Below are 71,401 nucleotides of genomic sequence, written 5' to 3'. Positions count from 1 at the left end.
GCCGTTGGCCATGTCGACCGGCGAGAGTTAGACTCCATCAAACCAGCCGGAGAAGACCGGTCCTGGAACTGTCAACAATGCTCCTGGAGGATCGAATGTACAACAGAGTTTTGCAGGACCTGCTACAACATCTCTAATGATGACTCCCTTTAGTAACACACTGAGTCAACCCTTCTCACTCAAACTCGACAGGAACAATTTTCCATTGTGGAAGACGATGGTCTCCACCATCATTCGAGGTCATCGCTTAGATGGATACCTCCAAGGATTAAGAGCTTGTCCATCACAATTTCTCACCATTGAGAAAACTACAGAAGAAGGAATCGAGTTTTCAGAACAGGTTACAAACCCTGAGTATGAATCTTGGATAGTCCATGACCAACTCCTCATGGGGTGGTTATATGGTTCAGTGATTGAGGGCATTGCCTCTGAAGTCATGGGTTGCAGCACTGCTGCTCAACTTTGGACAACGCTCGAGGATCTATACGGAGCTCACTCTCGTGCAAACATGGACGATCTAAGAACAAAAATCCAAATTACAAGAAAAGGTGCCACCTCCATGACCGATTATCTCAAGCAAAAACAGATCTGGGCCGATTCTCTTGCATTGGCAGGGGAACCATATCCTGAAAAACATCTTAATGCTAATGTCCTCTCAGGTTTGGATATAGAATATTTATCCATTGTTTGTTTACTTGAATCCTGTCCTCATCTTACATGGCAGGAACTACAAGGCTCTCTTCTTCGCTTCGATAGTAAACTGGAGCGTTTGCATTCTGTCAAACAACTCCAGCAAACTCCTCAACTCATCAGGAGCTCTATTCGCAAATCTGGCACAGAAACCTTTTAATCCAGGTTCACCCAGATCTCAAGGATCGAACTACAACCCAGGTCGAGGTACTGGATCTCACATTAATCAATCGAGGGGCAGAGGTTACCTAGGAAGGGGAGGAAGGTCTGGTCGTGGGTCTAGACCAACCTGCCAAGTCTATGGCAAGTATGGGCATGCTGCATCTATTTGCTACAATAGATACAATGAATCATACATGGGACAGCCACCACAAACAAAACAAACTCATAGAAAAGACACACAACAACAGATGACAGCTCTTATTGCAACACCACAGATGCTTACTGATGAAAGCTGGTATGCGGATAGTGGGGCGACAAATCACCTGACTGCTGATGGTGATAAGTTGTCTAACAAATCAGACTATGGTGGTAAGGAACAAGTTATTGTAGGTGATGGTAGGAAATTATCTATTCAGTCTACTGGTACTGGTTCAATTAACATTTCTGCAACAAATAGATTGTTATTAAAAGACATGCTTCATGTCCCTACTATTACTAAGAACCTTATAAGTGTTTCGAAATTAACACATGACAATCAAGTTTCCATTTAATTTTTTCCTGGTTTTTGTTGTGTGAAGGACCTGCAAACAGGGAAAGTGGTGCTGGAAGGAACACTTAAAGAAGGCCTTTACCAACTCAGCTCCTCTTCCTCACATTCATCATCATCTCAGTCATATCAACCCAGTTTCTACTCTGCTGTCTCAACACAATTCCAGTCCAGCAATCAACTTAGTGTTTCCCTAAAGGATACCTAGCATAGGCGCCTAGGTCATCCCTCTATTTCAGTTTTAAATCAAGTGTTAAAAGTGTCTAATGTAAAACACACAGTCAATGAAAAACAAACTTTTTGTGATGCTTGCCAATTTGGGAAATCACATGCTTTACCCTTTAAAAATTCTCAATCTGGAGCTAACAATGTGCTTGATTTGATACACACAGATCTATGGGGACCAGCCCCTGTGGCTTCCCACATTAATTTCAGATATTATATTCATTTTGTTGATGATTATAGTCGATACACTTGGCTATTTCCTCTTAAACAGAAATCTGATACACTTGCAACTTTTATTCAATTCAAAGCACTTGCTGAGAATCAATTTGAAAGAAAAATCAAACAACTTAGAACTGATTGGGGTGGAGAATACCAAGCTTTTACACAGTTAGTGACTGAAAATGGCATTATGTTTAATCATTCTTGCCCTCACACTTCTGAACAAAATGGTAGGGCTGAGAGAAAACATAGGCACATAGTTGAAATGGGTCTTACTTTACTTGCACAAGCTAAAATGCCTTTAAAATACTGGTCTGAAGCCTTCCAAACTGCTGTGTATCTCATAAACCGATTTCCAACACCTCTTCTCTCTCACAAGTCACCTTATGAAGTGTTGTTTTCAAAAGTTCCCGATTATACATTTCTAAAAGTCTTTGGCACAGCGTGTTTTCCCTGTTTAAGGCCCTATCAAAGTCACAAATTTCAATTTCACACTATAAAATGTGTGAATCTTGGGTATAGTGAGGTGCATAAAGGGTACAAATGCTTAAGTCCTCATGGGCGAATTTATCTGTCAAGACATGTTATATTCAATGAACTTGAATTCCCTTTTCATCATGGTTTTGCAAACATTCTTCAACCTGAAACAGAAATCACTCTCGATACACCTCACTCCTGGTTTACTCTTCCTGTACTTCCTCCTCAAACAGGTTCACACATCAATCATTCAAGTGTTTCTTCAGCATCACCTACCTGCTCTTCACCAATGACTCCGGTAAGTAATTCTCTTCCGTTAGTTGGTTCCCCAATATCTTCCTGTCCAACAGATATTGAACTCGAACCTCCATCACCTACTGTGTCTGCTGCATCTCCCTCTGCTACTGTGATTCCCGCAGCCACACACCCTATGATCACCCATGCTAAAGCTGGGATTTTTAAACCCAAGGTCTTTCTTGGCCAGGCACGTTTTTCCTTTTCAGATCATGAACCAGTCTCAGTTGCTGAGGCCCTTCGACATGAGGGGTGGAATGCCGCTATGGGAGATGAAATTGTTGCTTTGAAAAGGAACCGCACCTGGATTGTTGTTCCTCCACATCCTGATTACAATGTTGTTGGTTGTAAGTGGGTGTATAAAAAGAAGTGGAATGCCGATGGAAGCTTCCAAAGATTCAAGGCTCGCCTTGTTGCGAAAGGTTTTCACCAACGTCCTGGCATAGAATTTGGTGAGACCTTTAGTCCAGTAGTGAAAGCTGCAACAGTTCGAATCGTACTCACTTTGGCTGCTACATATGACTGGGAAGTAAGGCAAATCGACATCAATAATGCCTTCTTGAATGGGACACTAGATGAAGATGTGTATATGACACAATCTCAAGGTTTTGAGGTTCCTGGAAAAGAGCACTATGTGTGTAAACTTCAAAGATCAATCTATGGCCTCAAACAAGCACCTAGAGCTTGGTATGATCAACTTCGAACTACACTTCAGCAATGGCATTTTGAGAATTCAAAGGCTGATTCTTCCCTTTTTATGCTCAAGGAATCTAAATTTGTCATTATGGTGCTTGTAATACGTTGATGATATCATTATTACAGGGAATAACAAAGCTGAAGTTCACACTTTCATCACCAAACTCAACAATAATTTCTCTCTAAAAGACCTAGGACCCTTGCATTATTTCCTAGGTATAGAAGTATTGAGAGATGACACTGGTTTTCATCTGTCACAGGGTAAATATATTGGAGAACTGCTCCAAAAGGCAAAAATGGAACATGTGAAACCCTGTGTAACACCAATGGTTGCTGGAAAACCATTATCTATCTTAGATGGAGAACCACTTGTTCAGCCTACTGTCTACAGAAGCATTATAGGGGCCTTGCAGTACCTTAGCCATACCAGACCCGATATCTCTTTTGCAGTAAATAAGCTAAGTCAGTTTCTTAAAAGTCTTACTGTTGTGCACTGGAATGCTACTAAGAGGGTACTCAGGTATCTGAAAGGAACCATTCATCATGGTCTCCACATTTCTCCAAGTAATTCTCTCAATTTGGTTGGCTTCTCCGATGCCGATTGGGCGTGTTGTCCAGATGACAGAAAATCGGTTGCAGGGTACTGTGTGTACTTAGGAGATTCACTAATTTCGTGGTCCTCTAAGAAACAAACCGTGGTAGCACGCTCAAGCACAGAATTAGAGTATCGGGCGTTTGCCCAATTAGCTGCTGAACTGACTTGGCTGGAAGGATTACTGTGTGAAATGAAATTCAAACTTATGGCAACTCCTGTTATATGGTGTGATAACATGAGTGCAAGTGCATTTGTATCCAATCCTGTCTATCATGCTCGCACGAAACATGAGCTTGACATTCACTTTGTAAGAGACAAGGTTTTACAGAAGAAGTTAGAAATAAGATATGTGCCTTCACATGATCAAGTTACAAATTGTTTGACAAAGGGTCTATCACCAACACGTTTTCAATTTCTGATAAGAAAACTCAATGTAGTTCCAGCTCCATTTCGCTTGAGGGGTGGTGTCAAAGAAATTGAAATTGCAGAGGCTGACACAGAGGAAAAAGATGCTGCTGATGTAGAATGCAATGATGCGTGAATGAAGCAATCCCAAGGAGGATTTTATTGTTACATTGTTTTGCCAATTCTGTTATGTAATGATTTGTAATATTCCCTTCTATGTACACGTGTCTCTCCTTCTATGGGTTTGTTTTATACCCGTTGTAATTCCTCTGCTATATAATGAGAAAGTCTCTGCTCATAATTGTTGAGCTAATTCAATCATTACTGTGTATATTTCTATAATTTGTCTTTACGTGCAAATTTTGGAGCAAAAAAAATAAAATTATTATTACGTTGTACTGGTTTGTCGACCTAATTCTATCGAATTAGCATATGTCTAATGCATTATTCATTAAAGTTAAACAACAGTTATTTTAACAATTTTATAAAATGGCAAAACAATTGTTTCTAAAAAATAATATATTTATATATATATATATAGTTCAAATAATCAATCAACAACTTAAGCAATGTCATCTTATTGTACTACACTTCACAAGGTTTTTTCTGTTTAGAAACACACTTTATAAGTTAATCCTTGTTTTTCTCGAATATTTTAGATTTGCCTACGGCATATATAAATATTTACAGGTGACATTTAATTTTTCGTATAAATATCAAGTTGACATGACTAATAAATAATCCGCTTAATTAAAAAAAAATCTTAGATGATACATCGTACGTGTTCATATAGATACAAACACAACACCAATAATATATAAACGCATTCATTATCATTAACAATGAGATCAATGTGTTATCATTAATTAATTGCTTTGTCATAATTAATCATGTTGATCTGAATATATAATACAATCATACGAATAGTTACAATAATACAAGTATATAAATTTTGATTGTGTTTCTACTATTTTAACTTTTTTTTAAGGCACATAAAAGTTAGCATAATAATGATGTTGAGGTTTTAATTAAAACAAGTGGAGACTCTAGTTGGAAAAGTCTGTTAGTACTGTAGTTTTTAGTTTATAATCGAGATCTTTCAATATATATATAATTGCATGGTCATAGTTTATTTAAAATTTAAATAAAATTGTATTGATGATTTTTATTTTAAAATTGTGCTCATGATTTTTTCGAGCCGTTAAAAATTAATACCGAATTATTCATAGTGCCGTAAAGTGAGACTTCTGTTAAGTTTTATCCTATGTGGCTAACGAACTGCTAACTTGTTATTGTTACATCAGTGCTATGTGTATAATTTAAAATTAAAAAATATATATTTCTTATAAAATATTAAAATTCAAAATAATTCAAAAATTCAAAAAAATCTTTTTTCTTTTTAATTCTTTAAATATTATTTTTTAATAAATTCTTAACATATTAATCAAATAAAAAAATTTAATATTAAAAAAAATAAACTGAAACTCATCTATTTTTTTTGGAAAAATTAAATTATTTATTTTTAATAATGATGGAATTAATAGATTTTAAATTAGATTAGTTTAAGATTTGTAAAAAAAAAAGGATCATTTTCTTTTTTTTTTTAATATTTGATATTTTTTTCTAATTAATGTTTTAAGAATTTATTCATAAAAAATTATTCGTTTAAGAATTTAAAAGAAAAAAGAAATATTTTTTTGAGTTTTTGAAATATTTTTAATTTTAATATTTGAATAAATAGAATTTCTACCCCTAGAGCTATGACCACTATATCATTGTGCCCCTGAATAATTCAGGATGTTAAAAATTCTCTCTGAACTATGCACAATAGTGAAATATGAGACTTCTCTTATATCTTTTCCTAGGTGGCTTACAGATTGATGATATGGCACTACCATGTGTAAAATAATTAACAACTTTCCCCCCAAACTTTGACCACTACCAAATTGTGCAATTTTTATTAAAACTATTTTTTTTAAAAAAGAAAACCTATTTTTTCTTAAAAATAATAATTATATCCTTAAACTTAAAAGATTAATAAAATGAACAATACTAAAAGTTTCAAATTAATAAAATAAATTTTCAAATACTCAAAAATTAAAAATCTAATTAATAACAAATAACTTTTTTCTTTACTTTTTTTACAATATAAAATAAATATATATTAAAATAAAAATTAAAAATAAATCCTAAAACAAAGTTTGTTCCCCTTTGTCCTCCTCCTCTTAAATTAAAAGTTTTTTTATTTAAGCTATTCGTCATTCGTCATCCTCTTTAATTAAATATTTTTCTTTATTTTAGTATTTATTTTAAATTTTCATTCTAAAATATAATTATTTTATATTGTAAAAGAAAAGAAAAAGTAAAACTAAAAAAGAGTTATTTGTTATTAATTAAAATTTTAATTTCTTAAGGATTTGATTATTATTTTTAGAAAAAAATTATAATTTTTTTAAAAAAAAAATGTATTATTTGGTATCGGTCAAAGTTTAGGAGGCAAAGTTGCTAATTATTCTACACATGACAGTGTCACATCAACATACAAATTGCCACATCATCAATATGTTAGCCACCTAGGACGAAATCTCACAGAAGTCTCATATTTCACTAACATGCATAGTTTGGGGGGAATTTTTAACATCACAAATCATTCAGGGAGCACGATCATATAGTGGTCATAGTTCGAGGGGCGAAAATGCTATTTCTTCATAATATTTTATAAGAAATATATATCTTTAATTTTAAATTATACACATGACGCGAACGTGACAATGACAAGTCAACAATCCATTAGCCACATAGGATAAAACTTAATAGAAGTCCCACTTTACAACACTATGAATAGTTCGGGGGTTATTTTTAACGGCTTGAAAAAATCAGGGGGCACAATAATATATTGGTCATAGTTCAGGGGGCAGAAATCATAAATAGCCTTTTTTTATATGGTAGTGAAGAGTTACCACTTTTTTTAAGTGATATGGTGATTGGTGACCGCTGTGAAATTAGTTTTTATGCTTTTATATAGTGATGTGGTGGTAACCGATTACCAATATCGATTTTTTTTTAGTGATGTTGTGGTAACTAGTTGCCATTATCAAAGTAACATGTTACACTAATAACAATCACATTTAAAACCTAAATAAAAAACATGTTGCTTAACTTAGACCAATTGTGATGGTAACAACTTAGCCAAATCTAGACAGAAAAACAAAATCGATCGTATTACTAGCTGATTACTTAGCCAAATATGAAGAAAAAAAATTAGATCTTGAAAAAAAATGATTGTGAAAGTTGTTGACTGCCTTTTTCGCTTACAACTTACTTACGGGTGAGCATTTGACCCGTCAAACCCCCTGACCCGCAACCTGAAAACCTTGTTTTTGACAAAACCTGTCGAATTTGGGTTAAATCTGATTTGAACTCAACATGACTAGGGTCGGGTTTGGGTTTTGAATGTTCGGTGTTGTGGGTTCGAGTTTAGACCTGAAACCCAAATAGCATTAAAATTTATGAATTTTTGATTTTTTGGAATTTTTTATAGTGTAACAAAAAATGGTATTTTTGAAAAATTTGTACCAATGCCCATTTTTGGCACAAAGCCCAATTGGCCTAACCCAACCTGACCCCACCCAACTTGACCAAACCCGAAAGAGCTTAATTATTTCTCTAATGACTGCCACGTGTCCAATGATGAAATCACGGACAAGAAAAGTAATTAATTACTTACCTAGAATTGAAAAAAAAAAGATTTGGAAAAAGGAAAAACCTAGATTAAAAAAAAAATCAAATAAATTTGAAAACAATCAAGAAGAGGAAGTTGAAGAAGAAGAACCAAAGATGGTGTTGGGGGAGATTGGAGGACCCAATGAAGGAAAACATGAATGATCAAATTTTCTTATGCGTTTCCTAATAAAAAAGACAATATGGATGAAGCTAATGGCTTTTCATATTTTTTGTATCGTTTTTCCTTAAAAAAATTTAAATGAATTGATCTAATACTATTCCAATGTATGGTATAAATTTTGTGCCAAAAAATAAATTAATATTATATTTGGCATAATATTTATAATTGTGTTTCAATGTACAAGATGTAAATTATCTTAAAAGTCAAACAATAATTAATGCTAATTTAATATTTATTAAAAATATACAAAATTATTTTTTATTGTCTAAATTATGTACTCCAGTCTATTTTCTACTATGCATGAGCTCAAAAAGTTAGTAACTAATTATCAATTAAAAAACTATAATAATCAATGGTAATAGGATAAATAAAAAATGGTTATTTGCGGCGAAAATAACTAAGTTATTACATTTGTAACACTTAAGTACCAAAGTTTTATTTTTTGGCGGCAAAAATACATTCCGTTCATGTTTATATACAGTTTGATACAACCATCAATTCTCACTGCTAAGTTTGTCTGTAACACGTAGGCAAAAATACTAAATCAAAATGATGTTAGCGACGAAAGTACCCAATTTAAAAGATGTTTGCGACAAAAGTACCAAATTTAGGAGATATTTGCAGTGAAAGTAGCAAAGTTATTAGAAAATTTTATACCATATAGGTAGACTTAACGACGAAACATACAGTTACACTAAACTGTACCAAAACATAGACGAAATGTACTTTCACCGCAAAAAAAAAACTCGGTTACTTAAGTGCTACAAATACAATAATTTAGGTAATTTTGCCGCATATGTCCCAATAAAAAATGTAAAATTTATTGTTATGCCAAATTTGATCTAGGTTATATTTTATGCCAAATTGAACACAACTTTGAACATATACCAAATTTAACTTAAACTGTACTAAAAAATATACACTACCACTTTGACACTCTATTACAAATGCTCTAATAACTTTAAACTTTCATAGTAATAATAATAGATTTAATGAGTTAAACAGATGTGGTAGTATTAGAAAATAATGAGCTAAAAGTTGATGGGCCAGAAGGCGGAAACCCGTAGCCCAATCTCCGAGAACAGTGGGCCTACAAGAGACGCAAAGTGGTAGACAATTCCTCTGTATATTTAGTTTTATACCCCATAATATTCCAGTCTTCCACAATAGTTTATCGAAAAGCTTGTGAAAGAGTAGTGGTCTAAATATATATATATATATATATATCGAAGCTATGTTTTGAAACATTATTTTGTAAATGCATAAAAGATACCTTCAAATACTAAATAAATATTTATATAAAATTGAAAAATTAGTTTAATCATTTCTTATACATCTCTATCTTTTGAGCTCCCTCGTGCAAGTCTCTTCACCCATACCAAACACGTTCCCTCAAAATATCTTTATCAAAAAATTCAAATCGAACACAAACACTCCTAAGTCAAGTTACATTTTGGTTTAATATAATCCACTATAGACAATCGCAGACCCCTTATCAAAGGTTAAAGTCCTAAGTATGATCGATTATGGGCTAAGTTAAGCTTGTGCCTAGGCCTACTTAGTCCAAAGGCTTCCAAATTGTCAGGACTGACCTTGGTCCTATGTATTGAGGGTAGTGATTGCATTAAGAACAACATGGATGATGTGCACTATATTTTGTAGGAAAAAAATAGTGAGAAAGTGGAAAGAGAAGACAGGGACAAAAAAAGATGGTAAGAAGGTAAAGGAGAGGAAATAAAATAAAATATTTACTAAATTGTTTTTTTAAGTAAATTTTGTTCTAATAATTTAAGAATAAGATTAATAATTTTATAATAAACTATTTTTTTTTATTCCTACCTGCCAAGTAAATTCCTACTAGAAACTCTTCTACCAAGCATAACCTATAACCTTAGGAAATGTTATTATTTTTTTTAACATTATTTGTCTTTGAAAGAACTCTATCATCCAAAGGACCCTTTTAAAAAGAATATTGCTACGGTGCACCACCATAGAATGCTCTTTCAAAAAATATCAAAAATAAAACAAATAATGCAATTTAAAAGAAAAAAGAAAGAGAGAAAAAAAAAAAAAAAACAGAAAATTGATATGTAAGACAGAGAATGAAGTTATTCTAAAACACATGACAATTAACAAGTCCAAGTGTCAAACTAAAGCCATAAGAAAATACTTTTTTTTAAAAAATGTCATTATAGAATAAAAAAGGAGATATATTTTATTGGGTGGTTCTCCGGTAGACTCTCACCTTTAGTTTTTGGCTCAGTAAGTATTTTGCGGTGTAATTTTTTTTATAATCGTGTATATTGTAATTATTTAAAGCAAATTATAAATTTTCAGAAAATTTCGAATAAATTACAATGTCAAAAATAATATTCAAATAAATTACTTTCTATGCATATAAAAAATAAGTTACATGTGAAATAAATTATTTAAAATTTTTTAAAAATTTGAAAAATATTCTAAATAATTACCATATATATTATCATAAAATAATTTACAGCCAAAATAATTCCAATGCTAAAAATTAGAGAGGTGTACACCGGTCTGCACATTTATAAAGGTTCTAGATTTTACCAATTTTATTTTATTAATTTTGGTGTGAAGCTCCCGTTGATTGGTTTCTTGAAGCAATAACCAAATAAATACAAAATGAGATCATATATAATAACAAGAAGAAGAATAAGATAATAAATGGAATTGTTATTTTAAATTACCGACATGAGAATGTGAAATATGTCAATAAATGAACCAAATTAAATAGGCCACTCCTACCACCACCGCTTTCCATGTGCTCAGGGCTGCGGAGCTCAGAGCTCGGAGCGGAGCAAACCATCCATACCCACCCATCCCCCGACTCTCCAAACCAAATCCGAAAACCCTTCCTTTCTCATTCTCCATAGAAAACATTCGAAAACCTAATCAAACTCCACCACCACCACCATCACCATCATCGGCCTCCGAACCAGAGCTTCAATGAGTGCCACCAGTCTCCTCCCACCACCTCAAGATGCCTGGCTTCATACTTACCACAAATTACTTCCCCACTGGCAATCCTATGCTCTTCCTCGCTCTCCTCAGGTAATCTAATATCTCTCTCTCCCTCCCTCTCTCTTTTTTCCCTTCTTTTTTGGGTTTGGGAGTTGAAATTTAAAGGCGAACTCCTACCTTTTGCTTCTTATGAAATATTGAATTCGGTTATAAAATTACTGATTTTTATGCCTCGGTATGTTTTTATGTTCATACTTTGCTATATTTAGCTCCAAAAAGCTTTACATGAATATGTTACTTACTTGATTATTCCCTAATGTCTTTACGTATAACTATTATAGTATCTGTGTTTATAAGTGAAATTCATGAGATTTCATCTATTTTTTTCAATATATTTTCTTAATTTCATGGAATTGTTGTTTGTAGTTAATTCTACTTATGATATAAATTAAAAATCAATTATGGGATTGTTCTTTGCAGTCTATTATACCCATTACAATATCAAGAGTAAATCAAATTGATGCAGCAAGACTTGACATTGAAATGTCAGCTATGTTAAAAGAGCAGCTGGTCAAGGTTTTCTCTTTAATGAAGGTATTTCTCAAGGCTTATTAAATAGTTCCAAAAGAATTTTTAGGACATTGAACCATTAGCTTCAATTTGTGTTCCTGACATTCGTTAAACTGTTCTTTTATTTTATTGTAATTAGCCAGGAATGCTATTTCAGTATGAAGCTGAGCTCGATGCTTTCCTTGAGTTTCTTATTTGGAGATTCTCAATTTGGGTTGATAAGCCTACTCCAGGGATATCTCTCATGAACTTGAGGTATAGAGATGAACGTGCGATGGAGACTAGAGGCAAAGGTAAGAAAGCTACTGCATATTCATTTGATATTGCTTTCTAAACTAGGCTGCGTAAAACAGAGGGAGATAAGTTTTCCACAGTTTTTGTAACCATGTCATGTTATATACAGTCAGAACTGGCCTGGAAGGACCCGGTCTTACAGTTGCCCAGAAGCTTTGGTACTGTGTTGCAACTGTTGGTGGTCAATACATCTGGGCTCGTTTACAGTCTTTCTCTGCTTTTCGTCGATGGGGTGATTCTGAGCAGGTAATTCATCTTTTTAGCTTATTTGTTGCCTCTCCATACACTAAGTATGAAAATTGAAGGCAGATAGCTTTGGTGGTCTGAAACTGATACCATTGTGTTTTTTATTTTTTATTACTCAGAGAACATTGGCACGGCGAGCATGGATTTTAATACAGCGAATAGAAGGCTTTTATAAAGCTGCCTCATTTGGCAACCTGCTGATATTTCTTTATACCGGAAAGTATGTATTCATTTACTTCTTTGCTTGGATCTTAAATTCACTCTGCTAGAATCTATTGGTTGGAAGAATTTACATAAATTAATTCAATTGTGATTAGATGAATGGATATTATTGATAATTCTGCAAGTATATGGTGACCGTTCTTAACTCCCCAAGTAGGGAATCCTACCAAAATGGATTATTGCTTTCATTCTGATTGATCAGAGATCAATGCATAATATCTCTTTAATGTTTTGTAGGTGTTGTTTCCTCTAGTATGCATTGGTATTGAGTCAAATGTGAAAATTATCTGGATGTGTAGTTCTTATAAATGGGTGTCAATAACATCATTCCCTTGATGAAATTATAACTCAAAGGCTGTACTTTTCACTTTTGATGCAGGTATAGGAATCTCATCGAAAGAGTTTTAAGAGCCAGACTTGTCTATGGAAGCCCTAATATGAACCGAGCTGTTAGTTTTGAGTACATGAATCGCCAGTTAGTGTGGAATGAATTCTCGGTAGTTCCTTGTTTATAACCTTTATTGTTATAACTCTTTGAAAGTAGATGATTTGAAGTAACATTCTTTCCTGAGGAATTTTGATTCTAAGATATCTTAATTACATTTTGCTTCAACAATGCTTGATTTTAAAGTTTATTCAGTGCAGTGCACGAAGGATTTTTAAAACAGAAACTTCTATATCGTTTCTTTCTGCTGCCATTTTGCCTTTTCTTGGTGATGTTTTTTGTGGTATGAATCTGATTGGGGTTTTATACTTTTTTCCCTTAGCCCTAATTGGGTAGTTCTTTTTCAGTGTTCTTTGTTTCCTTTGGCATGGGGCAGGGGAAGCTCCTGTTGCTTCTATGAGTTCCCAATCTGGGCTTGATTGTGTTCTGGGATATGTTAGGCCAGCTAGCTTTTTTCGTATTATTATTATTTTCATTTGTTACTTTCCTGAGGTTCTTTCCACTCTTATCATGGCCGATTTAATTCATTGTGATTTTCCAAAAAGAAAGAAAAAGTGATATGAGCTTTTATTAGCCAAGAGTAATAGTAACACAAGTACACTAATGGTTTGCAATGGTATAGATAGAAAAAGTCTCTTTCTTTTCCTTTTTCTTTAGCAATTTTGTTTAGTTCGCTTTGCCAGTAGCTAGCTTCTACAATTTGACAACCAAACACTCATCTCATATAGTCTGGGAACTTACTAATGAGGTTTTTTTTCTTCAGGAAATGTTGTTGTTGCTTCTTCCTCTTCTCAACTCATCATCTGTGAAAAGTTTTCTTCACCCATTTTCAAAAGATAAATCTTCAAGTTCTGCTGAAGATGACTCTACTTGTCCCATATGCCAGGCTAATCCAACCACTCCGTTTATTGCCCTTCCCTGTGAGCACAGGTAAATATAATAAAAAGGTTCTGTTTTTTTTTTTTTTTTTGAGTTTGCTAGATTTGACTAATGGCCAAACTCCTAAAGTGATGATATGAACTTTCAACTTTACAATGTGTGGGTACTCTCAATGTGATGGAACTTTTCTGGCAAAATATTTTAATCTGTTGGTACAAAATATCATCATTTTTTGTATCAACAGATTCTATTACTTTGTACCAACAGTTCATTGTCTGACAATAAAGAATCTGTAGCATTTCATTCTTCATATATTTGTATTCAAAACTATAATTTCATTATCACTGCCTTTTTCGATTATGTCTCTTAAGTTTAGTTTGACAAAAATATAATCGAAATTTAGTTGGGGAGAGAATAAAGCCTAAAACTAGTTTGATTTCTGATGCTGGCAGATACTGTTACTACTGCCTTAGAACAAGGTGTGCTGCAGTTCCATCATTTCGATGCTTGAGATGCAATGAGCCAGTTATTGCTATACAGCGGCATGGTGGGGTCACTAATCCTGTCTCAAAGTAGTAAGTACAACCGTATGAAAAGTTTCATTAAGAAGCTTTTACAACAAAATAGCACAGTAATAATGCTTGAAAAGTAACTTTTTCTTTTATCCCTTTTTATTAAGCATTACAGTTCAACTAAAGGTGTAATATTTGAGTCAAGAATTCAGATACCCTGTAAAATCATTCATTCACGATCTATTAAGTGGAAAGGTTCATTCTTTGTCAATTTAACACTTTCATTTTTGTGACTTCTCTTCTTCACGGGTTGCTTATACAACAGTAGGAGTCAAATATTTCTATGGATTAAAAGTACCTTCTAAATCTAGTTACCAGTAGTTGTTTCGCAATCTGAATGCCTCTATGGGATGTAAAATCCAAGAACACCTACACAAGCAAAGTGTTAATGAAACTTCAAATGATAGAACTAGAGTTTCTTTTGATTCAGAAAAGACCAAAAATTTCAGCGTAACAAATATTTTCTAGAATTTCTCTTTGATTTGAGCTCATATAGTTTTTTTTTTTTTGAGCAAATTTGAGCTCATATAGTTGACAGTACTAGAATAGGTATTTTCTGTTTCCTACCTAAAAGAGGGTATATCCTTGCTTTTCTATCAACCTCTAATCCTAATCTTTCCCACACTTCACTTTAGATATGACCAAGTATTCTGTATTTGCCAGCTTGTAGTAAGGAAAGAGATATGAATCTGATCATTATCTCGGAAATGGAAATATATATGTTGTTAGTATATAGATGGATTGTCTTTTTGGTTAAACTTTAGAAAGGGTTGGACTTAATATTAGTTTTAGTAAAATAAACAGTGCCTGCCATCTGTTGTTCATTATATATATATGTATATATATATATAGATAGATATTTCATCAAATTCTTCGTTTCGTTTCCAGGAAAAATATTCACCTAGTTGGCTTTTTATTTCTTAAAAATGTCATAAAGGAACCGTAATTCATTCAGTTGTCTCTTTCGAGCGACATCACTATACAAGTTGTAACTTGTAACTGATGGTTCCAAATCCAATTATTAATATAGAATGAAAATGATTTGACACTTTTTTTGGGGTTAATTAATCAGATATTAAAATTGTAGAATATTGCACTTTGATACTTTAAAAAGCAAGTCCTTTTTGCTGTGCTTGTATTTACACCGACATTAATTTTCAGGTCGAAGACTCAAAAGTATCTGTACAGCTAAATAGTATTTGGTATATGGCCAGTTTAACTTTAAACAATGTAATATGATATCTTCTTTGCTTATGAGTTGAACAATTTATTTTAACCCATGTCTGTGATTCCATGTTTAAATGGAATATTTCTCTTTTTAGAAGTTGTTCGAATTACCGTTTGATACCATAAAAGTTAAAAACTTAAAATGGATTGTCAACCCGTGGATTAAGTTTTTAGGAATTATACTATCTTTGCTTTGTTCTTTTAATCAATACCAAAAAATATATTTTTTTTATTTTACAAATCAGTAAAAAAATTATTTGGAACTAATCAAAAAAAATTTTGACAAAAAAATTATTTTTAATATTATCAAAATATCTTTATTATTTTAATTATATAATATATTAAAAATAAATAAATTTCAAAATTTTTTTACAATTACCATTCAAGTTTAAAATTTTAAAAAATATACAAGTAATTTTATTTAAGTAAAATCCTAAAAAAATATTCATTTTTAAAATATAACTTCTTTAATTAATTAATTTTTAAAAAAATACATATTATGTAATTTTAATAACTATATTTTGGTAATATTAAAAATGAATTTAATTAAAATTGTGTTAAGGGGAGATATGATTTTATTAATATATTTTCTTGATGTCAATGATGGAAACATAAGTCCGCGCTCGGCTCCCGTAAAATCAAAAAAGGGATGAAACATCCCAGAAAATTAGTTCTAGAAACACGAGTAGTAGCTAAATATAATATATGAGAAATTCTATTATAGGGGAATCAGTTTAGCTCCTACTGATAGCTTAATTTTGTTTCAGGCACGTGGAAATTATAACCAAATTATTTTTTTATATGATGTTGTATATGGTAGTTATAACATATATTTATTAGTTTTTGAGAAATTTTTAATAATTTATGATGTCCAAAATAAGTTTTAAATAGTTAAATATATGTTTTTTTTATACGCATGCAACTAATCATTTTAAATTCTAGTTTTTAGCATTGTAAAATATTTAGAATTTTTTTGAAAACTAGCGGGGTGCCTAATATAACTACAATATACATCATCATATAAAAAAAATTAGGTTATAATTTCTATACATATCGAAAACAGAAATGTCCCTACCAGTAAGGGCTAAACTGACATCCTATAGAATTTTCCTAACATATATACATATAGAGTAATGATTGTGACACTATCAAATTGCACACACTTTTTACACACAATGATGTGTAATTAATCTTAATCGCACAATTAAAAGTGATGTGATTCCCATTTAAAAATATCCATGGCTAAAATTAAACGTATCATTGTATGTAAAAATTGTGGGCTAATAGAGTGTGTCTATAGCATTAAACTCTATATAGTAGCAGTTTAGCCTCTATCGATATGAGCATCTCTCTTTCAGGCATGTAGAGAAATTATAACCCAATTTTTTTATATGACGGTGTATATTGTAGTTATACTAAACATTCTACTAATTTTAAAAGAACTCTTAATACTTTACAACAATATTGAAAACAAAAGTTCAAAATAGTTAATTGCACACATAAAAAAGACGCATGCAATCGACTGTTTGAACCATATTTTAGACATTATACAATTTTTTTTAAAAATGAGAGAAATATCTACTACAATTACAATATATAACGTCATATAAAAAAAATGTTATAATTTATCTACCTACCAAAAACAAAGACGTCTTTACCGATATGAACTAAATTGGCACAACTTTGCGATAAAATTTTCATATAAATATATATATGTTTTTCATAGACATTACACCTAATAATAAATGTTTATTTTGGTTATATATTGTTCCCAAAACAAGCGAACAATAATAAGCATTCCCTAATCGCCGGTTTCTCTGACTAATAATCACACATTGTGTCCGCATAAACACACATCGAAACATATTTTGATCAACTTTCTTCTTTGACTATATATTGGACTCATAATAATAAGGTGATTCTGCACGTGTAACCCTAACCTTTGTAATTATACCCTTAATCATTTCTTGAAAGCCGCTGCCTTACATAATATCGAAATAATACATTTGAAATAATTATGCATGCTTTTATAATAATTGAAATTCAATTTGGATTATGATTCTCTCAAGCCCATACACACATCTGTCACTTTTATATGCTCCCACAAATATCTTCTTTTTGAATAGATATTAATATATATCAATTAAGCAACTTGTATTTTTTCATTTTGTACTTACTAGTAGTAGTAAGTATTTTTTTTTTGTAGCATACGTAATAGTAATCATTGAGTGACTGTGAATGTCTTAAATATCGGTACACTTATAAGTACTAGCTAGCAAACCATGTCTATTTCAATCGATAAATTATCAGAAATTCCAACTTTACCCTTTCTTCGTAGCTATAGGCACATTATATATTAGCATTTTAAGTCATTATTTAATAATTTTGCAAATTTAGTCTTCTATATGCTGCTTTTAAATCGATCAATTATATATGTCTGTATTCTTCTTCTTCTTCTCTTTATTCCTTTTTATTATATATATATATATTTTAGATTTATATTCAGAAAATACCACGCTTGCCTAAATTTTTGGAAAAAAAAATACTAAAATTAATGATCAATTGTTCAATTCAGTAAAAAACAATACTTTTAGATTTATTTTTTAGTAAACGAATGTTTTTTTTTTTTAATTTTAAAAAAATCATTTTTTTTTTTTTTTTTAAATTGTATTTTTTAATTTTTTTAGAAAATCTAGAAACAAATATGTTATTGTTTAAACTTCACGAAGAGTAAAATAATATAAGACATTCCAGTATAATAAAATAATGTTTGCTGAGTAAATAATTACACGACAATAAAATCGTGCTTGTCCATTATACATTTTATACAAAATATAATCCCAGGTCAATTCGTATTTCGAAGTCCCGTTTTTTTTTTTTTTTTTATTAATCCTTAAACCCTATACATAAAGAGTTCACTTTACAATTAATTACTGGGTAAAATGTTTTTTTTTGTTTTTTTTTTTGCTAAAATATATACTGGCTAAATATTCTCTCTCTCTCTCACACACACACACACATATATATATATCTTAGTATACTAAAACTGATATATATTCTCTTTGTCACTAATATACTTAGTATTTCAATTATCTAGCTAGCTTAAGGAATAAGTAGGGTCCAACGAAACATTTGTTCAATTATGACAAGCTGAAAATAACAGCGTACCAGCTTTCCCTTCCCTGTGTCCCACTTTTATTTTTTATTTTATTTTTTAATTATATAAAAAAGGAAAAAGAAGAGGGGCCTCATTTCAATAATAAAATAAGGATCGACCCTGCTAATAATAATAATTTTATGTAAACTTATATATGCAAAGTTTACGAACCCCACTTCTAAAAAATTCTTTTCAGGATCACAGATCATAGGTCACTTGAGAGTTCTTGAACCTCATCTGGTGAAAGAATAGCTATAGCTATAGTACACTACTCATAATAGCTTTTGCAAAAGCTGGGTATTGGGTAGTGTACCACCATATATATATATATATATATATGAAGAAATAATGTAACAAAAAATAGTGGAGAGAGCTAGAGAGGACAATTTTTTTTGTTAAATTCTTTTTGTATTGGGTTCCTTGAGTTAATAATAATATATTTAAAGAGATATATAATCAATAGAGATCAGGTTCTTTGTTCTAATTATTTTTATGGGGTGCAGTAGTACTGGTAGTAAGTAACTAGAAAAAGAGGTCAATTATCAGATCAAAGACAAATGATGGCTGGAAACCCTAACTGGTGGAGCATGCAATATCCACCATCTCAATCTCAAACTACTCTCTTTCCTCCTAATAATCTTCACCATCACCAGACTTATGTGCTTTCAGGATCTTCTTCACTTGCCCCTTTGAATTATTCTTTCCCTGATGCCCAAGACCCTCCACCCTCCTCCTCCTGGAGCCAATTACTTTTGTAATTTTCTTCTTCTTCTTCTTCTCTTTCTCCAAGCTTAGACCGTATTCAGAGGTCATCATAAGCTTTTCTTTTCCCTTTTTTGAGGGCTATGCTTTTTTAAAGAAAAAAAAATTATTAGTTTTGATCACATGGTTATATGGGGGTTTTCGATCTTTTACGTTTTTCAGTTATTAATTACTATGGAACTCCCTGAAAAAGTAGAGAAAAAGAAACAATATTTGTGTCTGTGTGTGTGTGTGTGAAGATTTTTCATGTTTCTCTCATGGCTAATAAAAATATATACATATTTGGTGAATATTATTTTCAGGGGTACTACTATTACTACTGGTTTTTCGGGAAATAACGAAGATAGGTTTGTTGATGATAGCAATAACAGTACTACTCTGAGTCATCATCATTTTCAACCAAGGAAGTTGGAAAATTGGGATGAAGAACAACTCTTACTTGGAAACAATAATTCATCAGCTGTCAAGCTTCCGGCAGCCGCCACCGCCACCGCTGCCACAACCACCGCGGGCCTCGATTATCATGGGGATGTAAAGCAAGAGGGCACGCCCATGAAAAACAACCTGTTGTATAGTCATCCAGGCCGAGAAGAAGAGTGCTTGCAGGCAATTAATAGGTCCAATATAAGTAGTACAGTTTGGTCACCACCACAAGCACTAGCGATGCCAGTAGTTTCTTCACCTATTATGTCTTGTGTCACCACCACTACTAGTTTAGGCAGTAATAATATGTTGGATTTCTCATACTATAACAACAAGCCAGTTGAAAGTGGAAACCAAAATACAGATCACTCCTCTGAGGTAACATATATCCAGACTCTCTATGATCTTTCTTAAAAAAATCATTATTAAGAGATTTCACATATAATATGTAGTTTTATTAATTATTAATAAAACTCAAGCTATATATGTATATGACATATATATTAATCTTTTAGTTTTTTTTTTAGGGTCATAGCACAGACACCAGAGGAGGGGTGAGTAATAAGAAAGCTAGGGTTCAGCCATCCCCAAGCCAACCACCATTAAAGGTATCACATAATTTATTAATAAACTTCCTCATCTCTCTCTTTCTATATAAATATATATATGTAAGAGAAAGAGAGAGATTAATAATATAGTTAGTTGTATTAATTATAAAATTTCCATGTGAATTAAGTAATAATTGTTTAATGATCTCTGCACAAGTAGGTGAGAAAGGAGAAGCTGGGTGATAGAATAACGGCACTCCACCAGCTAGTTTCCCCATTTGGGAAGGTAAACCAAAATTAACCCTTTGATATATATATATATATATTAGTACAGTCAAATTTTGTCAAAACACACAATAACTATCTTCACTAATAATGACTTTATTTGATGTGCATATATTAAAGCCAACTTTACCATAGGATTTAAATATTTACATTTTTTTTTTATAAAAAAAAATAATAATAAAGGAGGGAATCGATATTGTCTTTTTAAGATAAAAGAGAGAGGAAGAGAAAGACGAATAGGGTAATGCATGAGTGTTCCTCTTTTGCAGACTGACACTGCTTCTGTGTTGTTAGAAGCCATTGGGTATATCAGATTCCTTCAGAGTCAAATTGAGGTGATGTTTCTACTTTCTTATTCCATATTTTCTATACTCTTTCTCTGCAAACAAACAAACTATATATTATCATCATGATACCCCAGTAGTACTACAAACTGAAATTAATAAAGAATACGCATACATACATATATAAGTAGTTAAAGTTTGCAATGATTTTTCTAAATATTCTTTAGCTACAACTATGGGGGTCCTATATATAGTCATAAAATCTAGTTAAAATTATTGTAATTATTCCATTTTTTCTTTTCCTGATTATGATAAAAAAAAACCCCATATATTGATTTCAGGCCCTGAGCTCTCCTTACTTGGGCAATGCATCAAAAAACATGAGGAATTATAATCAACAATATGTAAGCACCCATTTCCCCTTTTCTCAATTTAAATTATCTTATAATTCTCCTACTTCACTTTAAGTCATACCGATGAGGCTCTCAGTGTTCTTGACTCGTGAATAGTTTTCGGCACGATTTTTTTTTATAACTATGTATATTGTAGCTATTTAGAGCATCTTGTAAATTTTCAAAAAATTATATATAGTTTACAATACCAAAAACTAAGTTCAAACATGTTGTTACATGCGTGACTACTTTTTTGTATGCACGTGGAAAGAAACATATTTGAACCTATTTTTCGGTACTCTAAACTATTTGGAATTTTCTGAAAATTTGCATGATGCTCTAAACAACTACAATATACACGATCATAAAAAAAATTATACCGAAAACTGTTCACGGGTCGAGAACACTAAAGAGCCCCATCGGTAAGGCTTAAAATGAAGCTCCGATAAACAAATTCCCCCATATATAATTCAAATTATTTTTCATTATTCTCCAACACACAAGAGATAGAACACATGTTTAATTTGATTTTAGTAAAGCAAGCCTTGGACTGTATATTCTGTACTATACATGTATTAATTTAGAAGATATTCATTAATGCTTAGGTTGAAGGAGATCGATAAAGGGATTTTATGTTTAATTAGTTAAGACCTACCTGGTATAAGGACAGATATGCTTTATTGGATCCATCGCCCCAATAAAAGCAAGTAGGGAAGCTTTGTATATATTAAAAGAGTAATGATATTTGCACACCTAAAATGCACACCCAAAATTACAAGAAAAGAGTAATGATATTTGCACACTTAAAATGCACACCCAAAATTACAAGAAGTAATGTCTCAGTTTAACTTAACCAATCACATTTATTAAAATTAGGGTCCACTGTTTTAATAAGCAGTGACACGTTTGGGTGCATATTTTTTGTGTACATATCATTACTTATATTAAAAAGCATGCAACCCAAATATTATTTGTTATTTTCTGTACTCAAAATTTGAAAACAGAAAAGCTATATAGCATCTTATCATCATAAACTATAAATATATATATGTATATATATTTCTCAAGGGAAAAGCAGTGCTGAAATTCACCAAATTAAGTTTCGTCTGATCAGCTTTCTTTCTTTCTTTTTACAAACTTTATTAATTAATTACAAGTAATATATAATATAATATGGGACCAAAGAAAGAGAGTAGAACATGGAATTTTCATTTTTATTTTTATTATAATTATCTCACCCCACTATATATTTTAAGTGTTCAACTACAACTGCTACCTGACAGGAAAAGTGGAGTCGTCTTAAAATATGATATTCTTTTCCTTTTTAGGACAAAGATGTCGCACGACATTTATTAATTAATCAATTATTTAAGTCTTCATCATTTGACTAACAACTTTAGATCTTATATTATCTTATTAGCCATCATTATGTATACATATTATCATTATGTTAATCATGATTATTGTTGCTTCCTTTATCATATATATTATAACTACACATAAAGCTATTTCATACCACTAATTCATCTTTTTCATTATTTGGACATATATATTATATATATATATAAAAAAAAAAAAAGGTGAATGGGAAGAGTGATGATGATGAAAAGCCAAAAGACCTAAGCAGCAGAGGGCTGTGCCTGGTTCCTGTGTCTTGCACCCAACACGTTGGAAGTGATAATGGAGCTGATTATTGGGCTCCGGTGGCTTACGGCAGTGGTTTCTGATAGTGCCTATAGCTACTTCACTAAATTATAATTAACAAACCTACCATTATTATTAATAGAGCATTATCTATTATTGTTTATTATTCTAAAATTGTTATAACATCATGAGCAGTCACTCTGTTGTAATTTAAGATTGAGTGCTCACGATGCTATGCATTTAATCATTTCATGATTAATCATATCATATATATATATATAAGATCCTAATTAATTAAGTGCTTATTATAGTTATTAGTTGATCTTAATTATTATTTCTATTATTAGTGCAAGTTCCGCTTATTAATTGTTAACTTATTATTAGGAAAAGACATTTACGTACGGTAGTGGTTTTTTTGGATTTCAATTTGATTGGTTAGGAAAATGATCGTGTCTTTATTGAGTCTTCTTTTGTTATCTCTTTATTTGCTTAATTGTTTAAGCTTAATAAATATCATAATTAGAATTATCCATAACTTATTATTATTATATTTATATATCTAGGTTTAGTTAAAGAAAATGCAATTTTTCGGTCAAAAATTTAAAGGAATAATTTACATGTTTTTCTAATATTTTGATTTTTTTACTTTTAGTACCATCAATAATAACGTGGATTAAACATCATAACTTGATCAAGCTAATTATGTAGCAAAATGAACAAGTGAAAATAATGAAATATTACGGTGTTGTTTGGTAATACTAAAAAAAAATAGTTTTTTGTTTAATTAATTAAAAATTTAACAATTAAATATAAAATAGTGTTTGGTAACTTTATTTTTACTTATTATTTTTTAAAATTTTAATTAAAATTCATAAAATTTTGAAAATAGAATTTTTTCACTTAATTTTTTTTTTTTTTAAACCGTTTTCAATTTTTAGTTTTTTTTTCTTATCTTCTTCAAATTAACACCTCATTCTATATTGTTATACAAATAAATAAAAATAGTTAGTAGTTACCAAATATATTTTTATTTTTTAAAAATGAGAAAATAAAGATAAAAATAATATTTTCATTGTTGTGTTTAAAAAATTCAAAAATAAAATTTTTATCAAACACAACGAAAAGAAAATTCGAAAGTTTGATTTCCTAACACTATGTATAGCGAAAGAATATATATATATAGCTCGATAATTTGCCATATATATGGATGGTGTATATATATAGATATACGTAAGTACATTGAATCTGTTGGCATCTAATCAAAAGTTAGATGACAATTTACAATTTGTTTTATTAGATAATTAAAATCATGAGATCATCAATTAATATACATATTTTGGTAAAAACTACTCATCAGAAAATGTTCATCATCATGATCGACACAGACGATTCATAATTTATAACAATACTTTTATCAATATACAGTTTTTGAAAAAATGATTGAAATTTCAGACCGTACTTAAAAACGCATATAGAAGTAGTCTTTCATTCATTGTTTCCACTATATATATATATATAATAAAATAAGGTCTCATGATCATATTGCAATAATTTGTTTGACCTCCATGTATCGTCCCTATATGGAAAACTATATCTACTATTTTAAGATAATATATATTGTCGAATTAATTAAAAAAATGAGTACTATATAGACACAAATACATATATATATATATCATTTCTCCGTACTCATCAGTGATCAAGCTGGCATTGGCATATATATATATACAGAGACCTAATAAGCTAGCTCTCTCTAGCTTTCTTTGAGTATATATGTATATGAGCCAAATATATATATAAGCAGCAAGAAAGAACCAGAAGAAGGACCCCATTCTTTCTCTTTTTATTTTTTATTTTTTAGGCTCTTTATTTCTCCATCTCTCGATTATCATCATCATCATCATCACTTTTTTTGTCTTTTAAAAAAAATGCATTCAATAACCCTACTCATCTCACATAAAGCATATATATAAATATATATATATATATTTATATAGATTATGCACACGTTATCGTGACGTTATGATAGCGTCATAATTAATTAGTAATTAATATGTCATTAATCAAAAGTAATAATAAAACCCCCCCTTTATACAGAACAGAAGAGATATTAACCTTTAATTATTCATAATTATTTATAGTTGAATAATAAGTTTGGTCTAATCTATTACTAGTATATATAATGAGAAATGCGAAATAAACGATCGAATAATGATTAATTAGCATAATAAGCCATAATTTGATTTGGATAATTAAATTATAACCAGAAATGATGCTCGAATAAATTATTGTTGAGATGTCCATTCTTTCTCCCGCTTAACATGACACCACTGTTTAATTTGTGTATAATACAATTAATCAGAATATATATATATATATAATCCTTCTTTTTCTTTTTCAAAATACATTTGATCACTCATGAATCTTATCTAGGTAGCCCTAATCCATCACCCTAATTTTATTTACTCATCAAATTAATTCATATATATGTTATGGTTGTACAAGATTATATAATACTCATCATTTATAATTAAAAATATAATTGATAGTAGATAGTACGTCAATAATTAATATTGAAGTTTGCTATATATATCATATATAACATTAACTTATAAGAAACTTAGACGAGTGTACATATTTAAAGTATATATATATATATATACACACGCACTTACTTTAATTATATAAAGTCTGTCTAAATGATTGTGCAAGTTAAGTATAGAAAATTTAAAATACGTACGGTATTATTATTATTATTATTATAATAATATAGGCAATAATAAATCCAAAAAGTACTAATATTTAGATGATTAAATAACCTACATATATTTTCCATGGCACGTTTTGAAAAGATATATACACAATAATTTTTAAAAGCTTGGTGATCAATTAAACATTATATATAGTGTGCTAAAAAAAAGTATATTATGAGATGTACCCGAGTTACTTTTTTGAGAGAAAGTATTTTTTAATATGTTATTTATTTTTTATAGTAAAAGTATCTTTTATTTATATTTTGGTACATTATTTAATTTACTTGGTATCTAGTGTTAAATTTACTTATGTGGCATTAAATTTGCGGATGTTTATTGATAATTTTTTTAGTCTATATATATGTTATACGTTATATGCGTATGCTACATAAAAAAACACATCAATTTATTAAACTTAAAAAATATATATAAATATTAAAAATCGTAGTTTTTATTTTAAAAAATTAAACAAAATTGAATAAATTCATTCAAAACTTCAAAACCTAAAGTTAGATTTATTTAAGTTATATATATTTTAAACAAATTAAAAATTCTCAAACTTTACCCAGCTGCCAAATTAAACCATATTCTTCTTTGCTCTTTCCTGAATTTCACAAACTGGGAATCAAAATAAATGCAAATTCCAAATTGAATTCAACAATAACTAGTATAAGCAGATTTAATTAACAATATAAACTAAATGTATTTTTGCCGCTAAAAAATTAAAATTAGGTATTTACCAAATAGAAGAATTTGATTATTTTTGCGTCAAATATCTTTAATAATTAACGTCAACCTTTAGTAAAATATATTAACATCGTACTCCAAGATGTATATATAAAATGTATATATTTTTAATTATAATAAATATATATTTATACAGGAATAATATTGAATATATTATTGTAAGGACAAAGAAAGAATGCGAATCTGAAAAAACCATACAAAAAAAGTCTGCACGAAAAAAAACAAATGCAAAAATTTAACTGTAGAAGTACCACTGGCTACTGCACTGCAAAACAAGAAGGTAGCTAGAATTATATATTTTTTCAGGTTTCATTTTAAGACAATATTCTTTTCTTTTCTTTTTTCTTTTCTTTTCTACTACAGCTGGGTCCTGGGGAAACTTTCCTTCACTACTCATTATTAGGGCACTGCTTCTGCTACTTTCAATATTTAAAATATTCACGTTTTTATAACAGCCATTTTCATAAACAGCAGAGCCACCGACATATATAATATATATATATATTTATATAATGATGTGGAAATGGCTGTATCGATCAGAATGTGCCAAAATTTGGACCCCATTTTCGGATCTCTCAGGAATCACTAGAGAGAGATTAGAGACAACACTCGAGTGATATATAGCACGCTTTACTATAAATATATATATATAGTTCTATATATATAGCCTTTTAATTAGCTTGATATATGAAATAAACCAATAATTTATAATATTGTATTTGTATGTAAAATCCAAATTAAAAAAATAATAATGAGGCTACGATAATTTGCGTAATTAATTTTCTTTCATATGCAATATATATTACAGATAATTTGGTGTTAGTTGGATAATATATAATGAAAGTAATCATTTTGTTTGTTAATAGCTAAAGTTTTTATTTATTTAATTAATTAATCTCAGAGACGATTATCATAATTAGGTTTATGATATACTAGTCAAAAACTGTTTAAAGTTTATAATGCATCTACGAAAATGTTGGCAAAATTAGTACGGTATAATTAATTATAACAAAACAATCGCATGGGAATTTTTTTATTTTGAGACAGAATCGCATGGGATTAAAATAATAAATAAACCGGGATTGCTATATACAATATTAGGCATATAAATATATATTACTAGGATATTCTATATTTTTGCAAAGTATTATTTTTGTATCTCTGTTTTCAATAATATTCAAATAGTATCCTGTATTTTAAAATTATACATATTTGATACCCTATAATCAGATTTGATAAATAAAATTTTGTCAATATGATCAAACTGTCATCAGTTATATGTAATTAAGTAATTAAATTTAAATTTGGAACTTACATAATTGATAGCAGTTTGATTAAATTAGTAAAATTTTATTAATTAAATTTGAGTTTAGGGTACCACATATGTACTATTTTAAAATACAGAGTATCATATGAATATTATTGAAAACAGATGGTACAAAATGATATTTTACAAAAACACAAAGTACCAAATGATTACCAACCCTATATTATATATTATATAGAGAGAGAGAGAGAGAGAGAGTAATTAGTTCATTCTACTGTATGTACCCCTTTCCTTTCTTGTTATTTTTTTCTTCAATAACATCACGAGTAATAATGACCAGTAGTTGCTAGTTTATAGTAGTATATATATAAAATGGGGAATTTTTTTACAGGGGCTTCATTTTCTGCCTTATCGATGGGCTTTCAGTGTTCTTGACCCGTTAATAATTTTCGGCGATATTTTTTTTTATGACCGTGTATATTATAGATATTTAGAGCATCCTGCAAATTTTCAGAAAATTTCGAATAGTTTACAGTACTGAAAACTAAGTTCAAAAATGTTGTTGCACGCGTAACTAATTTTTTTTTATGCGTGTGGAAGCAACATGTTTGAACCTAGTTTTTAGTACTGTAAACTATTCAGAATTTTCTGAAAATTTGCAGGATGCTCTAAATAGCTACAATATACACGGTTATAAAAATGATCGAGCCGAAAACTATTCACGGGTCAAGAACACTAAGAGTCCTACCGGTAGGGCTTAAAGTGAAGCCCCTATAGAAAAATATATATAAGACAATTCTTTTATAGGAACTTTACTTTAAGCCCTATCGGTGGGACTCTTAGTGTTTCTCGACTCGTGAACAGTTTTCGGTGCGATTTTTTTTATGACCGTGTATATTGTAGTTATTTAGATCATCCTGCAAATTTTCAGAAAATTCCGAATAGTTTACAGTATCGAAAACTAGGTTCAAACATGTTGCTTTTTACGCGCATAAAAAAAATTAGTCACGCGTGCAACAACATGTTTGAACTTAGTTTTCAATATTGTAAACTATTCGGAATTTTCTGAAAATTTGCAGGATGCTCTAAATAGCTACAATATACACGGTCATAAAAAAAAATCGCGTCAAAAATTATGAACGAGTCAAGAACATTGAGAGTTCCGCTGGTAGGGCTTAAAATAAAACTCCATTGGAGTATTCCTCATATATATATATATATATTCCTTTATTTATTATAGAAAATAACATATTATATCAGGGTCTTCACCACAACAATCTAATGCCACATAGAAAAGGATGTGATTGCTGGTTCTATATAAGGGATTATCCTGGTATTTTAATTTTTATATGGTACATAATTTTTTTATTTTTATAAAACATTTTAAATGAGGTTTTTGCGGCTGGATTTTTCATCTGGGTTTTGTTGGGCTTCGGCTAGATGTTAAAGATGACTCGTTTTCGTCATCAACCCAACTTTGTTGATTTTTTTTAGTTGATTTGGTTAGTATTACTTTTGTTTAGTTATTGTTATTTTTATTACAACTATATTTTTTGTACATGTTGATGTATTATTGATTTTGGTTGTGCAAGTTTTTTTTTTGTGCAAAACATCAAAAATATTTTATTTTTTTCGTAAACATTAACTCTTTGGTGGGAAAACTAAATATTAATGACATGCAACATTAACTTTTCACGGCCAACCCATAAAGTTAAAATAATAATTATGAAAACTGTATTTTTGAAGGAAAAAAACAATAAAACCATATAAAAGATAACAAATCGCACACACATTCATGAAAAAACTCCTATATATTTATCTCCTTGAGAGTGGGCCTTACTCTCACAGCCGATAGTACTATTCTATTGAGCCCATTTCTTCTGTGGTACAGCCCAATATTGTAGGACCCATTTCTTCTGTGGTACAGCCGATAGTACTATTCTATTGAGCCCATTTCTTCTGTGGTACAGCCCAATATTGTAGGACCCACTTTAAATTAGGTTACAAGCTTCGAAAGATGAGGTGGTTGGGTTGGGCCATAGATTTTTAAATACGAGACAAGAACGAGAGGTATCAAAATGGGGAATTTTTTATAAATATGGTTTTTTAGCCGGTACTTTGCAAAAATATGGGAATTAAACTTTCCCTAATTAAACTAATCACATATAGAAACTTAAAATTAAACAAAAACACATCAGCAAATGAGGGGTATTATGGTAATTAACATAACAAAATCTCCTTTGCTGAAACTTGAGTCCAAACCCCGCCCCACAAACCCATTTTTTGTGTGTATAATTTTAGGTTATTTATGGCAACTAGTTACCTATGTCACTAAAATCATAGTTATTTCTTCTTCCTTTTTTGATGAAGTGTTCTTCTTTTTCATTCAAATTTGATGTTTATTTTCATATTAAATATGAGTAACCTGTCACCCCTATTATGTTAACTAATTACCCCTCTTATGGCAGAAAGTTACTTCTCTCAGGGTAACTGGTTACTCTTTCTAGTACATATTATTTAACTTAAAGTACAAATACAGTAAAAATAATATTATACAAATATAGGTTGCGACATAACTATATTTTAAATCTCATTCTTGCTTATTCTAAAACAAAATAGGCCAGTAATGAAGTAAATGTTGTGAAAAGAAGACTAATGAAGTCGATATGTGAAAAGAAAAAAAAAAAAGTAAAAGACAAATATGCTAATTAAGATCCCAAAATCTATAATTTCATAGTAAAGATAAATTGTGCTAATGAAGATACAAATAACTTTAGTAAAATATTAATAAATAAATATATTTTATTTTTTAAAAAGAAAAAATAATACTCTTATACAAAAATAAACACACTCTTTCACTTGATTTGGCACAACTCGCCAAAAGCACTTTATATATTATAAAACTCTTTAGATTTAAAAATAAAAAATGCTTATTACTTTTACTTTTATAAGGTGTTGGTTGGCTAGGCTTTTGACATAAGGCTCTGATACTAGATAAAAGTATTATAAAGTATTTTAAAAATTCAAATTTAAAATAATAGACAAAATATAAGAATAGATCCAATATATATGTACGAATAATCTTCAAACAAAGATTTCATCTGAAAGAGGTGTTAAACTATATATAAGAGGGTTTAACATTTACATAGCAAAATTTGGACCTGGTTGGTTCTTCATCTAACCACAATGTCGCTTGTACAAGAATTACTAGAAGATTAAAAGCAGTGAACACCATATCAATCTTTATATACACAATGATCATCGTAGAAAAAAAACTTGAAATTTGTATAATTGAATGTATACATACTGATTGAGAAAGAAAGAAAGAACAATGGTAATTAACCTGCTAAAAAAGAGGAATATATGAAAAATAATAAAAACAATTAATAAAAGCTTTGTATAGGTATAGGTAGTTTAATTAAGATCCTCCGGTAACGCTACCATTGAAAATGTCAACAGAGTCACCCTGGGAGACGTGGTGCCATCGAAACGACTTGTCTTCGTCCATGACATTCTGCTTGTAAATGAAGAAGTAACCCTCCGGCGGGAGAGGAAACTGACTCCCCATCTGTCGAAGCTTCTCCAACTCCTTCCTCAGTTCCGCTACGTTATCATATGGGCTCATCTCCACAACAGCCCTCTTACTCCCACACTTGGGTATCACTACCAGCTTCAACTTCTTTGGCCCCCCTACTACTGTCGCCGTCGGAGACCGCCTCAAACTCACCTCGATCTCAGCGTTCTCAGAAAGCTCACATTCACTTAAAGAACGCTTATCTTGCAACTCCACAAGCCCAGACGAGGAGTGGAGAACCAACCGTTTGGCCGAAACGACACTGGGTTCCATCTCCTGAATCTTATCTTTCAATGACGAAACGGTGTCGTTTACGTCCATCTCGACGGGGACGACGTGCGGTGTCGGAGTAGGTATCTTCAAGTTTAGGCTGATTTTGTTGTTGAGAAATATTGGGGCGGGGGAGTCTTCGTCGACGTTAATCGTGGCGTCGTCATTGGCGGTGGGCCTATCGAAATGATCGGAGCTGGCGATAATGAGCCGGATGTGAGAGTTTTGGAGGATATCGCAGTCGGCCACGTCACGTTCATCTTGGAGAACTTGGCGATTGAAGACGAGGGTTTGGCTTGGAATGGGTATGGCGTGGTACCTCTCAATCTTTTGCTTGATTTCTAGAATAGTATCAAAGAAACCCACTTCAATGGAGAAGGATTTTCCATTTGGTGGATCGAAGATGACATCCATTTGTGGAGAGAGAAGCAGCGAGGGGAGTTGTTAGAGAGAGGTTGCTTGTGGTATAAGTCAAGATGACCCCATTTTTATTTTTTTATTTTCATATGTATAGTTAAAACTGTATCCGATATTCTCTACTGGGAGCCGAGAATACTGGTATAGTATTTCTCATTTATTTCCTTTTTATGGTTCCAAATTTGTTTTTGTAAGTAAACGTGCTTGTAATGTCACAATAATATCCACCCATAAATATAAGGGTCCTAATCAAAATAGCATATTTTTTTAAGTTATTTTTCGCTCTGGATTTGATAATTTTATTTGTAAAATAACATACGACAACCAAGATAGCTGAAAAATTATCAAAACTGTGACAGAGTACAAAATAACTTAAAAAAAAATGTTGCTTTTTATAGTTTGATAAATTATAACTTATAAGGGATAATCATAAATTTTCACTAAATTTTAAATAATTTAAAATGTAGAAATAAAAATTCAACACGCATAAAAATATTAAAACAATCATACATGCAACATCCTATTTAGTTTATATTTCGTCATCCTAAACTATCTAAAATTTTTATCATGAAAAAAAAAAAAAAAAGAATTACATATACATCATCACGTAATAATAAAAGTACATGTAAATAGTGGCAATCACTAATCAACAACCTTTCATGTATATTTATATCCTTTATATAATCTTCTGTCATTGGTTTAGCTTTTAGTCATTGGGATGGCAATAATATTCGCGAAACATCGTCTGTATATGATACGAAGGTAAACTATTTATTTAAGATGAACGGTTTATCTCAATTTAATTTGTTGTGTTTCAGTGAAGGAGAAGAGGAAGAAGAAAATACTCTGGCTTTAATATTGACATGAAGATCCATTAGTCTGAAATCACTAGTGTTCCCATGTGTTGAAATTCAAGTAAAAAGATGAAATGGACATGTAAAATATCAAGAATCTTGATTAGAATACAGCTGAACTTGCCGTGGCCAAACTTGACCATAAACATCCTTCTTGTAATATCTTCGGTCCCAAGACCAGGGCACATCTGCAACAGAATAAGATGAGTTTGAGATGAATAACTTCTGAAATGGAAGAAAACGAAGAAACAACACAATGGAAAAATAAGAGAATAATAGCAAAATGACCTTCGGAGGAGTATGGCTGCGGAGGAAGCTCATATGGCACAGGTAGTTTTATTACTTCACCAGATGAGCAAACTGGACTTGAGCTTCTTTGCCAATTTAAAGTCACTAGCTCTGCTTTTTGTGCTTTAGAATTCTCTGATGACTCGCATTTATTCTGGGATATGATCAAATTAAAAAAGTTCAAAACTCTGGCTGAGAATGAATATACATGCACACTTTGTATGAAATAGAAGGTCTGGAAGGTAGCAGATACCTCTACAGTTTTCCCTGTAGTGGTACAAGAAAACCCAGAACTGCGCCTTTTGAATGGTAAAATAAGCACCCCGAGCTGAAACAACACACAAAAGGGGATAGAAAACCAAGTTGAATGAACAGGAAACTCATCCGTGCATATCAAGTCACGTGTATCTTAACTCGAATCCAAAAAGTAATATTATTTCCCATACTAGTACCTCATAAGATCGGATCATTAATTGAGAATTATTTTTCTGCAGAGCTCCCCAGGCAGCTTTACTGAGATTGGAGGAAGTTAACAAGAACCAACTGTTGGGGATTTGTAGTCAATGAATGCAGTCAGCATGAGTTGGAAATTTTAAAAAGAAGACAGCATTAAAGCAAAAAAAATTAAAACATGAACTAAGATAAATGAGTTTAAAAAACACTCACGCAAGTTTCTGATTATTATAACGAGTGTATGTCTTTATATGTGGCATTGCACGACTGAAATGAAAAAGGACATGTATTAGTATTCATTAAAGGTTGTCAAGTTTTTCTTTCTAATTTCATTCAACAAAGTAAAAACACCGGAAATGACTGGTTTTCCAATATGGTCTCTGAAAATGTGACAGAGCAGCAGGAAGAGATATGAAATGGACAAAGTACAAGTCAAATTTCGTTGTCCGAATTTTCAATAAAGAGGAGACAATTACCAGCGGCCAGTGTGGCTTGCCTTCCACTTGGCCCAATACTTTTGCAAGAATGCTTTCTCAACATTTTTCATTGGACTTGGAATTGCATTTCCAGCTGCATAACCCTATTAAAGAGTGGAAAAACAATAAAATCAAAGCAACAATTTACCAAGAATGGTAAGGAGACAACTGAACAATATACTCTTGCACACAGCAAAAAATACGCACATTGCACATTACAAAGGAATCCTAATTTCATGTTGCACCAACTCAATGGACTTGTCAAATGTAGTCAGCTGGATCTCTTTATAAACAGGGACAAAAAAACACTGGATGGACTGGCTTATGTTTGTCATGAAGTGTGGCAACTTACTGATCCAAAAACGTAAAATTTGGCAAACTAGAATGTTGAATTACCACAAAATTTCTTAGCAACCTTAAAGTTGTTAAATGTCAGTTACCAACTCTTATAATATTTCAATGGGTTAAACCGACTTAAGAATCAATTATCCACATAGATTCTTGAATCTTCATCAAAACTCTGCTTACAGTGGTACGTACATACATCTCCTGTTCTAATTAGAGTGACCCAAGCATAGAACAACAGCAAGCACATAACCTTAATCATCTTTGAAAAGTAGCTACAAATTCTAGCCAAAGAGCTAGGTAAGGCCATAAGATTTCCAAGAACCTATTCGATAGTACCTCTAAAGAGTCCCTGACATCTTCTACGCTGGGCCATATGATTAGTGGTTCTCCAGGGCCCAGAGGAGTTTTATCTTCTAATAAACCTGATGACATTGAAGCCGCAAGTTCAGCCATCCACTTCTCATCCAATGAACCCAGGGAGGAGAACTGAAAAATGGACAATAATATTACAGAAAAGATCTCATGAAGCAAGGTTTGCACAACCATATCTCCGCTTTCTTGATATCGTTTACAATCAATTCATCACAATAAACACGTTTTTTCTACCTGATAAACAAGAGGAGATCTCTGAAACTCCCGATCAAAGGTACATTCTTGGAGTACAGTACGTAATTTCATGTGTCCCCACTTTTTTAAATTATTGCCCGTGTGATATCCAGGGACAGATGCAATTAACCTCACCTGAAAGCAAGGTATTTCCCATACGGCCAACAAAATTGGATTAGACAGAAAAAAATAATGTACAAATGAAGGGGACAGCAATCATACCTCTGCATTGCTGTAATCAAACTTCTTAAAAAATGATGAATTGATTGTGAAACTTCCGAGAGTTGGCAAATTAACAGAGAACTCACGCCACTGTAATCATCAAATAACGAATAAAGATTTCATATAATTGACGTGGACTGACTCAAAAACAACTTCACCAATGTTGAGCTATGACCATATCGCATAAATGAGCTATATTCTAATTCCATTTGTCACTGAAAAAGCAGAGTTTCTATATAGGCAATGAATTCTTGAACCCTCTATCATAAAGCTCTTTAATGTGAATAAAATCATACCAAGGTATGTCAAGAAATGTATCAAAATAAGTTGTGTCTTCTCACGTTTAGATGAAATAATGAAACAACTGATTAAAATAGCTATATAATCTCCAACACTCCATTTCCACACCACTTAATATATACCTTCAATGCGCCAAGGTAATCAATTAAATCATTCTCAAAGGGACATCCATTGCTTGGCTTGTTTTGCTCTTTCCAGGGGAAATCTTGCATCCACAAACCTTGAGATTTGTTGTTCCAATCAACATGGATTAAGTTTGCTGTGTGTACAATAATCCTCACTCCTCGAGGATACACAAGAAACATGGCCTTTGAGTGGTGCGTTCCAAATGAAATGGGTAATGGCGGTTTGTGCAGAATCCACCTAGCAGGCTTGCTTCTCTGAACATAAGAATTAGATTTTAAAAATAAATTTGTAAAAGAGAAAGTATGGGTGAACTGAGATGATAATAAACTAGGTTATAGGCCAACCTTCATATGATCCAATGTACCATCACCCTCACCATGAACTACCAAAACCTGAGGAACTTTTGCAAGCAGTGGACACGCTACAAAGTATTTTTCGAATTAGGGGGCAAGTAACAAAATCATTAGGTAAATAGATTTGAGCATTAGTGCAAGTTCTTCCACAGTATACCATAAGAAAAAAGTTGGAAGTGAACTATGAACTCTAAAGAGCAGACAGCCATAACAAACAGAACAAACTTACCAGCTAGCAGCCAATCGATGTCTACCATGTAATTAGATAGGACAGCAAAGAGAATATCCCCCTATTCAAAAGTTTAGCAATTAAACTAGAATCAAAACAATGAAACCATTTATCAACTGATCTGTTATTCCATTCCTCCAAGAAGTTTGCATACTGCTTCTGCACATGCAGCATATGTGTAATTTAAACCAGTCGTTTGACAAATTACCAAAGCTGATACGACACAAACCAGGGAAACGCTTAAAACCTACTACAATTTTTGACAATGATCAAGTTGTTTTTCCTTTAAAAGTAGTAGAATTTGTACCTGAATCACATCCCTTATAGAAACACAAGAGGTATTTGCCCATTGTGGCAATCCTTGTACGCTCAAAAGTCGAAAGGTCTGTGGCAATTTATCCATAGAAACATGAAAGTGGCGTATGGCTTCCTCATTACTGTCTCTTTTAGACAATGAGCTCCCAGAACTCCCAGTCACCGAGTTGCTTCCTTCCACCTTGCTCTTCTTTTCCACCTCGGGAATCTTTACAGTACAGAAAGATGTGACACGTTATTTTCAATTAAAATTCAAAATTTCTTTGATCAGGAAAGAGAAAGTACTTATTCTATATCCTCCGGAAATCATGTTACATAAGAGAAACACCAAATTACTAAAGTCGAAAAAAAAAACAAGCTGTAACTAGCAAAGTCGACAATTAAATTTATAAACTCATAGGTGATACCTTTAAATTCCTTTCAGAGACATTGGTTTCGGATGTTTGTCTTAACCTTTTCCGACTCAATGCATCACTTTCCCCAGCCTCTCTACCATTATTTGAACCACTCTCAAGATTATCAGCACCACAAACTGGCACATTTTTGTCACCACCCAATGTCACATACTTGAAAAAGTAATGCCCTGGAATTAACTCTATAACATCTCCACTACTGATCGTCCCATTTTCTCGAGAATAAAACTTCTTCCGGGTACTCCCAGAATTAACGACAACAGGGTTGGCTCCTTCCTACCATACCAACCAACCAATAAAATTAAACAAAAGCAATAACCCATATGCAGAGAAAGGCTCCTTTGCATAAATAAACATAGAATAAAATGTCAGCGGCAGAGCCTAAATTACCACGACCAAACTCGCAGAACCATTGGGAGAGGCAGTGAGAGTCAGATGCTTGCGGCTGAGTCTTTTCTCCGAGACGGAAATGCAATTCCTACCGATGAAATTTAGTCCCCGAAAGATGGGTACTTGGGGTACTGCAGGATCTTCCTCATGCTTTTCATTAAGAGCAACCAGATAACCAATCTGCAAAAATACATGGTAAACGGAATTTCGTAAAAGAAAAAAAAAAACATATTTAGAAGAACAAATGTTGACGGAGTGGGAGGGACCTGACCTGAGGCTGTGCCATTAGTGAGTATTACAGCTGCATGAGCGCTGAGAGCAAAGCCCTGGCCTGGACTGGAAGAAGGAAGGGTTTAAGATAGTCCCAAAGAAAGACTCCTAATGAAAGGAGAAAGTGGGTTGTTTCAGAAGGCCAAGCTTAAGGGAAAGAAGAAGCGAAATATTTGGACGGAAAAGTGAAGAGAGAGATATTGAAAGACTGTATTTTGGAATATTGATGGAGATGAAAGTTTTCCGACTCTTCCCAACTCCATAGATACAGCTTTGAAATTTGGCCCGTACTCACTCCATCAGTTACGCTTGGCGCTTTTTTATTATTATTACTTTTAGTCGAATTTCGATCATTAATGAAAAAATTACACCATCTTTATACATTTTGTATATATATTAGTATGATCTTTATTAAATTTGTAGATATAAATAGTTTTATTTTAAAAAAACAATCTAAAAGTTGAAATTTAAAATCAAATTTGAGTATGAGCAATAAAAATAAATAGAATATTATGATTGAAACAGAACTAGATGTAAATAAAAAAAGAATTTATTAATATTATAATGTGTGTAATAGTAATAAAAATCAAGTGGAATAAAAAAAATTAAAATTTTCCATTCGATTCCATACTTTTTTTCCCCAACCAAACAGAAATGAGTACTAGCTGGAACAGCAAGGAAGAGAACTAACATGAGAGCATAATGTAGCCAGCTACATGTCAAACCTTAAACTATTCCAAAAGGCATTGGTGTAGTGGCCAAAAGCATCTGTAAATACCAGCAATAACTAATAACAGAATTCTATGATATTATATTATATTCATTGGTGTAGATGTAGTGGCCAAAAGCATCTGTAAATATCAGCAACAACAAAATTATCGAGAAAGCGATTAAATATGAGGGTTAACAAACATCAGAACTAGCAGTTTCGTGCATAAATATAAGGAGATTGTTTAAGCTATATGCCTATGCCTAAGCTTGTGAACTGTCAAGCGTTGCACAGAAAATCTGTATGAGCATCGTTCTGGTTATGGGGGATATTGCGTGAACTAACAATTTAGCAAAATTTCATAAAACTTCATTCGGCAACAAAAATTCCCACTCTTCATCGCATAAGCCCACACAAAAGCAAGCGATATAAATGGGTTACTACTTCTCTTCTCTTCTCTTCTCTTCAGGTATAAGTATTAATTTTGACCAAGAATATTTTTAGCAAGGCAAAAAAAAATTTGCTATCTTCTGCGCTTGGACTCTTTCCGCATCTCTGCGTAGTAGCCCTCTAAATTGGACTGTTCCCATAAACGTCTCTGAAGAAGATCTTCCTTTGCTACTTCGTCTGCAAATACCACATACACAGCCTAATTTTTAAACACAGCTATACAAAGAATAATCTCAGGAACAAACAAGTTTGATTTGTAATAATATAGAAGGCCGCATAAGAAAACAAGGTAGTGGTCCTTGTCCTCATTTTAGGAGATCATAATAAGCATAAACAAACAAACAAAGTAAGCATAAAAAAAAAAACTGAACTTTACTCACCGATATTTATCCACGAATCAGGACGCACTCTAAGGGCTCTCTGTGTCAGGTAAGAGGCGTCGTCCCAAGTATATGGAGCTTTTTTCACCTTGTATCTCCAGAACCAGTGGCCAGACCACAGTAATAGCTGAATTTACCAAAGAAATTGAAAATGTAAGTATAGTAATGATGATTCTAAAATCATCAGATTGACAAAACAGGCTAACAAAATATATGACTCCAGCCTCAAAACTATGCAAAGAGATACAGAAGTTCCTGAACAACACTAAAAGAAAGGCATATAATCTAACTTTGGAAACGGTGTAAGGTAGAAGTAGAAAGCGGACACAAAGAAGTTCCCAGAGAGAAGGTTTCTCAGCACCAGTTATCTGGAGGTCAAGTTCTTTGCTTAGATCTTCCTCCTTTTTCCTGCCATAAAAACATGGCTCACCTCAGCTTAATCATTATTCATTAAGGATAATGATTACAAAAGACAAATCATCTGTAATTATAAATAAATGGAAAAAAGAGAAAACGAGAAGAGAAATATTTGAAAGGTAAGAATGTCCACATTAGATGTCTTTAAGATATCTACTCACTAAAATTGTGATTATAACAAAGATTTATGTGCTAAATAATTACTTTAGTCGAAGCTATCAACAGATTGTTAATTAAAACATTATAATCACACACTCAATTTCTAAGTTGAGAATTATTTTATGTTCGTACTTGTCCATCTGCTTGTTACTCTTCTTTTTATTTATAGTTCCTCCATTGCGCTCAAGTTCCAAAGCCTTTAGTCTATTTTTGTACGCAGGTGTCTTCTTGACCATGTCTATAGCCTAAAAGAATAGACAGAAACATAAAAAATTAGAAGAATCCCACCAAACGAAATCTGACAATCTTTGCTACTCTTCTGTGTCATAAAACAACAGATCTGCATAAGAACATTGCACCAAGTAACCTACTGAAATTTACATTCCAAAGAGGCATATTTTCCTTTTTAAGTCATACCACAAGAAGCATTACCATAAAAATTGATAATATACATCAAACGGTGTCATATCCAAGTTCATTACATGTCACTTGAGAACAAAGTGCGTCTCTCTAACACAATACCTGATTATACCTTGTCCACTGGTTAAGGTATTGAAATCCTGAAAGAACCAATAGAAGGCCAATAAGGACAGCACGTGGATCCTGTAAGGTAGAAAGCCAACAGCATGAGAAAATATATATATATATATATATACACATATAAATGAAATTGAGCTCTATTCTCTAATTGCATAAAGTTGAAAACAACATAAAATATCTTACCGTCTTGTAACCATAATATGCACGATAGTAACGGGCAGTGTTGTAAAATACCTAAGAAGAAAAAAGAATTATCAATTTTAATAATTCACAGTTATCGGAAACTCAAATAAACTAAAACTCTAGCAGTTAGCAATCTAACTGCCTGAATTACAATGAAGAAATGGCGCAAATTATCAGTGAGTATTTTCTTCTCTTTCATCACTGTTATTACATATACACGTGTACAAGGGTTAGTATTCACATGAGAAACTAATACGCAGATATGGAGGGATGAAGGTAATGACTGGACATCAGTCACATCGTAGAAAACTAGAACCGAATGCTTAGTAGTTCTAAGAAGTTAGAATTGGAGGTTAGCCCAAGTGGTAAAACTGGTCCACCATATCAAGATTGTAATGCCATCACTTTGACCACTCCAAATCGACAAGAGTGAACTCACTAATTTGGTTTAACCTACTTGAATCCTGGTCTTGATAGTTGGTACTACTAATCTAGAACAGCAATATATGGAAAACATGCGGTGCATGGACCTAAATCGTTTCATTAGTAAATAATTTCTAGAATATTGACCCAAAAACTAAAAACTAAAGTAAGAATAATGTTCAAAAATACTAATTTTATACCAAAATGGTATTAAATTGTGCACCAATTCACTAGACGTGTTTAAACCACCACTGGTGAATAATGTGGCTTCGCTCTAAAATAATACGTGATTTGAAACTATTACACACGAGCTTCCCGTGTGGTTGGTACAAAATTTTGAAACAAAAGTTGGTGTCATTGCTCGAAAACTAAGCAACTGCCCGTGATTAACAATCTACAAATATATTTAATTTTACCTCCTCCGGATGTGCGATTGCATAATCGTACTGCTCCCTCGTGGCCTCATCCTTCAAAATCTGCAATGTGACAATTAAATTTCAATGTTCAGCTTACAAAAAAGCATAAATTTAAAAAAATTCATCATTTGTTTAATTAAACTTCGAAATCGAATCGACTTTTACAAAACTAGTAATCCAATTACCTCATAAGCTGTAGCAATTTTGACAAAAAGTTTTTTCGATTCCGGATCAGGGTTTTTGTCCGGGTGACTGAATCAAAACACCAAAAACACAGAACATTAAACATTTGGAATCCATTTAAATTAGGGATATGAATAAATAAATACTGAGACAAAAACGAAGATCTCACTGCTTCAATGAGAGCTTATAGTAAGCTTTCTTGATTTCCGACGAATTTGCACTCTGCGTAACCCTAGAAATAAAGATGGGAAGAGAATAGAGTAAATACGCAATGGAGAGAAGGATAAATTGGGAAGAATAAGAATTTTGAGTTGAAGGAAGAAAACTCAGCCGCCTGACCCTAGGAGATCGTAGCAATCATCTTCGTCGCAGTAGATGGCCGTCGACGGAGAAATGAGAAGAGACAGCGTCAGAGCTAATGCGACTGCGAACCACCGAATTGTCGCCGGTGGCGCCATGACCTTCGGGTTTGGTCCCGTAAGCTAAGAATTCGGGTTATTAAGACTGGTTTCGCTAGGTGGAGTGCCTTTGCAAGGCTCTACAAAACAAAAGCGCCTAACTTTGCTTTCATCATAAGTCAAAAAGTCAACAGATCTGAATTAACAAAATCACAACCGTCAGATCTCATATGGACATTTAATGTTTGATGTTAAATCAACGGCGATAATCCCTCGTGCTTTATTGGATCGTCAAAATATTGTACTCCATCAATTTACAAAATATATGATGGCGAATTATTCAATTCCTCACGTACCTCTGACTGAGGGATGTGAAACCTCTCCTTGCTTTACAGTATCAGATTCAATTACAGGGTATATTTGACTTATCTAAGGGTTTAGATTTGTATACTTAATAGTAGGGGTAAGTAGATTTGGTAAAACTGCCTACCAGTTTGGTATATGTTATTTTTGTACTTTTTTTTTACCATGTTCTCATTTGATAAAGTAAGATTACTACGAATAGACGAGGTAAAATCCCTTGCGGGATTTCTGTGGTGCACTCCTAAAAAGGGGTACAGTGGTGCACCCTAGTTGTTTTTTGCTTGAAAAGTATTTTAAGTTAATTTTTTTTTATGACAGTGTATATTGTATTTATTTAAAATATCTTACAAATTTTTAAAAAAATTTGAATAATTTATAATATTGAAAATTAGATTCTAAACTGGTTGCTGCATGCATGACAAATTTATTTTATACGCTTGGAAGGTAACATGTTTCAATCTTATTTTCGGCACTGTAAATTATTCAAAATTTTCTAAAAATTTGCAGGATGTTTTAAATAACTACAATATATACGGTCATAAAAAAAATCGTCCAAAATACTTTCCGAGCCAAAAACACCAGAGGGTGCACTAGTGTGCCCCTTTTAGGGGGTTGCACCCGAAAATTTGCCAATACCTTATTCTCCAAAATATTAAGAAGAAATAGTTAAAGTAGTCTTCCATTAGGTAGTGGGTGAGGTAAACTTGAGTTAATTTACTTTTTTTTTACCAAAATAATTAGTGTTTCTCCATATGTAGAGAAATATTATTCATTAAGCTATAAATATTTTATTAATTTTTTATTAACTTTTGTAAGTATATGTGTGATACTTTAATATTACATGAATAAAATATATTAAAAAATATAATATTTAAATAATATAGAGAAAAAAATAAAGAAGTTGATGTATGATGTAATATAAAGATTTGAGGTAAAGTAGAAAAAAATATTTTAATGATGTATTTTAAAATATAAAGAATAATATTCATTGGAAGTGATCTAAGTGATATTTCACTTTAAAAAAAAAAGAGTTATTTTCTTTGAGTGAGTGAAAAAAAAACACTTTCTTGTTTAGAAGAATACTCAACCTATTTCTAATGCAACCTTGAAAGTCAATAATAATTATAATTTAAAAAAGGACAAATACCATAAAAACTTCCAATTACATTAATAACCATGTTTCCAGAAAACATGATTTAATTGTCCAAAAAATATTCAAAATTTCTTCTATGCTAATGAGCATCTTGAAGAGATTAAGTATTAAAATATGAGATTGAGTACCAAATGAATATGGACGAATAACAACGTCTTCGAAAAAATCATGTTGCCATTGATTTGCAATCCTTCTTCCGTATTCTCATTTGAAATGTGAATGTAAAAGCCTCAATTGAAATCGCTAAGGCCATAATCCCCAACAGTGAAAAGCTTTGCTGATAAAAAAAATCAATTTCCTCTTTTCTTCCTCTTTTTGTGCTCGTCTCTGAGCTTACAGCTGAATAGTGAAAGTCTTAGTCGAAGAAATGAGCCGAATACACAAAAACTTAATCTGAATACATTATAATTGTAACGCCCTGCTAATTAGGGATCGTTACCATGTGTGTTTAAAATTAGTGCTGGACTCGCTAAACGAGTCTTTGGACTAAACATGTGATTAAGTGTGACAGTCAGTATCCCATGATCCGTAGGGGGAAAGACCGGGTAAAGCTGTGCAATCCCACATCGCCTGGGGAAGGTCAAGTATGATGGTTCTAAGACTGTGTAGGTATGTGACTACACAGTTGAAGAAGACTTAAATGGATTGATGGGTACTACCTAAGCCAACAAGATGCATCTTCTTTTCGGTAGCCCATCTCTTAAGAACTCCAAAGTTAAGCGTGCTTGACCTAGAGTAGTCTCATGATGGGTGACCTCCTCGGAAGTTTTCCCAGGAAGAGTGCGAGTGAGGACAAAGCACGTTGGAAAGACTCGTGTTGGTTTGCAGGGCCAGTCGTCATTCCAGGAAGCATCCATAGTGATGTGGGGTGTTATAAATGGTATCAGAGCCTTGACCCAGCCGGAAGTGTGGCCAACGAGGACGTCGGACCCCAAAGGAGGGGTGATTGTGACAGTCAGTATTCCGTGATCCGTAGGGGGAAAGACCGGGTAAAGCTGTGCAATCCCACATCGCCTAGGGAAGTTCAAGTGTGATTATTCTAAGACTGTGTAGGTATAGGACTACACAGTTGAAGAAGGCTTAAATGGATTGATGGGTACTATCTATGCCAACAAGATGCATCTTCTTTTCGGTAACCCATCTGTAACGCCCTGCTAATTAGGGTATGTTACCAAGTGTGTTTAAAACCAGCGCAGGACTTGCTAAACAAGTCATTTAGACTAAACATGTGATTAAGCTACAAAAGGTTTAGGTATTTAAAATTTTGGTCAAGTCATAACCATTTCATTAAACCCAAAAACATGTTCTTTACATGGGATCCCAAAAACATTAGTTTAAATACTGGTTACAACATCCAAGTTACATAATAAGCCGACCTAGGCGGCAAAAGTTAGGTTTGACCCTAGTTTCCTCGAGTGTCTCGGCCGTGGCAGTCGAGCGGACTGCATATGTACATGTCACTTCTATCGTCATCCGACTCATGGCTGGTTGAGCTTCTATTTACCTTTACCTGCACCACAAAGCACTCGTGAGCCAAAAGACTCAGCAAGAAAACATATTAAGCAATTCACAAAGTAATATATCTGTCAAACAATAATAACTGAATTTGGCCTACACGTTATACAAATTGGACCATAGAGTTGCACAAGTGCGTGTCGCACTTCTTTTTTAATTCATTTGGCATCTGAGCTAGTCAAGTGCGTGTCGCACTCTCTTTCCATTTGTTTGCCATCCGAGCCAGTCAAGTGCGTGTTGCACTCCCAGGGTGGCCCTGTAATATCCAACATTTTCATTATACATTTTTTTTATTATAAATCAGAGTTTTAATACATAAAATGTACAAGTTTACAAATTTAAGAAATAGTAATGGAAAAATAGTGTTTAAAATATCATTTTATGTTTTTAATGAGATTAAAGAGAGAGAAACTTGAGTAGTCAAGTATTGGACCCGAATGTCATATAATTTTAATTGGGGATTTTTATAAAATTAAGAAAGTTTTGCTAAAGGACTTATTTGAAAAGAATTTTAGTATTTTGGGTCCAAGTGTAATTTTAAAAAAATAAATAAATAAATAAAATAAAATAAAAGGCTTCAGCCTTTCTTTTTACCCGAGCCCCTCTCTCTCTCTCCTCAGAAACTCTCTCTCTCTCTCTCTCTCTCTCTCTCTCTCTCTCTCTCTCTCTCTCTCTCTCTCCCTCTTTCTCTCTCTGCGTGTTACTGTTGCCGACGACGCAGGAGTACTTTTCGGCCACCACTTTTAGCCACGCGCCGGACCGTTGGATTCAGAGGCCTCCGAACTATCGACCCACGCGGGAATCTAGAGCTCACTCGCCGATTAAACGCCTCAACCACTCGATTTAAGTTCGGCCACCCCGCGACTTCAAAGTTGCGATTCGGACACCTCGGGCATCCGTTTGCCGATCCGTCACCACCATCGTGCTCCTCGTGTTGTGGGCTTCAAAACCCAATAACTTGTTCCTTCATCTATCATAGTTGGGTGGTGGGCCCACCACGAGCCACCGCGATCCACCGTAGACCGACGGTCGAAACTTAGTGTTCGAGGTTCCGAAGTACGTTTTGAGTTTCAGAAAATCACCGTTTGACTTATTGTGGAACCCGATCATTGTGGTATAATTTCTTTGACCTATATTGTGATTTAATTGTGATTGATTAGAGTAATTGTTATTATGTGTATTTATAGTATATAATTATATATTATTGACATATGGAATATTTTCTGTAATTTACTGGCTGTCTGGGATTATATGTATTTTTTATACAGGTTTTGATTTTGGGATTGTCCACTTTATAGCCGTTGTGCTGTCCAATTTTCTAGAAAATATTAGATATTAAATAAAGTATAAAAATACATATTTAATTGATTTTATATTAATATGGAAATTTTTATGATTAAGTAATTTTAATTATTATTGTTATTATTTTGTTAAGTAAATCAAGAATATAGTTTCATATATATATATATATATATATAAAAGTGTGATTTATAGTAAACCTATTATTTAACAATTATTCTTATATATTAATATTTTGTTAATATTTGAAGATCAAAATAATATCAGTATTAGTTTCTTACAGTTATTGATATTTGTAAGACCAGTAAATTTTGGATAAAGTATATTTATTATATCACTGGAATTGATATTATGACTAATTAATAATAATATAAATATTTATATTTATATTATTATCATTATATCGATTATTACAACTTTATGTTAAAAATATAATTTCTTTTATAAAATGACTATTTGAATATATACATTCATATATGTATTGTTATTGAAGTATTTTTGTTAGTAATATTGAAGTAAGTTTGTTTATAGACGATAATTATTATTCTTATTATTATTATCAAAAGAGTACATTATCTTATGAGCAAGGTTTAAAGCATGGTTTTATATGAAGAGTTATTTGCATTACGTTGATAATAATTATTATTATCATTTATATAGTTTCTGGTATTATTAATATACACTATCAATAGTGTATATTTACGATTTTGATAGAATTTAATAAATGATGTGTCTTGAATAGGATTTGTATGGATTTGATTGATTGACTCTTGCTGAGCAATTTTAAAATAAGCTAAGGACCTAAGGTAAGTAAATCTCACCTTTTTGTGCTTAAGTGTAAGATGCATGACTACATTGATTGTGTACATCTAATGAGTTAAGTATGGTATGATGATGATGCATATGATAAGTATGTGAAGAATGGTTATATGAACACCATAAGGGTGTTGTGTGATATGTAATTGATGAATTCTGTGATATGTGAAAGATGTCTTACTTGGTTAAGAATGATATGAATTATGTGCAAGTATGTGTTCTTATGTTGATGGATATGTGGATTACTTTATGTTCATGATTTGTTATATGTTATGATATATGAAGCGTTTAAGTTTTTAGGCTGGAAACCTTAGACCTGAGCCATAGCTCTACGTTAAGGTATAACAACGCCACCAACCCAAAGCTTCATGTATTATGACTAAAGATGTTTTGAGTTATATGAGATGTGATACAATGCCTTGATTGAATACCATCAAACATGAATCATGAACATGAACATTGACATTTCAGCATCAGCATGTATGCATGGCATGTACAGTTATGTGATATATTATTATGTGATATAAGACCATGCATATAAATATGAGGAAAATTGTGAAATGCATTGAAATGTCTTATGTGAAGTGAACATTTTAATGACACAAGGCTTAAGCAAAATGATAATAAGATGTTTAAAAAGGGTGCCACTATTTTGATGAAGCAATCAAGTAAGTTCAGTAAAGAAGACGGAAGTCTATAAGACTTATAGTGGCTGCCCACTAGTGTGGGCTAGGTCAGAGTTGACCATTCAGATATGTGTGCCATGTTTCTGTCTTTCTCCTCCATATGTGTAATAAGTATGGCAGCTATGGCAACGATGAAATGAGTGTTATGATGAGCCTAGCTGAGATGATGGCTAGCCGGAGGAGAACCCATGGGATTCTATATGATATGTGTAACAAGCCCTGCAGGCATTGGCTGAATCAAACAGTGTGCACAAGTGATATTGGGCCCATAAAAATGTGAAACTAAAAGAAAGAGTATAAAAGTAAAGTTTGAAAGTGCTTGAGCAATAAATGAAATGCATAAGTATATAAGTCAGCATATTAGTATATGTGCACTACAAACTCACGACATTCATGTGTATGTGTATGCATGAGATTTGCTTACTGAGCGTTAGCTCATTATGTTATTTTCCAACATTTTTCCAGGTGTGGCTTTAGCTGTTGAGCAACTTGTGGAGCACGGACTCAGTAGCAATGCAATAATGGTTTAGAGTTTTCATATGGCTGCCTTAAATTTAAAGTATTCATACGTGTAATAATTTCTACTAATAAGTTTATATAAAAGTTTTAAATTTTTCTGTATTTCTTCGTATCATTTTATTTAATTCTTTTGGTCAAGTGCCTTACATACTCGTAAACCCTAGAATTACGAGTATGTGGCAGACGTACCCTACCTTAGGGACGTTACAGGCCCAGCCATGGTAGCCCTCACTCCACGTACATAATGCCAATCTCAGCTCATAAGCTGAGTCCTACTGATCCTCGACTCATAAGTCGAGCCTCACAAGCCCCCGACTTATAAGTCTAAGCTTTAAGACCCTCGGCTTATAAGACGAGTCTCTCAAAATCCAGTGTACCCTCGACTAATAAGTCGATCTCCAACTAACATCCTAATAATTCCCTGGTTTATAAACCGAGCTCTTTAGTCACAACAAATAATCACATATTTCATTTATCATACATACATACAGATACAATGTATTATAATACACTCAAACAACATACATAGGCATAATCATAATCATGTGCATTTCAGTGTGCTTAACCAGACACTCACAGACATGATTATAATCATGCTCATTAACAGGGTTAAAGCCTTAATCACGTCTATATTTAACCATCGAGCCAAGCCCTAATAACGCATTCACATACTAGGTGCAGTTTTCTTACATTCGGTCCAAGTGCAAGCTACTAACGACAATCCTTGAGTACAATCCCTGATCCGAGCCCTTAGTGTTGACCTCAAAGATATAATCACCCTGAATTGAATCCCCAACTCAGCCAATCCAATCCTTCAATTTCCTAAGCTTGGTCTTCCAATTTCGTCAAGATTCTCAAGCTTCGATGAAGAGAAAGAGAGTCACACAGAAGAGAGAAAGTGAGAGCTGAAAAACTGATCTTTCTAAATGTTTCTAAATCCCAACTGTCTAAACCTTGTACCTTCATCTTGCCAAAAGTCCAAAATACCCTTACCACTAAAGTTATGTAGTGGCCTTAAGGGCAGTTCCGTCAATCACCACTTCACGTGACTCCCCGGGTCTTCCTATAAATCTCCATCACTCACAGAATAATAATCATTTAATCTCCCATTACCCGACAAATCCCGGCAATGTACTAAATTACTAAACTACCCCTAAGCAAACCCCGAGCCGAGTATTGTATCCCGTTGTGACTTTTCTGCTAACTTGCTCACCAGGATCGCCTCGTGTCGAGTAACCCAAATATATTCACATAATAATGTGGTCTCAATCACACATACTCAAATTTACAATTATACCCTCAGCAGGTCAAATTACTAAAATGCCCCTCTTATAAGATACAGGTCCACATACGCACATTTAACATTTCTAACACGCAAACATAATTATATTATAATATAATTCACATAATAACATGCTCATTCCATATTAACACATAATTAACACACTTATTGCCTCCCGACCCCTAAATTCAGGCACTAAACCATATTAGGGAATTTGAGATGTTACACCATCTCTTGAGAACTCCAAAGTTAAGCGTGCTTGACCTGAAGTAGTCTCATGATGGGTGACCTCTTGGGAAGTTTTCCCAGAAAGCGTGTGAGTGAGGACAAAGCACGTTGGAATGACTCGTGTTAGTTTGCAGGGCCAGTCGTCATTCCAGGAAGCAGTCATAGTGACGTGGGATATTACATTAAGTCACTAAGGGTTCAGGTATTAAATTTTTTGGTTAAGAAGTAAACATTTTCATTAAAATAAAACTTCAGTCTTTACATGGGATCCCAAAATACAAGTTTAAAAGTTTGTTACAATCCAGAGATTACAAAATAAGTCGGCCTAAGCGGCAAAACGAGGTCCAATCCTAGCTCCCATGTGATACCCCGATTGTGGCGGTCGAGCGGACTGCATATGTAATAACTGGAATCAAGCATAAACATTACACGGATGAGTGGCCATAGGGTCACACAAGTGCGTGTTGCACTCCCACTTTTTCATATGGCATTCGAGCAAGTTAAGTGCTTAGCGCACTCCCAGGGTGGCCTAATCATGGCAGTTTTCGCTCAACGCACATGATGCCAGTCACAGCTCATAAGCCGAGTCTTGCAGATCCTCGACTTATAAGTTGAGCCTCACAGATGCTCGACTTATAAGTCAAACCTTGGAGACTCTCGACTTATAAGTTGAGCCCATTTAAACCAAGTATTCCCTTGACTAGCAGGTTAAGCTTTAATCAGATGCAATAGATAGATTCTTGGCTTATAAACCGAGCTTCCTGGTTATAACGAACAATCACATAATACATTCATCATACACATAGATTCAATGCATTACAGTATACTAAAACAGATATACACAGGCATAATCATAATCATTCTCATCATCTGGGCCCGAGCCCAAATCACGTATACATTTTGTTGACGCGGTTCTTCACCAATAGATAATTAAGAAATGAAGAGAAAATGATTAGTGCTAAATGTGAACCGAAACAGATATAAGATCTTAGAAAAGGAAAGAGGTGACACAAGACACATTTTTTGAGTGGTTCAAAGGTTAAAATCCTTCTACTCCACTAGTCAGTATTATTGCTCTATACTGGATATTTGATTACAGGGCCTTTCTTTACAATAGAGAATCCAACCCTTTTTAACTCCCAGGGTCTCCATATTTATAGGAGAAGGCACCTAGGAGTTGGTAAGAAGGTCATCCCGTGACCTTCTTACCTATCATATCAACTCTGTGACATTCATGATTAATTCCTAAACCTGACACATAAGTGTGGTCAAATCAATTGGTAAGGAGATAATGGGCCGCACGGCCCAACCCAATCGTGGGTGTCTGAATACACACGTTCCTGCTGGGTGTCCGAGAAGTTAGGGACATATCAGACACGTGATGTCTGATATATACACGTTTACCTTGCGTGGCTGACTTTATAAAGGGTCAGAGCCTTCACCCCTAACTCGTACTACGGGCTGGATGCCTGACCCGACCTTCGGTCTTCAGAGCCCGGACTCTGTCATTAAGCAACCAGAGGCGACTCCTTAGATTACCTCGAGCTAAGGAGGTACGAATTTACGACGGCAGCTCCGGTTTCGGATACCCATGAGGTAATCATGATTAGGCCACAGCTCTGCTTGCTAATCAGCCCGTGGGAAAATCAGGACGTACATCTGCCCCCCAAGTCCCTGCTCGTGGCATACGACGTCGTATAAGGCTACAGCAGGGGCTTTTAGGCTTCCCCACGAACCCTTCACCTTCCACACTTTACGCAGGCGCTTGATACGTGGAACGTCGCGGTTGGTGACGGTACGTCTTCCGAGAATCGCATTTAATGGCCTAGCCTATGCCCAGCCGTCGTTTAGTATTTCGAGTGGAGGGCCTTGGATCCCACATCAGGGCCATCCAACGGTCCTTCTTATGTGACCCTTCGCGTGTTTAAAAGGGGTGGCCACCCTTTCACTCAAAAATTTTCAGAAATTCTCTCCTTCTTCTCTCTTTATCTCAGAAGAAAAAACCCTCCTCTTTACGACTGCCATTTTCAGCGTTCAAGAAGCTCAGGCGCAAGGAATCCTTCAAAGCTTTGGACAAATACTCCAGCGAAGCTCCCACCTAGGCGACACCTTCATCCATTTTCCGACCAAATACCCTGTAAGTTCCCTGACCATGCGTGTTTTTGAAAATATTTTTCACTGTAGCTTAGGTAAATATTTACTATAGTCACATGCAAGGGTCTACTGGTTTTTGTGGGAATGAAGGGTGAAAGCCTTTTAGGTTAGGGTATTCTTGCTGTAGGAAATCACTCAAGAGTATGGTTTACAGGATGCCTTTTATGGGGACAATTTCTGGGTAGGAATTTTGACATATTTTGGGGGCAAAACCGGGTAGCTTAGGGGATACGCTTCACAGGCGGTTTTTCCCTTCGTGCCAATTGGAACTTTCCCTCTAAGGCAAAATTTTAATCTGACCCTCCTGACACACGAATTCCGAGTAATCGGGGATCTGTTGGGAGAACAGGCGTGTGTTCATTGAACCACATGGTCTCACTCTCCACGGGCTGGGCTTACCTCAGCTCGTGTAAAGAACAATTTGATTCTTCCCTATGCTTAGGTCGCCTTTTCTGAAATATTTTATTTTGTTCGTTAGGCGACCAGATGGCACCGAAGAGGAACACTCCAAAGAAGACAGTCGGCAGCCCGACCTCTCAGTAGGATAAAGGAAAATCGGTGATGCCGGACTCTCCGATCCCCAGCTTTGGGCCGGCAGTGGAGCAGGAGCTCGAGGTAGCTCCTGACGCGTTCTTTGAGGCAGAGAGGATCGTCTCAAAGATCACCGACTAGGCGAAGATCAACAAAATCTTCCTCTCCCACAACATCGCGCTGGGGAAGGCATCTATAGTGGCCCGACCTCCCGCAGAGGGCGAGCGGAGCTGCGCGCCGCTCGATGAATCGTTCGCGGCCTGGAGTGACGAGCACTTTAAGGCGGGGGCCTTCCTGCCACTGGATCAGTATTTCGCTGACTTCCTGAATTATCTGAAGTTGGACCCCTTCCAGCTCCCCCCCAACTCTTATCGGTTGTTGGCGGGGTTGAGATACTTATTTTTGAAGCATGAGTGGGAGGTCCCCACTCCTGCCGATATTTTGTACTTCTTCTGCCTCAAGGCCAGCCCGGATCAACAGGGGCGAGGTGACGGGTTTTACTATCTAACCCGATTTCCCAATATGGCTGCGGTCATCGAGCTGGCCAGCCACCCCAACGACTTCAAGGACCAGTTCTTCATGTCGACGGGGTTCAAAAACTGCGAGCTCCACTACTTCAATCGCCCTCGTAAGTGTTTTTTTTTTTTTTTAATATATCCTTAGCTCGGAAGTTAAGTGTCGCTTTTGCTCCTCCCATATCCTTTTATGACTTAGACCAATCATGCAGCCATCTTCGCGAGAACAGAGAAATCTGTGACCCTCAGGGCCCAATATGAGACACTCGCGGGCTTGCCCCCTAGTGAGAAAGATTACCACGCGCTCGTAACGGACGAGACGATGGTGGCCTGCAAGCTGATTTTCCCAAATCAGACTTTGAACCTCAGGAGGCCCCGGGGGCTTCCCCCAGCTCGCGACACCAGACCCATCATCGTGGAGGAGGTCGCGGAAGACGAGGATGAGGAGGACGAGGGCGACGAAGTTCCCCTCGTGAGGAATAGGAAACGGACCTTGGAGATCGTCCCGGGGACGGGCGAGGAGAGGATCCAATCCGAAGAGGCCGCGGGTCCTTTTGGCCAAGGTAACCCTTACATGTTTAGGAGTCTAGATAGAGCCACAACAAACCCCCGGCTGGCTAGGTTCAATCCTAGGCAGCTCGTCCATCGTCACCGAAGCGATCCGGACGTGAACACAACCCTGCTCCATTGTGTTGACCGGCTTGTGCTGGACTATCAAGATAGCCGGCCTAGGGGTACCGTATTAGTAGATAACACCCTAGCCTTTAGGTCGATCCTATTCGAGGAGTATGGGACCAACCTTCGTACATGGCCCTCACTCCGGAGGGGCGTCGCAGCTCTGGGGATTAGGCAATATGTAGAGGAATCTAGCCCTGAGTCAGACCCAGACTCAGAACTTGCGCCAGCTCGGGAAGTAATCGACTTAGATTCTTCTTCTAGCCTGGGGGGTAGGATTCCCATAGTACACATACTTGAATTTTTCTTTATCCCTTCTCTTTTGTTTTTGCATGATCGTTAATTCTCGTACTAACCATGTTTTTGCCTTGGCAGAAGATATGTCTCAGCCCGAGGAGAGCCTGCGAGGTGCGGTTTTCGGAGGGAACGCCGCCGCGGGGCCAAGAGCGAAAAGGCTCTGGACGTCTAAGAACGCCGCCGGGGCCTCCACCAAGTCTCTTGCGAAGGAGAAGGATCAAACCCCAGCTGCACAGGTCGCGGGAGCGGTCCTTCCTGCTGCAGGGGGAAGCAATATGCCTCCACCAACTCCACCAGCTCCACTCGCTGCCCTGGGATGCGGGAACGGAGGTCGGGACATCAGCCATCGTACCCTCCGATGTACGCATCCCAGTCAATCCCCAAGACCTGGAGAAGATCCCCGAGGCCTTTCGAGGAACGGTGTATGAGTCGGAGAACTACGCCGTCAGCCACATATACAAGTTCACCGAGAAGGAGCTCCGGGCCATCGAGACAATGAGCCCGGTGGGCGTGTTGGAGTCTTCCCTAGGCATGGCCATGACGGTAAGCTAACCTTAACCTTTTTGTGGGTTTTTTTTTTTTTACATTGTTATATTTTGCCCTGTTTTTATTATTTTTTTTTGTAAGGCAGTCGTCTTTCCATCTTCGCAGAGCGTTGTCGCCCTACACCGGAGCATGATCAGGACCAAAACTCAGCTCGGGGACATGAGGGACGAGCATCAGACTACCCTGCAGGCGGCCAAGGATGCCCTGGCGGCCTCTCAGGTCGAACTGGAGAAAACTCGTTTGAAGGTCCAAGAGCTCGAGACCTCCCTTGCCACCTCGAGGACGGACCTAGACGCCGCGAAGACTGAGGTCCAGGCCGCCCAGGTTGCCCTAGAGGCCGAGCGGACAACTTCGGAAAAGTCCATGGAAGATCTGTTCTACCACTGCTGGGCCTTTAATCCAGATGCGGACTTCTCCTTCATGTCAGCGAGCCTCTGGGGGTGCCTGCTGGTTAAGTTCCAAGCTCGTCTTGATAAAGAGGCGCCCTCGGAAACCGGTGATGGTTCTGGCATAGCTGAGCGAGGCGAGACGGCTACCTCCAAGGGCCCACCTGGCGGAGCTTAGGGCGTTTCTTTTCTTGTGCCCCCCAATATTTTTTAAATATATTTTATGTAACCTTTGCATGAGGTGCTTTCACCTCGAGACAATTTGCTTTAACGCTTTTAATTGATCATCTCTTTTTTGCCTTTACGCACTTCGGCTACAATTTCTTGAAAAACTTAGTTTATGCTAATCTTTTTCCATATCTCGAGCTCTTTAGGGAGAACAACGATCCATAGACTTAAACCAACTTCTAAATTTTCCGACCCGGTTAGGACCAGGAACTTAATTTGAAAACTTAGTTCACGTTAACTTTTATCTATATCTCGAGCTCTTTAAGAAGAACAACGATCAAATAGATTTAAATCAACTTCTAAGTTTTATGACCCGGTTAAGACCATGAACTTAATTTGAAAACTTAGTTCGCGTTAACTTTTATCCATATCTCAAGCTCTTTAAGAAGAACAGCGATCAATAGATTTAAATCCACTTCTAAGTTTTATGACCTGGTTAAGACCAGGAACTTAATTTGAAAACTTAGTTCGCGTTAACTTTTATCCATATCTCGAGCTCTTTAAGAAGAACAGCGATCAATAGATTTAAATCAACTTTTAAGTTTTATGACCCGGTTAAGACCAGGATAGGACTTAGTTAGCGTTAATCCTTATCAATATCTCGTGTTTTTTAAAAAAAAAAAAAAAAAACAACAGTCAATCGATATGAATCAACTTCTAAGTCATTAAGGAGACCTAGTTATATCCAGGTACCATATGCCCCCCAAGTAACTGGGAAATGGTCTTTCGTGGTTACTTTAGATTACACTTGCAAACATACATAAAAATTGATTCTCATTAATACATAAAAAGTGGCCTTCCAAGCTTTACAAGTGAATTACTGATAATATTTCTTTAAGTGGATGGCGTTCCAAGTGCGCGGGACCGCCCCTCCATTAAGTCGGGCTAACTTATAAGTTCCCTCCTTAACGATTTCGATGACCTGGTATGGTCCTTCCCAGTTTGGTCCCAAAACTCCATCTTTGGGATCTTTCCCGGCCAGGAAAACTCTCCTTAGGACCAGGTCGCCAACGCTAAAGGCGCGCTTTTTGACCTTGGTGTTGAAGTAGCCAGTGATTTTCTGCTGATAATGGGCGAGCTGGAGTTGCGAATCCTCTCGCCTTTCATCAACTAGATCGAGGGAATTGCAAAGGAGCTCGTGGTTTCGATCTTGGTCGTAAGATTGGACTCTATGCAAAAGCACCTTAACTTCCACGGGGAGGACTGCCTCACTCCCAAAGGTTAGGGAAAAGGGAGTATGACTCGTAGGAGTCCGATGTGAGGTCCGGTATGCCCATAGGACCTGGGGGAGCTGTTCTGGCCAGACCCCCTTTGCTTCGTCTAATCTCTTCTTGAGGCTCGCCTTTAGGGTCTTGTTGACAGCTTCGACCTGGCCGTTCGCCTGAGGATAGGCCACGGAGGATAAACTTTTCACAATTCCATATCTTTCACAAAACTCGGTGAACAGGTCGCTGTCGAACTGAGTGCCGTTGTCGGAGACGATCTCCTTAGGTAGGCCGAATCGGCAGATAATGCTCTTAACCACGAAGTCAAGCACTTTTTTGGACGTTATTTGGTACCAAAGGTTCTGCCTCAACCCACTTTGTGAAGTAGTCGATGGGTACCACGGCGTAACAGACCCCGCCTTTTCCAGTGGGGAGGGCGCCAACCAAGTCTATCCCCCAAACTGCAAACGGCCATGGGGACGAGATCATCTTCAGCTCGACTGGAGGAGCTCGGGCAACTGCAGAGAACCACTGGCATTTGTCGCACTTCTTCACGTACGAGATCGAGTCTTTGGACATAGTTGGCCAGTAATATCCTTGCCTCAGGACCTTTAAGGCCAAGCTTTGCCCCCCAGTGTGGTCTCCGCAAAATCCTTCGTGCACTTCCTGCAGGATGGACTTTGTTTCGCCTGGAAGGACACACCTGAGGAGAGGTAGGGAGTGCCCACGTCGGTACAACACCCCATCGACTATCGTATATCTAGGAGCTTGGTACAGGACTTGCCGTGCATCGTTACATCCTTCAGGTAGCTTGCCCTCGGCGAGGTATTCAAGGATGGGGGTCATCCAGGTCGGCCTGGCATCGATCATCTCGACCTCCGTCCTGACATCTTCTATGCTTGGTTTCTCCAGGAATTCGACTGGTACTAGCCCCAAGGTCTCCGTTTCTCCAGAGGTGGCGAGCTTGGCAAGAGCGTCTGCGTTAGCGTTCTGCTCTCGAGGTATCCGTTCGATCGAGCCTCGCTCAAACGCGGACAGCTCAACTTTTACCTTCGCCAGATAGACGACCATCTTGGGTCCCCGTGCTTGATATTCGCCTAGAACCTGGTTGACCACGAGCTGGGAGTCACTGAAGCACTGGACGGAGCTCGCCTTTAACTCCTGGGCTATCCTCAGTCCTGCTAGCAAAGCTTCGTATTCGGCCTCGTTGTTGGAGGCTTTGAATCCGAATCTTAGCGCCGAGTGGAATCTATGTCCCTCAGTGGATATCAGAATGATTCCAGCTCCGGAGCCGTTCTCGTTGGATGAACCATCCACAAAGATTCTCCACGAAGCCAGGGGCGAGCTGTTTTGGGGTGAGTTTTTTGCGAGGTCCTCCTGGAATCCCGTGCATTCTTCCATGAAATCGGCCAGGGCCTGACTTTTTATGGAAGTTCGCGGAGTGTACAGAATCTCGAACTGACTAAGCTCGATGGCCCACTTTAACAAACATCCCAATGCTTCAGGTTTTTGCAAAACCTGCCTTAAAGGTTGATTGGTCATGACGTGAATCGAGTGGGACTGGAAGTACGACCTGAGCTTTCGAGAGGCCGTGATGAGGCAGAACGCCAATTTCAGCATCAACGGGTATCGGGACTCAGCTCCAAGAAGTCTTTTGCTAACGTAGTAGACCGGCTTCTGAATTTGGTCCTCTTCTCGAACCAGAACGGCACTTGCCGCGTCCTCAGTGACTGCCACGTAGAGAAAAAGAGGCTCTCCTGCCTTGGGCTTGGACAGTATGGGCGGCTCGGCCAGATGTGCCTTCAGGTCGAGGAACGAGCTTTCGCATTCTACTGTCCATTCAAACTTCTTGTTTCCTCGGAGCAGGTTGTAGAATGGCAAACACTTATCGGTGGACTTGGAAATAAACCGGTTGAGGGCTGCCACTCTTCCGGTCAGGCCTTGGACATCTTTTCGCGACCTGGGCGAAGGAAGTTCGAGCAGTGACCTGATCTTGTCGGGGTTTGCCTCGATTCCTCGGGTATTGACTATGAACCCCAGGAACTTCCCTGACGCGACTCCGAAAGTGCATTTCTGTGGATTTAGCCTCATGCCATATTCCCGTACTATCTTAAAACATTCTTCCAGGTCGGAAACATGGTTATCGGCAATCTTTGACTTGACTAGCATGTCATCAACGTACACTTCCATGTTTTTTCTGATATGGTCTGCGAACATCCTATTTACTAGCCTTTGGTAGGTAGCTCCGGCGTTCTTCAAACCGAACGGCATGACCTTGTAACAATAGACGTTAGTTGGGGTCATGAAGCTGGTGTGCTCCTGGTCCGCCGGATTAATCGCGATCTGATTGTAGCCCGAGTACGCGTCCATAAAGGACATGAGCTCGTGCTCTGCCGTGGCATCAACCAACTGGTCGATTCTGGGCAATGGGAAGCAGTCCTTGGGGCAGGCTTTATTCAGGTCGGAGAAATCGATGCAGGTCCGCCATTTCCCATTAGGCTTCGGGACTAGCACGGGGTTGGCGACCCATATTAGAAACTTGGCTTCACGGATAAAGCTGCATTTCTCGAGTCGGGCTACCTCTTCCTTTAGGGCTTCAGCTCGAGTTGTTCCTAAACGCCTTTGCTTCTGGGACTTGGCAGGAACGCTTTTATCTAGATGCAGTGTATGCATGATGACAGTGGGACTGATTCCTACCATGTCCTCGTGGGACCAGGCAAACACGTCCAGGTTGTCTCGCAAAAACTTGGTCAGCTCCGCCTTCCTCTTGCTACATAGGTTTTTCCCGAGCTTGACCATCCGGGATGGATTCTGCGGATCAATGTTCACTCCCTCGAGCTCCTCTATTGCCTGGAGCTCAGATCTGTCCTCGCCTATTCGGGGGTCAATATCCTCACTTAAGACGACATTTTTCCCCTCGGCGTTTTGAGGTTTTTCAATCTCAGGATCCGCTAAGGGTTCCCGAGATTCCTCTTCACCTTGAATAGCCATTGCCAGCTGCCCGAGTTTAGACTTTCCCTTCATGGAAATGCTGTAGCATTCCCTGGCAGTGAGCTAATCGCCATGGACAGTGCAGATTCCCGTTGAAGTAGGGAATTTCATTGCGAGGTGGCGAATGGACGTGACGGCCTCGAAGGCTATGAGCGTAGGTCGGACTAAAATGGCGTTGTAGGCAGCGGAGCAGTCAATGACCACGAACTCGAGGAGTTTGGAGACTGTCCGAGACCCTTCACCTAGGGTGATCACTAACTCGATCGTCCTAATCGCTGCTGATCCTTCTCCCGAAAAACCATACAACATCATGGAGGTTGCCTTCAGCTCGGCGACAGTCAAACCCATCTTCTCTAAGGTGGATCGGAATAGGAGGTTCACCGAACTCCCATTGTCTATCAGCACCCTCCTCACCTTCCGGTTGGCGAGCTGGACTGCTACGACCAGAGGATCATTGTGAGGGAACTGGACATCGCCCGCATCTTCCTCCGTAAAAATGATTGGTTGCCTTTCCAATCGCTGTTGCTTTGACTGACGCTGTCTCGGAACGAACTCCACTCCGTTATGAGCCTTTAGTTCGTTCACGTATCTCTTATGGGCGCCCTCGAGGATGGTTGGGAGCTAGGAGTCGACATCCTGACCGAACGGCTGTATTGCTGTTGTTTGGCTCTAGTCATTCCTCTGGAATCTGCCTCTCGATGGTGTGATGAAGGGATGGAGTTAGGCGTCAGAAGTCTGTTTGAGCGGCTACGCCTGGACCGATTACCCCGGCGAGACTTAGAAGCCTCACCTTGCCTCTCTCCGACGTTAGCGTCGGTTGTGAGAGGGGGTAGTCGGGTCAGAATATCCTTGATTTGTTGGCTAGCTGTTGCTAACTGACTCCTCAGCTGAGCGTTCTCCATCTCCACCGCCGTGTAATAACACGGGTTTGGATTAGGCGGTCGAGGCACCGAACTACCAGTATCATCTTGGCCTGCCGGCTGTTTTCCGGGCCGCTGCTGGACTTCAGGACCTCATTCGCCAGGGATGGCAGTATGATGAGCCTCCTGCCCATCATGTTGCCCTACCTCATTACCGTGCCTGGATCGAGTTGTCACCATAGTTGGATGTTTGCAACAGCACTAATCGAATTTTGCTCTCAACGAAAGCACCAAACTGTTGACGCGGTTCTTCGCCAACAGATAATTAAGAAATGAAGAGAAAAGGATTAGTGCTAAATGTGAACCGAAACAGATATAAGATCTTAGAAAAGGAAAGAGGTGACACAAGACACGTTTTTTGAGTGGTTCAAAGGTTAAAATCATTCTACTCCACTAGTCAGTATTATTGCTCTATACTGGATATTTGATTACAGGGCCTTTCTTTACAATAGAGAATCCAACCCTTTTTAACTCCCAGGGTCTCCATATTTATAGGAGAAGGCACCTAGGAGTTGGTAAGAAGGTCATCCCGTGACCTTCTTACCTATCATATCAACTCTGTGACATTCATGATTAATTCCTAAACCTGACACATAAGTGTGGTCAAATCAATTGGTAAGGAGATAATGGGCCGCACGGCCCAACCCAATCGTGGGTGTCTGAATACGCACGTTCCTGCTGGGTGTCCGAGAAGTTAGGGACATATCAGACACGTGATGTCTGATATATGCACGTTTACCTTGCGTGGCTGACTTTATAAAGGGTCAGAGCCTTCACCCATAGCTCGTACTACGGGCTGGATGCCTAACCCGACCTTCGGTCTTCAGAGCCCGGACTCTGTCATTAAGCAACCAGAGGCGACTCCTTAGATTACCTCGAGCTAAGGAGGTACGAATTTACGACGGCAGCTCCAGTTTCGGATACCCATGAGGTAATCATGATTAGGCCACAGCTCAGCTTGCTAATCAGGGCGTACACATTTAACAAAGGGAAATTTGAGTTTTATGCTTAATGAGGGATTCTAAGTCAAAAAAAATAAAATGCTAGGCATTTAAATCATTTAAAAAAAATGTCAATTCTTTTGACAATACCCAAAATACTCATCTCATAATTTTTCCCATCCACTCCCTCTTCTCTTTTCCCTCTCTCTCTCCCTCAACCCATTCCTCTCAACTCCCTCACTAGAAAAAAAAAATACATGGGTAAGGTAAAATATAATAGAACTCAATGTAACGGTAAGTATTCCTCAGTTAGGACACTAAAATACTACATTTCGAATAGATTTGGGCATAATTTTTGGGTTTTTTTTTTCTTCAGATCTGAAACTTTGAAATCTGCAGAAAATCGACATGGTTCAATGGTGCTCGATGTCAGGTCGATGGAGCCTTCAAAATCAAGATTTTCATGAAAAAATCGATGTTTCTCAATGGTGGTTTGATGGAGGTTCAATGGTAGTTCTATGGTGTTCGATGCGATTCTTGCAAGATACGTAATTTCACTTGGGTGTCCGTTTGGGGTGATTTTTTTTTTGGATATTTTTTCAAGATCTACACATTTGGGAAATGTAAATCTTGAAATTAATGCAAAATGCAAAACATACCTTATGTTCAAGATATGTTTTGGAATGTTTTCAAGTTATAAACTTTGAAAATGTGTATGTGAACATCTAAAATGTGTAGATCTCAAAAAAATACCGAAAATAAAAAAAATTACCCCAAACGGACACCCGAGTGAAACATTATGTCTCTTACAAGAATTGCATCAAATCACCATCGAGCAATTTTGGGGTTCTGCGCCCTAAGCCATGTGACATTCTAGTCACCTCAGCCTTTTAGCCTTGGCTCTGAGTAACTAGCCTTAGACTAACCAATTACTTTAGTTTTCTTCGACCAATAGGTCAGTCAAGAATTTAATGCTCATGTTGATTAGATCTAATCATTTCGGCATGCGTTAAAAATGCGAATGCCGCTCTTGACTCAAAAGTCAATTCCATATGACCAGTGCTCAGTACTATTGCCGATCATGACTGATAAGTCAGAGCTTCATGACCAGTACTAAACACCATTTTCGTTTCTTAACTAATAAGTCAGTGCTTCCTCAATGAGGTAATGCGAACAGACATATATCATATGTCAAAATTCAAATATAAGGCATTCAACATGCTTAATCAATAATCACAAGCATAATCATAATCATGCACAATTAAGAGACTCAAGCTCTGATCAATTCCATATTCAACATTCATATCATGCCATAACCACATGTATCACATGCATCTCATACTGGGTGCGGTTTTCTTACCTTTGGTCCAAGCACAAGTTACCAATATACGACCCTCAAGTACGATCCCGTTTCCAATCCCCTAGTGACAACCTAGTCACAACCATAATATAGAATCCCATAAAAAAATGAGTACATAAATACTTTTAGACCAAATCCCAGCCTCCGGGACGTCGAATCCTACCAAATTGGGTAGTAGGATTGATCGCGAGCCTTTAGAGTTAAGTTCCCACGACTAAAACCCAAACATGGGCAAAACTGCACGGGCGAGTCGCGGCTTGACCCTGGGGGTCACGGCGCGCCTCCCTGACAGAGAGCCCTCTACCTGGGCTTCAGGGTGTGGGCCGCGACTTGGCCCTGTAGAGTCGCGGCGCGCCCCTTAAGCAGAGCCCTCCTGGTTCTGGGTTCACCCAGGTCGCAACTAGCTAGAACAAGGTCGCGACCTAACCTCGAACTCATGCATTTCCTATGTTTTCTCCCGTTTAAAATCCTCCAAAACCCTATCCAAACATATCCAAATCCCAAAAACAAAGTTCCCAAACATCTCAATGGCCCAAAGCCATCAAAACTCAAATCTCAAACCATAAAAAAACTCATCAAAACATAAAATCCAATCAAAGCTTAAAAACTTGAAAACTTAAAACTTAAAAATGGATTACCTCTGATTGAGTCGTTTCCTAACTATATCCTCCGGCTAATAAGCTTCTAATATTCTCTAGAATCGTTATGCATTTATCCTTGCCTGAATCCGAGTCCTAAAACTCGAGTTTCCTTTGAAAATGCAAACGGTGTCATAAAGAGAACGGGAGAGAGAGAGAAAGAGAACGTTTTGAACGTTCTTTTATATTTTTGATAGGTTACTTCGAGCTTAAGTAGCCTCAAGCAAATCCTAATGCTCAAGGTCCGAAAAACGTCATCGAGGGCAAAATAGTCAAAATTCTCAAAATTTCCCCCCTGATCTCACTAACTCCTAATATATCATCAAATAATAATTCACATTACCCAATATCCCAGTAATGTGCTTAATACCCAATATACCCCTTGACTCACTCCGAGTCAAGTATGGGTCCCGTTGTGACTTTTCCCACTAGCTTGCTCCCTAGGATCATCTTGTGCGAAGTAACCCCAACATATCCATATAGTAATATAGTACCACACACATACCACATATATGCCAAATATACCCATGACGGGCCAAATTAAAAAAATTGTCATTTTAAACAGAAATGGGTCCACATGCATATTTAATACACCTAAACATGCATATCAAGTCCTATTATACTATGACTCACATAATCACATAATGATGCACATATATATATATCATATAATCACATAATTCTATAATTTGTCATCCTGACCCCCTAATCAAGGTCCTAAGCTTTATTAGGAAATTTTGGACGCTACACTAAGTCAATATTGTATAATGAAACTAATAAAAAAATAACCAAATAAAAAATACTTAGATGACTAAAATAATCTCCTAATTTAAATAAACTTAGTTAAAGGCAAAACTATGGTATAAACTAATTTTTATACAAAAACATGAGGAACTAAATCCATAAAATTGAAATTTAAAAAAAAAAGCCATAAAATATGTTCTTTTGAGAAAAAACCATATTTTTGTAAACTTGTTCAAAAAAACTGATAAAATATGTAATTTCCTCTTTTTTATAATATTAAGTCGTTTAAAAAATATGTCATTTTTATCAACTGATGTCGTTTTGTAGAATTATGTCCTTTCCCAAAAAATGTCGTTTTTCCTGTTTTTTTTTATTCATTCGTGTTTGACCTGACATCGTTTTTCTAAATAAATAATATCGTAAATGGTCTCTCATTCCTATTTCTTCCATATGAAATTTGTTCTTTTGTAAAAAAAAATTATTCTAATGATAATAATAATTGGTAAACGACACCGATAAATCTTCTCGTACACTCTTCACTAATGCAATTCCAATGAGACCAGGAGTCTCTCTTTAAATAAATTTACAACTTTGGCCGAGCACAATATACCACTGAAACAAGTCTTTTATTCTCTCTTCTTCTCTAAATTCTTTCGTTATTGTAATTTTTGTATTGATTGTGTTATATATGTGTGTTTTATCAAATACAATATTCTTACATTTTTACTCAAATATTTATTTGAATTAAAACGTTTTATTGAAAACACCATCAATGATTAAAACTAGGTTCAGTGAAGGTTAATTTCCTTTATCTTTAAATTTTATCACCACTTAAATTCAGTATGGGTTATCATTTTCTTTTTGCACATATGGAAGATGTTTTGGGCTTGTGTTTCTTCTTCTTGTTAAACTTTATATATTTAGTTACTTCGTTCTTCTTTCTATCGACAAGATTGTAACTGTCGTTGTTACTTTCTTGTTCTCCCCCATTTGGTCGGTTTTCTTTAAAAATATGGGTCACAAGCATTTGTCACTCTTATCCACCAAAGAAGATTTAATTATAGAATTTCGTTGCCTGTGAAGCAATTATTCGAAATAGCCACATATTTAGATTTCTTAATTATTGTTTCTGTTAGTATTTTTTTTGTTTTTTCTAATTATTTAAAAATAATCATTAAATAGAAAAGTGTATTTTGTGGGCTAAGGGAATCTCCAAATTACCCCACGTCTCATTTTTTTTAAACAACCCCACCTATCAATTTGAAACAATAAAAAATATAAAAAGCTGCCCAAATGACCTCATTATTCATTAAAAAAATAAAGAATAAAATAATAAAAAAAATTGGCATCGTTGCCACTATTGGGCAACTTCACTAGGCAACTTTCTAAAAAAAAATGACTTGGAACTCACATATTCAATGACAATCTGCCAACATTTTTATCCAGGTCAAATGTGAGAATGAGTTAAGCTACGAAATGTCTTTAAGAAAATGACTAAGTCTGCAACTCAAACCAGAAAATTTATTCAGTAACTTCAATTCGTTCTACTTTTATTTCTGCATAAGTTTCTTTAGTCAATCATCTTTTTATGTTGTCCCTTTTAAATTGTTAAATCCAGCAAATTTTAACCGTTTTAATCCAGCAAATGTTGTCTCTTTCTTTAGTGAAGTCTTCAACCAGGACCTGGTGATGATAAATTTATTTGGAATAACATTGGTACTGGTTTTTATACGGCCAACTCTAGATAGATGTCATTAATTGGCTGCTGTTGAACGACCTTTAGAAGGTTGTGTCTTCACTCTTCATCCAATTATATATATATATATATTATCAATGTATCCGCCCTTGGACTCCTCGACTCTAGCAAAATTATTCAAGGTCATAACAATGCATCAATATTCACAATCACAAGATCACTCAACTATTGGATATTGGGAGATATACACAATGATGATCTGGTGCTGCTTTTCAAATAATGACTCTTAATTTAAAAATATATATATATATATAATTGACTAAAGAAGCTACCAGGTGCATATATATATATATATGTGGTGCTCTATTATTAAACTATGATTTTTTTCTTTCTTTCTAAATAATTAAATATGAAAACCGCACCCAACAAATTCTGCTTGTAAATATGCTTTAATTTAATTAGCTCTGGTTAGTTTCCACAATATCAACTACAATATTGACCAATTAAAATATATAAGAATTTTTTAGGTACATATGAATATTTTTTAATTTTCGGTATTTGGAGAAATTATAACCTATTTTTTTTGCATGAGGATGTTTATTATAGTTATAACAGACATTACGTCAATTTTACAAAAATTCTGAAAAATTTAAGGTTACGAAATCAGAATTCAAACAATCAGTTGCACGTGTGCTTAATTTTTTTTAAACAAGTGGAAAACAAACTATTTAAACTCTGATTTCGGCATTGTAAATTACTTAGAATTTCTTGAAAATTAGTGTAATAACTATTATAACTATCATGCACGTTGTCATAAAAAAAACTTAAATATAATTCCTCCGGATACCGAAATCGGAAAACGCTAATTAGGTAAGAACAAGAGTGATGCTCCTATATATAATAAGATTTCACATAAATACATGTACACATGTATATATATATAGTTTTAACTTTGTACAAATTACCGATTTATCTTATTAACTCTTCACCTACAGCTTTTTAATATTCTTTTACTGCATGTAAATATCACTAAAAGAAAAGCTTATATTTGTTAAATTTTGAAGATAAACCATGTATATCTAGAATATATATCATAGATATTATTCGTTGTATAATAATAATCTTATTCTTATTCAATTTACTATTTATCAAATTAACCTTTCATATATGTACTATAAAATGCATAGGCGCAAAACTTATGTAAAAATATAAAATTTTCCTTATATATATAGTTAACAATAACTATATTATTTATCACTTTAATTATAATAATACTCATATTGATTGAAAATTGAAACTTAAGTAGTAGTGTATGTATAAAAAGTGCTGTGCCAAATATTACAAGATTATATTCAGTTCGATTATTAGTGCAAATAATTAGATTGGTTATATTGTAGTATTATAATTATAAATCATTCACTAATAAAGACTTACGTATATACTATACATAAATGGCCGGGGCACTATATACAACACTAATTAAGGGGACAATAAATGATCAAATGTAGACAAGAAAAGACTAGGCAAAACTTTGTTTTATATATATAAAAATATATATAAATCTGTTCATGATGTAGCTAATCAACGACAATTACGGATTGATCAGACCAGCATCTAAACACACGGACGCTCATCACGATTAAACATCACCACGCACATCACCTACCACTTTTTATATATATATATCTAATAATTGGAGTACTTAAATCTTCCAACTTCCTTCTAATTACTTCCATAAATGATCAATATATAAAATAGCCTATATATATAGCTGACATACATATCTAATTAACAGAAGTTTATAAATATATATATATATAAATATGTATAAGCATGACATAATACACTATCGGGTAACTTTAAGAAACCTAGGAAGTCCTATTTTGAAACCCAATTTGGTAACATCGTCTTGGACCTGCCTTCGATATTCCCTAAAGCTGAATTTTCTATAGACGGAAGGCTCGAAACCATTATCTAAAACGGTGTCGTACGATGGACAAAGGAAATACGCGGTAGAGAACCGTTCCACGTGCGCATTTGTCACAACTCGGTGTTCCACACTCTTATAGACATCGTTGCTCCATGCCTGATGATATATACAGTACGTAGTGACCATTAAATATTATTGTACAATTAAACTTTATTTTTTTAGTTACTTTTCAAAAAGAAAAATGAAAACGACAAATGTAAAGGGAAACCTGAAATAAGTCTCCGATGTTGATAATGAGAGCGTCCGGATTAGGCTTGACAGCAATCCATTTGCCGTCTTTAACCAATTGAAGCCCTCCAACGTTGTACTGAAGGAGTATAGTGAGGAAGTCGCTATCGGTGTGTGGCATCAGGCCAAAGACCTCCGATGGGACAGGACATGGCGGGTAACGATTCATTCTAAGGTAACAAGTGCTTGGTAAACAATTTTCTTTGAAGTAACTTGGATCGTGGCCCAGTTTCTCCGCTAAAATCTCAGCCAGTTTCAGAGCCAAATTGGAAATTGTTTTGGCGAACTGTTCCACTGTTGATCTGGGAAACATTAAAGAAAATTTTAGGCAAGTTCATGCTATTTAAATCTATGTACGAGTCCGGTGCATGCCGATAAAAAAAAAAAAAAAAAAAAACAAGTTTTAGAAAAATGTGTCTGAGCCCGGGTTCGAACCGGGGACCTCTAGTGTGTGAGACTAGCGTGATAACCAACTACACCACCCAGACAAGATGTGACAATGGCATGTTCTTTATTTATTGTTGTGAAACTTTAATGGATATATATAATACGACATGGCCTGAAATGTGAGCGAGTGAAGTTGGTATATGATTGATTTATATAAGCACTTAAGAGCTAACATGACTAGTTATAGGGCGACATCTAGTTGCTGATATTAAAAGTGGAAGCTTTTCCATAAATAGGATAAAATTACACTGTTCTAGCTTTCCTTTACCTGTTTGTACATAATATAAATATAGGCTATATATATACCCACCGAGCCCCTCGATTATGTTATGACATGTTCAATCAAGGACAGCTTTTTCATAAAGCTGGACCTTAGTAAAATTATCGGTTCTGTGTAACAATGAAAAAAGACTCACCTAAAAGCATATGTTATTGGCCGATTATAATTAAGGTTCACCCTTGCCATGGCTGTCATTTTATACTATATATAATTTATACATGTAAAAAGTTCGTGAAGGTGAATTTAATATCGGGAACATAACATTATTGTAGCTTTATGAAAATAGCATTATTAGATGTTAAAGGTCCAGTAGGACCACATTCTAATGATACGAAGTTTCGAACTTTGCGTTCGAACGTCATTTTTGATGACAATGAAAGAAAAAGTGAGTATGAAAATAAATGAAATGATATCGTATATTACAAATTCATATAGAAAAGATACCTGAAATGATCAGTGTTATTGTGATGAGCATTATTATCGGGGGAAGAAACACTGTTGAGAGGAATGTGAAAAGCTTCAGACCACGACAACTGGCGTAGGCATGTGGCCGTAGGTGTCCCCCAACGGTAGCTTCCAGCAGAGAATTTGAGGTACTTATCTTCTTGGCTCTTTTTGTCAAAGGGTTGCTTAAACACTTTCTCCTGGTCTGACCTCATCTTCTCGGAGAGCTCTCTTGAGATCCCATGGTTGATCACTTGAAAGAAACCCCATTCCCGCGAAGCCCTAGCTATCTGGGACTTGCAATCCTCTCTCTCGGCCTCGCCGAGACTGAGGCGGCTCAAGTCGATCAACGGCAGCTCGCACTCGTCGACGACGACGACTGGTGATGATGACAGCTGGTGATTATTGCTGTTTTGAAGGGCTAATTCGTTGATGGTTTTGTCGAAGAGGGTCTTGTAGGCCTTGTACAATGGTGGGTCCGAGTCCATTATATTGGTCAATAGTGGCTGAAGAAATCAGACATATAGTACAAGAATCGGTAAGATTTGCGAATTATATTAATACCAATATCCGTCTAGCTGATCGAAGAGTTCTAGAAAGAGCTGTAATATTTTTATCGAGTGGGGTTTTGCAGACAGAGACAAGAAGAAAGATACGGACAAAAATACGTTTTCTTTGATATGTTTTTCTTGTGTACGATTTCCCCTTCGTCGTCGATGAAAACGTTATGTCCTTTCACTTATTTACTTCGACATTTTGTTTTTTTGGCCTATAGTATTTAGTGGTTGGAAAAGAAATTAAGCTGAAATCTTCTTCTTTGGCAAGACATTTTTATCTTCTATTCCTCTCTTGACTTCACTATTTTGAAACTGTACTAAATGAACTTTTTTAATTTTTTCCTATATACCTTTCTTACAAAAATAAATAAATAAATAATAATTCTATAAAGCATATAGTTATCTTTTTTTACTTCTCCCATAATATAAACTAGGCTACTGACGGCATTATACTCTATTCCTCTTTCTAATCACGTGTACTTCTTAGGGACAAAGTCTGATTCTATGTCTTAATACGGTGAGAAATATCACTGACCAAACACAAGTGTCTTCTCTCTCATAATTTTTTTATTGACTTTCTGGGTAATACTTCTTCTGGTTGGCTAGCTCTTAGCTACTAGTCTAGTGCCACGGAAAACTGCTACTTGGCATTTTTCATCATCTACAATAATAATAATAATAATAGAAGCAAAAATATATATGAAATTGAAAATAATAACAACAATAATATAATAAACTTCAAGCTAATTAAAAAATTTAGCATGGGGGTAAGGAAGGGTGGTGAAAAATGTTAATTTTACCACGGAGAATTTCTAAAAGAGCAAATAAATTAACCGGGACAGACATATAGTGAGTATGAAAAAATAATTATTTGCTAATGATCGTGAAAATAAAGAAATTAACATGTTGCTAACGATTATAATTAACATAACAAATCAAACTAAACAAGAAGCATATAGTACTTGGAATGATCAGCAAGGAAGATTATTCGGCCTAGCTAGCTTTATTAAATTTACAAAGGCTGAAAAAACAAGAGAATAGAATTAACTTTTAGAAGAAGTCTATATGTTTATGGTCCCATCGTTAATTATAAAAGTAGAAGTACATCGGAAAAGGAGAAAGAAAAAAAGACTGAAACACACGAAGACCCACACACACATATATATATATATAAATATTAATCCTTATTACCTGGTTCAGAAATGATTCGATGATTTTTCTCACACGCTCCACTTCAGTAGTATTGCTGTATTGCATCTTTTATATGATATTCAAAGCGATCCCAGCTAAGTAGTTGCGGCCGACTTTAGTTCTCTCCGTGTTGGTTCTATTCTACCAAGAAAACATTGGAAATAAAATTATATATATTGAACCTTTCCGCCTTATTTATATATATATATATATAACAAGTACATATGGGGTCTGATTACACAGACACAAACACACTAGATATATATAAATATATATATATTTATAGGACAATTATTCTGAATTGCTTCACTTTAAGCTATAGCTATTAGTGTTTCTTGACATGTCATAGTTTTCGGGATGATTTTTTTTATAACCGTGTATATTATAGCTATTTAGAGTATTTGTAATTTTTCAGAAAATTTCAAATAGTTTATAGTACCGGAAACTAGGTTCAAATATGTTGTTTTCAATGCGCATAAAAAAAATTAGTCACGC

At 35.1% G+C, this 71,401-nt stretch overlaps 6 protein-coding genes, 1 long non-coding RNA gene and 1 other non-coding gene across 10 annotated transcripts in view; 3 read left to right on the top strand and 5 right to left on the bottom strand.

The window, feature by feature from the left end:
• Window positions 1-10,929: 10,929 nt before the first annotated feature.
• On the top strand, window positions 10,930-14,641 carry LOC133794329 (peroxisome biogenesis protein 2). Its single transcript, XM_062231539.1, has 8 exons — window positions 10,930-11,292; window positions 11,683-11,796; window positions 11,912-12,065; window positions 12,176-12,312; window positions 12,432-12,532; window positions 12,914-13,031; window positions 13,743-13,909; window positions 14,311-14,641. The coding sequence occupies exons 1-8, from the start codon at window positions 11,188-11,190 to the stop codon at window positions 14,432-14,434; spliced, it is 1,020 nt and encodes a 339-aa protein (XP_062087523.1). The 5' UTR covers window positions 10,930-11,187; the 3' UTR covers window positions 14,435-14,641.
• A 4,340-nt stretch (window positions 14,642-18,981) lies between these two features.
• LOC133794328 (transcription factor bHLH68-like) lies at window positions 18,982-23,610 on the top strand. Its single transcript, XM_062231538.1, has 7 exons — window positions 18,982-19,568; window positions 19,879-20,377; window positions 20,527-20,607; window positions 20,768-20,833; window positions 21,102-21,167; window positions 21,458-21,520; window positions 23,089-23,610. The coding sequence occupies exons 1-7, from the start codon at window positions 19,372-19,374 to the stop codon at window positions 23,233-23,235; spliced, it is 1,119 nt and encodes a 372-aa protein (XP_062087522.1). The 5' UTR covers window positions 18,982-19,371; the 3' UTR covers window positions 23,236-23,610.
• Window positions 23,611-31,242: 7,632 nt separating this feature from the next.
• Window positions 31,243-32,408, bottom strand: LOC133793454 (ubiquitin domain-containing protein 7SL RNA1-like). Its single transcript, XM_062230811.1, has one exon. The coding sequence runs from the start codon at window positions 32,175-32,177 to the stop codon at window positions 31,338-31,340; it is 840 nt and encodes a 279-aa protein (XP_062086795.1). The 5' UTR covers window positions 32,178-32,408; the 3' UTR covers window positions 31,243-31,337.
• A 606-nt stretch (window positions 32,409-33,014) lies between these two features.
• Window positions 33,015-38,125, bottom strand: LOC133794325 (tyrosyl-DNA phosphodiesterase 1). The gene is made up of 16 exons (XM_062231536.1): window positions 37,825-38,125; window positions 37,554-37,733; window positions 37,158-37,439; window positions 36,743-36,958; window positions 36,436-36,496; window positions 36,198-36,274; window positions 35,850-36,107; window positions 35,428-35,517; window positions 35,206-35,340; window positions 34,936-35,085; window positions 34,252-34,355; window positions 33,989-34,042; window positions 33,775-33,865; window positions 33,576-33,650; window positions 33,323-33,476; window positions 33,015-33,222 (listed from the first exon to the last, which is right to left on the bottom strand). Exons 1-16 carry the CDS (start codon window positions 37,837-37,839, stop codon window positions 33,125-33,127), a joined length of 2,040 nt encoding a protein of 679 aa, XP_062087520.1. The 5' UTR covers window positions 37,840-38,125; the 3' UTR covers window positions 33,015-33,124.
• A 489-nt stretch (window positions 38,126-38,614) lies between these two features.
• On the bottom strand, window positions 38,615-42,222 carry LOC133794327 (chaperone protein dnaJ 50). Its single transcript, XM_062231537.1, has 10 exons — window positions 42,023-42,222; window positions 41,853-41,915; window positions 41,686-41,752; window positions 41,501-41,560; window positions 40,662-40,712; window positions 40,461-40,541; window positions 40,071-40,183; window positions 39,653-39,770; window positions 39,363-39,489; window positions 38,615-39,159 (listed from the first exon to the last, which is right to left on the bottom strand). Exons 1-10 carry the CDS (start codon window positions 42,139-42,141, stop codon window positions 39,056-39,058), a joined length of 903 nt encoding a protein of 300 aa, XP_062087521.1. The 5' UTR covers window positions 42,142-42,222; the 3' UTR covers window positions 38,615-39,055.
• A 3,182-nt stretch (window positions 42,223-45,404) lies between these two features.
• LOC133793452 (uncharacterized) lies at window positions 45,405-48,634 on the top strand. The gene is made up of 3 exons (XR_009874827.1): window positions 45,405-46,226; window positions 47,154-47,217; window positions 48,379-48,634. It is a non-coding gene; the product is annotated as an uncharacterized LOC133793452 (long non-coding RNA).
• An 18,842-nt stretch (window positions 48,635-67,476) lies between these two features.
• LOC133794323 (gibberellin 2-beta-dioxygenase 8) overlaps window positions 67,477-71,401 on the bottom strand; it is a 4,591-nt gene continuing 666 nt past the window's right edge. Inside the window, exons 2-5 of one of the 3 annotated variants that reach the window (XM_062231534.1) lie at window positions 70,907-71,042; window positions 69,159-69,664; window positions 67,968-68,289; window positions 67,477-67,855 (exon numbers count right to left, since the gene is read on the bottom strand). In XM_062231534.1, coding sequence (XP_062087518.1) covers window positions 67,616-67,855; window positions 67,968-68,289; window positions 69,159-69,664; window positions 70,907-70,972 — 1,134 coding nt within the window. In that variant the 5' untranslated portion in view covers window positions 70,973-71,042 and the 3' untranslated portion in view covers window positions 67,477-67,615. Of the gene's footprint in view, window positions 67,856-67,967; window positions 68,290-69,158; window positions 69,665-70,906; window positions 71,148-71,401 lie in introns of those variants that run through there. The other 2 variants (XM_062231535.1, XM_062231533.1) reach the window with 2 other exon arrangements.
• Window positions 68,402-68,475, bottom strand: TRNAV-CAC (transfer RNA valine (anticodon CAC)). The gene has a single exon. It is a non-coding gene; the product is annotated as a tRNA-Val (tRNA).

Source organism: Humulus lupulus, chromosome 8 (assembly GCF_963169125.1).
Source record: "Humulus lupulus chromosome 8, drHumLupu1.1, whole genome shotgun sequence".
NCBI lineage: Eukaryota > Viridiplantae > Streptophyta > Magnoliopsida > Rosales > Cannabaceae > Humulus > Humulus lupulus.
The sequence above is the reverse complement of the archived record's forward strand: the minus strand, read 5'-3'. Positions and strand labels throughout refer to the sequence as shown.

Coding starts and splice junctions, on each gene's coding strand:
- LOC133794329 (XM_062231539.1), top strand. CDS start 11,188: ATGAGTGCCACCAGTCTCCTCCCACCACCTCAAGATGCCTGGCTTCAT. Junction 11,293..11,682: donor CTCTTCCTCGCTCTCCTCAG/GTAATCTAATAT, acceptor TGTTCTTTGCAG/TCTATTATACCCATTACAAT. Junction 13,910..14,310: donor GCCCTTCCCTGTGAGCACAG/GTAAATATAATA, acceptor TGATGCTGGCAG/ATACTGTTACTACTGCCTTA.
- LOC133794328 (XM_062231538.1), top strand. CDS start 19,372: ATGATGGCTGGAAACCCTAACTGGTGGAGCATGCAATATCCACCATCT. Junction 20,834..21,101: donor TAGTTTCCCCATTTGGGAAG/GTAAACCAAAAT, acceptor CCTCTTTTGCAG/ACTGACACTGCTTCTGTGTT. Junction 21,521..23,088: donor GGAATTATAATCAACAATAT/GTAAGCACCCAT, acceptor AAAAAAAAAAAG/GTGAATGGGAAGAGTGATGA.
- LOC133793454 (XM_062230811.1), bottom strand. CDS start 32,177: ATGGATGTCATCTTCGATCCACCAAATGGAAAATCCTTCTCCATTGAA.
- LOC133794325 (XM_062231536.1), bottom strand. Junction 36,275..36,435: donor CATCGATTGGCTGCTAGCTG/GTAAGTTTGTTC, acceptor AATACTTTGTAG/CGTGTCCACTGCTTGCAAAA. Junction 33,651..33,774: donor TAATGATCCGATCTTATGAG/GTACTAGTATGG, acceptor GTGTTGTTTCAG/CTCGGGGTGCTTATTTTACC.
- LOC133794327 (XM_062231537.1), bottom strand. CDS start 42,141: ATGGCGCCACCGGCGACAATTCGGTGGTTCGCAGTCGCATTAGCTCTG. Junction 40,542..40,661: donor CATATTATGGTTACAAGACG/GTAAGATATTTT, acceptor TCTACCTTACAG/GATCCACGTGCTGTCCTTAT. Junction 39,771..40,070: donor AGTAACAAGCAGATGGACAA/GTACGAACATAA, acceptor TTTTTATGGCAG/GAAAAAGGAGGAAGATCTAA.